The following is a 72089-nucleotide window of genomic DNA, read 5'->3' as shown; positions in this document are numbered from 1 at the left end:
CCCTGGTTGCCCCTTCAAGGAGGCGTACTTCTACCATACAAGGTTAGCTCCTCCCATCCAGTCTTAACAACAACCAGTTGTTTTCGCAGCCTCTTATCCCTTTTACCTATAGGGCTTATGGTTACGAGACTGCACCCTAAGTGGGGTTTTCTTCGGGCCGAGTGCAGTATAAGCCAAGACTTGTCAAGAATGGCAAGGACGCTTCAAACGCCCTCGGCACTCTTGACTCAACCGTGTACCTCGGCGCCTTGATCAGATCTGCACTCCTTGGGAGAGTCCTTATTACCTTAGTCGCCCAACCTAAGTCATATGCTTAAGTTGAGAATCCAAGGTGCCTCTCCCGGATGGGCTTTATTGACCCCAAATCTCCATGACTCAGGTTCCGGTGGCGGTGTAGCCTTTCCCTGAGCATGTAACAGGTACCCCCTAATATGACGTACTTTAGGTCTTACATTTGCCTCTTGCGAAATTTATTCGCGAACTAGGGTGTACGCCATAAAGGTTCGCCTCTTTCTCTTTTGTCATTCTTTCTGATTATTTTCTGTAAAATTCATTATCTCTGCGAGAGTCTCGCAATTCATAATATTGTATCTGAATTTCGCAATCTCAATTTTGTTGTTCAATCAAATGTATTTTTGAGAATTTTACTTATTGCGAGATTATCGCAACAACTTAATCATTCATACATTTCTTGTTTTATTACTTTTGCCCTCCTCTGCTTCTTTATGATTTTCTGCTACTGCTTCCTTGGTAATGGTATGTTCATCCTTTTTACTGAGCTAGCATTGATTTTGAACATCTCTTCTCCTTTCTTTTCGATTGTATCCACCATCAACTTCTCACTTCTTTGTACATCCTTGATTTTGTCGCCAGTTTTCCTTCTTGTTTGCTCTTCCTTCGCAAGATTCTATCTCAGTTTCGTAACATTTTTCCTTCAACCCAATCTCCCTTTATGATTCCTACACCATTGGGGTGAGGGAATTTGATGCATTGATGGAAAGTTGAAGCTACACCTAGAATCCCATGTAGCCAAGGTCGACCAATTAATGCATTGTAGGGTGATTCTACATCAACAACAGAATGAGATTTCAGAAGATATTCCCTTCAATGGAATTTGCATAGTAACCTCCCCTTTAGGCTTGTTAGCAGTACCATTAAAACCATATATCTTATATGTTGATGGTATAAGATCATCATCTCTTCCACCCATGGTTTTATAAGTATGATAAAATAAGATGTTCACAGAGCTTCCAGTATCGACTAGGATTCTATTGATTGCCCATGAATCTTCAGCTTCATCATCCTCATCTTCTTTTGGTTTTGGATTAATTTCTAATTTTATTACCAATGGATTGTCATGCATCCTTCTCCTTCGGGAATTCTTCTGCGGTAAAAGAAATGATCTGTTTCTGCCATTCCTCTAGTCGAATTTTCGCAATATTCATAATTTCTTTCCATTAATCTCTTGCGAACACTCTACTTAAAACATTATCATGAAAATCTTCAATTGTCTTATATGAATGTACGATAGAGTGACAGAATAGATTTTTTGCTTTTGCACCAACTTCTATGAAGAATGTTTCTTTCTTTTTCATCGTATTCACTTTGTGATGTTCTGGTGGTGGTGGTAATGGTTGAGATTGTGGATGCCCTACCAGAAAGTCGTTTAGTTTTCCTTGATCTATCATTCTCAAAATAATCCTCTTTATATTTCTGCAATCGTTTGTGGTATGCCCATGAAAATGATGATAAGAACAAAATTCATGACTTCTGTGATTTGGAGTTGGTTCCGTTCCCATGTTCCACGGTGTTGGTATATTTCCATCAAAATTATAGCTTTACATATCTTCTCTACACTTGCATTTAGAGGCGGCATCTTGATTTCTTCCCATACTACCTTATGACCTCCTTGTCCTCTATTAAAGTTTGGTCTTTGACCTCCATAAGTTTCTTGCGGTTGATCGAGTCTTTGAATCTTGTTATTTCCTCCACGACTGTAAAAATTTCTTTCTCTTTCATATTCTTCTTGATCTCGACTTCCCATAGCTACCAACTTCTGCTGATTGTTACGTGTCACCTTTTCTTGTTGTACTTGCGAAGTATTCGCCACTGTATTTATTAGCTTGGGTAATAAGCTTGCATTCGCTGCTTGTGAGTTGGTATTCGCAACTGGATATGATTCCATTTCATTTTGTCTTTCTTCCAAAGCAATGTATTCTTCTTGAAGTTCTCGCAATTCAGTCATTGTAATTGTATTCTTGACTCTGAAAATTTGGACATACAACAGATTTGTTGCAAACATAGCATTGATAAATGATAATATGAGATATCTCTCATCTACACGGCCAGCCATTTCGCTAGACATGGTTCTCCATCTTTTAGTCAAGTGTTTCAAACTTTCACAAATCTTTTGTTTTAATCCAAACACATCTTCTATACCGGGTCGTGAGGAATTATTACTTATATATGCTCCCAAAAATGTGGTCTGCAAATGATTGAAGGAGGTTATTGTGTTCTTTGGTATACCTTCAAACCATTTTAACGCCTCCCATGTTAAGCTGGATGATAAATATTTGCACAATACCGCATCATGATTTTTCCATTGTAACATGCACCTCACATAAGCTTTAATATGTTGAATTGCACAAGTTGTTCCATCGAAGATGCTGGTTAATGCGGGAAAATTGCATTTCGGTGGTATTCCTCCTAATTGTACTTCTATGGTAAATGGAGTTTTCGCAGCTTCTTCTATTGCTTCATCCAATTGTCTTCTACCTACTTCTCCTCTGTTATTTAGCATTCCTCTCATTTCTTCTAATTCTTTCAAGATTTGTTGACTTACTCCTGAATCTTGACCCATTGGTCTCTTTAATTTTGCTTCTCTTCTTCTGCGTTCACATTTATCTTCTCTTGCGAAATTTTGTATCTCTTCTTCATTATCCTCATATCGTCTTCTTCTGCGATTCTCTTCCTCATCCCTATTTTGAATTCGCAAGTGATGATGTCGTTCATTTTCCCTCCATAATTTTGTTCATTTCTTATCAACTCAATTCGCTGTCTTTCAGCCATTCTCTTCACTCTATCATACTCCTCATTGAGATTATCATTATTCTAGTTTTGTATACGCCTTCTTTATCGGTTGTCATGATTGTTCTGGCGAATTGTCTCCTGAAGCTCTTGCTCTTCCATTTCCGCTCTCAACTTTTCACGTTCGCAGATTAAACGTGCTTGTTCAGCATTATGTCTTTCAATTTCTTCTTCAATTGTCTGTTGATTTCTTTGATTTTCTCTCGCATGTAAAATTCTTCTTCCTTCCTCTTGATTTCCTTCGCCATCTTGGTTACTTTGTCTCTGAATTTGCCCGCTCTCTTGATTTCTTCTAATTTTCCTATCATCAAAAGTTTCATTTTGTGGAATGTAACGATCATCAATTCTTTCTCTATTTTCGCGATATTCTTCATTAGGATTTGACATTTCTTCCTGAATATTGTTTCCAACATTGATTGTAGGTGAATTTTTCCTCATTTCTCTTCTAGTTGATCTGGAATATGATTTTGTAATACTTCTCGATCTTCTATTCTGCAATCTTATATTCTTCATCCTTAATTCTTGATTCTGTCTTGTTAAATTTGCACGCTCTTCCGCCTCAGCTCTTCTTTCCTCATGTATTCTTCGTCTCCATGTTTCTAACGCTCCAATTTCTTCATCTCCATAAATTATTCCTTCATCTGCTTCTTGATTTCTCTCTTCCTGTCTGTAATTTCTATTTTGTTGTTCTTCTTCTATTTCTTCTGTTGAATTTTATCGCCAAGTGTGTACGCTCACTCTGTCATAATCTGTATTCCTCTCTTAAACTAGTGTTTGTTGAATTGGTGATTGAATTATATTATTTCTCCTTCTAGTAGATTCTGCCATTTCACTTCTTTCTCTTCCAGCAATTCTTTTGCTTCTTCTAATAGTAGTTGGTTGTTCGGATGTATTTCTTCTTCTAGCCATTTCTTCAATGCTAACACTGTTTCAAGAAATTATGAAAAATTCTTAATCAACTACTTTAAATTTCACAAATCTCAATGTTAATCTTCGATTTTTTCTAGAATAGTCTTCAATCTTCCATTTTCAATCGTCCCTGTTTCTAGCGCCATTATGTAGTTGCAGGAAATCCTACAATACACCCCTCATTTGATTTTATCGTTGATTAGCCTATTTTTAAGTTTACACTCTTAATTTTATTGATTAATTTCTGAATATTCTTACAAGGAAAATAAAGAAATCAAGAATGATCTCTGCTTTCAACTTTCTCTCTCCTATTTACTTATCTCTCACTCAAAAAAGATCTCCCCTTCCTTTACAACTCGAATGACTATCTATAAGGGAAATACATAGTGGATGACAGCTAATCTGTCCTTTATTTTTGGATATGGTTTACGACATTCTTGCAACCTTACAAATGTTGACTTCGCAAGCTTTCTAATTTTCGCGAGACTATCACATCTTTCTCATGATCCTTGATGATGTCGTTTCTGAAATTATTCTGCGACGCTTTTGTGCAATACCATTGTTAACTTTGCTGAGACATAACTGTTGCGAGATTCTGATCCTACAACTTTTGTAACTAGAGGCACTACTATATGTATTACAGTAGAAGCAGTCAACGTACATCTATGCAAAGGAATTTCTTCCTCAAGGATGATAAAGAAGGAGTCTACAATCAATAGAAAATTTTCTTCCTCTAACTGTCTCTTTTCTGGTTGTCGTGCTGATGATCATTTTAGAGGAATGATGAAAGACTTCATCAGCAAAAGAAACAATTTCCTCTGTGGAAGAAATAACTTACTATGAACAAAGGTTGTCTTTAACCAAGAATACCTTGCGTGATCTAAAAAGGGAACTTAGTGAGTTAATTGATACTTCTGAAGATTTAGAGGAATTGAACGATCCCATAATCAATGGGTTTTTCAATAACAAGAAGGAGTTTTCTGTAGATTCCCTAAGAAAGATCTACAATACCTAGTAAGTCTTCTTTTGGATTAGTTGTAAGAATAACTAGCTTTGAATAACAATGATTGTGATTACACATAGCTATTTTTGTTTCATCTTCTTATGTTTATTTTTTAGGTTTATTGGTTTTTAAATTCTAAAAATATTTGGGGGATGATGATTATTGCAGTATTTTCCTGGTTTGTTATATTGCAATATTTTTATGGGATGTGTATTGTTTGCGTCCGTGAACTTGAAGGTCCCATATTGCGGTCAAAAGTAAAGTCGTCCATGAATTGGTATTCGTGTTGATGGACTTTTGACATATAAAAAAGTTATGCCTATGCAATCATGTAATTGATGGAAAATATGATTAAATCTTTTGTGTGACAAGGATAAAGTATATTATGTTGTTTCCAAAATAGAATAGATCCTTGTATGTTAACCACGGTATTGATCTTCATTGATCCAACTTACTATGTTTTACCGTGAAGGCTCCATTGTGTGTCTTATGTTGAGCACCTTACAACTAAGTCGATTAACCTTGGCTTTGTTGGTTGTTCCGTAAGATGCTATATGTTGAGCATTATGAACTAAATTAATCATCCTTGGTTATTTAGTTTGTACTCCATAAGTTTATTTCTTATGTTGAGTACATGTGCGGTGAAGATGGTCATGTTCCATGATAATCTTAGTCGGGGTTCCATAATCTTTTATGCTGAGCCCAAAATAATTAAATTGATTACTTCGGTAATTAGTTTGGTTGTTTGCTTTTCGATTAGATTAATTATAGGCTCTCTTGTAATTAATCTATTTGAGTTTTCATATATTCCGCAATCTCTTATGTTGAGTATATGAACGGCTACACTATCATGTTCTATTGGTTAATGTAGTCACGTATTCCGTAAGGTTTTCCTTATGTTGAGTACTTGAACGGTTAAGTTAGTCACCTCCATATGATTAACTTAGTCATAGCCTGTTGCTCCGTGAGTTTAATTATGTTGAGCACTTTCAATTAAATTGATCACTTTTATGGTTTTGATTTAATTGCGTATTCCAATTAGAATATTCATGGGTTTACTTGTGAATATTTTGGTTGAGTTTTGGATATAAAAAATCATTCACATGGTTTTTGGTGTCCAAATAAAAATCCTTCTTTTCTTTCGAAATTAAGGTCGCTCTTGTTGTTCCTTTGGGAATGACATCAAATGGGGGAGAGTTCTTTTGAACTTGTGCTTAATGGTAATATCTTGCGGGGAGTGCGGCTGTAGAATTTTATAGGGGTTATCTTGCGTCTTAAAACTCGTTGATGAATGCTGGTATCTTCGGCTATAAGATTGCATCTAAATTAAGATGATATGTTGTCTTTCTTTTGGTCATGAAATGTCTCTTGTGGAAATTTCATTATGAACCCATTTTTGTACTTTTGCCAATTTTATTGACAAAAAGGGGGAGAAATATTGTAGGTCACACTACAAATACATATGGTTTTCGGATCATTGTGTAAGGGGGAGTGGTTTCCATGATCGAGATGGAGTATTGACTAACGGGGAGTGATACATATCACCATAGTATTATTGTTAAAGTCGTGATGCAATTGGACTTTGATGTTCATATAATACTATGACATTGTATAATAATGATCGAGAATCTCGATTTCTCTCATTGTTATACCTACGGATCTTCAACAACGGTGATACTAAACTTACAACCTTTGGGATCATTGGAGTACTTGGAAGGACGAAGATTTCAAGGAACGTTTAAGATTATACTATGGAATAGGAGCCACTAAAGTTTATCTTTTTTGTATTCCATATGTATTAATAGTTTTGTCACTAAAATTGACAAAGGGGGAGATTTTTAGAGTATAGCTCGGTCAACCTCGCATGCGTTGCTATATCAAGCATGTTTGTCAATGTTAGTGATCAAAACTATAAAGTCTTGATTTCTAGCCTATTAGCTAAATCTCGGACTAGGATAGCAAAAGTGTAGTTGAGCTCAAGGACTTCATAGTGATTCAACGACAACGACGAAGATCTACACCAAGGAACCTTGGAACTTCATCAACAAAAAGGTATGTGAAGACTTGAACTTATCTATCACTCGAAAGTCTATCTATTCTTCTCCTACTTCTTATGAGACAAAAGTCGTATGCTATGTAGACTAGATCATATACACTTGATATTTCGAGCTGAGTATTCATCGCTTATCTTTTACTCGAAACCATGTGTTGGTAAAGCGTTTCGCTTTGATCAGGTTATCTTCACCTAGTGACGAAAGTCATGAAAGTTTCAATCATGTTGGAAATTGCTCTGACGAGAAAGGTCTGTTGTTCTTCACGACTGACTATCGCCTCTGAGAATGTTTCAATGATTGAAATGAGAGTTTAGATTATATAACCATGTATTCCTTGAACCGAAGTTTTTGAACTTTGTTGATCAAGAGAAATCGGTAGGATTGTGGAATTGACTTTCCAATTCCGCGAACTGAAGGAAGTTCTCGACCGAGAATTTCTGCTGGGATTTCCAAAACTCGTTTGTGTGCTAAGTCCGCGAACTGGCGGAAGTTCTCGAGCCGAGAATTTCTGCTGAGTTTAGAAAACTCAACCGATTAACTTAAGTCCGCGAACTTGTTCGTGAACTTAAGAGGTTATGATCTAAAGATGTGATCTGAACATGAAACATTAATTATTAAGGAATGCTTTATGCAAACCGTGGCTATAATGTTCATGAGACGATTCTAATCGAATCGAATCGAATCATCTTTGTTTCAATTGTGTCTTGTGTAGTTACATAAGATCTCATAGAAATTGAACAACTCTTAACTAGTTCATTTGAGTCAATTGAACTAGTTATGGTGAAGAAGAACATGATTAATATGAGATGCTCATATGGTTGACCTTTTGGGTTATCATGTTGAACCAACATACGTGTACTCGTTTGGACATGGTTTTCTCAAACCCAGTAAACATGTACCCAAGTGTATGTGACAAGATATGTCTTTCGATCTAACGGTTGAGAGATATTGGCTTGAATCTAAATCATGTTTTCATCTAACGGTGGATAGAGTTTGCTTTGTACCTAAGGAAAAATCCTGATTTGAAAGGCTATATATAGGAGACATCTAGCTAGAGAAAAACTTAATCCCCACATGTCTGTGTGCTACTAGTACGCTCGCTAGAGTCGATCTCCATTAACTCTTGAGTTTCTTCTCTAAACTCGAGTTAAAGACTTAAAGACTTCATTGGGATTGTGAAGCCAGAACGATACTACTTTAATCGTAGTTGTGTGATCTGATCTTGCATCTTCTATCGTACGAGTACAATCGATTGATTGGCTTGAGGTCATGAGAGTTCTCCGATAGGCAAGATAAAGAAGTCACAAACATCTTCGTCTCATTGTTTGTGATTCCTAGACAATCCGCTTGTGTAGTCAGGAAGGATTTTAGAGAGGTGATTGATTAATCTAGGCTGTTTTTCAGGAATATAAGTCGAATTATCAATTGGTTCCTGTTACCTTGATTTTATATCTAAAGACGGAACAAAACCTAGGGTTTATCTGTGGGAGACAGATTTATCCTTTCGATAGACTTTTCTGTGTGAGACATATTCGTTTATTATCAAGTGTGTGATTTTGGGTTGCAGCAACTCTTAATTGTGGGTGAGATCAGCTAAAGAAATCAAGTACGCAATGTCCTGCTGGGATCAGAGGCGTAGGAGTACAACTGTACCTTGTATCAGTGGGATATTGGTAGGGGTTCAACTATAAATCAGTCTGAAGTTAGTTTGCAGTAGGCTAGTGTTTGTAGCGGCTTAATACAGCGTGTATTCAATCTAGACTAGGTCCCGGGGTTTTTCTGCATTTGCGGTTTCCTCGTTAACAAAACTTCTGGTGTCTGTGTTATTTCTTTTTCGTATTATATTTTATATAATAGAAATAATACAGGTTGTGCGTTCGTGATCATCAATTGGAAATCCAACCTTTGGTTGTTGACTGATATTGATTGATCCTTGGACATTGATCTTTGGTACCGTCCAAGTTATTCCTTGTATTTGATAAAGACTCACTATTGATTTTAGCTTGAGTAGAAATCAAATCAAGAGAGAGATAATAACTCCTTGAGATACTTTTATCTAGATTGAGTCTGACTATCTAGTTGATTCTCTAGCAAAGTATTTTGGAGTTAGTCCATACAGATTGCTAAGGGAAATATTGGGTGGTGGTGTTAGACTCCCGCTTTTTCAAAAAATAATAGATAATTAATTTACAAAATTTATTCAGATTCCAGACAAAAGAAAAAAGGTTAAGTTTTTGAGCTGGGTATCCAGAACCAACGGACATCCGAGACTTTTATCAGGATCATTCTAGGTACACTAATTTAGGAATTAATCCGAGGAACTTTTATAATCGGCTCAGATTTCCAGATGGAGTCTAGCTAACTCATTGAGTCCCATGAACCCTAATTGGAATAATTCACCATCATAAGAATGAATATATATGGATGGATGCCACATTACAGGTCGCGTCAACAAGCATAGCAAATTTACTTAAGAACAAGTCCAATGTGACTTGGCAAAATTGTCCATATGGATGGGAAAAGACATTTTTTATAATGAGAGAATGTTTTATCTGTGATATTGAACCGGTAGTCCCATACATAGACGACCGGTTCAATTTTCACCGATAAGATTACATTCCAACAATGAAAAAAGCGCCTATATTCTCGAACCTATAAATTTCAATCATTTTCCAACACCATACTTACATCAAAAGTCACAATTCTTTACAAATTTTCTTTATCAAAATTTCTTCGAATTTTTATTCTAGTTCCTTAAATGTCTCGGATTGCGTCTCAAGTCAACAATCAACAATGACATTGTGGTTTTTCTGAAACCAAACTTGAAGTTGTTGTTGAGAAGATTCGTGCTAGTTTTAAAATAAAAAGGATAAGAAAATGTGAGAATAGTAAAAAGGAAAGAAATGTGCAAGTTTAAGAAGTTAACCCATGAAAAGTTGTTTTATCTATGAACTTCCCCTTCATCACTGCAGGGATTTGGTCTGACTCTGGTGGATTATGCAGGTAGAATAATTGAAGAAAGGGGATATTATGCAGCTTGCATTGGGCAGCCGAATGGAGTGGTTATAAAATAATCTTACAAAGTGACTTAAGACCAACTCTTTAGCTTCTGATAGAAACATATGCAAAAACAAGACAAAATAGACATAATATTAGTGAAAATTTTGAAATTGAACCATGTACTTGTATAAATCTCAAAGTATCAGCTTTTTTGTTAATCTCCAGATACAATATTGTTAAGGCAACCAATATTGCTACTTTCTGTAATAGAAATGCCATGAAAATTTTTGAAAGTTAAAAGCTAAAGTGACAAAAATCAATAAAAAATTGTTCAAAAGCGTATCGAATGGAAGGTACATCAATTAAATATAACTAGGAGGCCAAAGATTGTCTGAAATTTTATTGAAGTTTTTATTGACTAAGATTATATCTTGAAAAATATGAGATAATACTATGCTTAATCAATGAAAATATCTTTATATTTGCGCCATCTTTACTGTACTATCATAACTAATTCGAACATTTCTTATTTTGAAGCAAACTACATTGGACTAAAGCAACCGCATTGGATAAAAAAAAACACGAATATATACTTTGTTAACATAAGAGTAATCTATCATGCGATTGAATCTAAATTTTAAAACTCGTTAATTAACATCCTCGTCCAATACTCTGGTGGTGGATCATTTATGAAGCATAAGATGTTAAGTCTATGAAGCTCTCTGAGGATGTTGAAACAAGTTTGTAACCAAAAACTTTGTCGTCAGATAACTATCAGATTGCTAGAATTTTTGTATCACTTCACTAATAGTTTCACCGTTAAATCTTTGGCGGTTAATGTGAAAATTCAAAAACCTTCCTTTTGGCCACTGTTTTGATACAAGTAAGACTGCTAAGAGCGTCCACAGTGGGAGAGTAAACCCAAATATTTGGTCTTTTGAACAGACGTAGTGGAACGTAATATCGATCAAATTTTGATCAACGACTAAAACCCAGAGTATATTTGGTATCGGACCAAGATTAAACCCAGATATAGTCGAGCGTTGATATACTTCACGCCCCACCACCAGGCGGACATATAGTGCACGTCCCACATCAGGCGTTGGTATAGTCTACGCCCCACACCAGGCGTTGGTATAGTTTACGCTTCACATGGGGCGTACGTAAAGTCTACGCCCCATTTTTTTTTTTTAATTATTTTGTATGGGGCGGGCATTGTACCCCCGCCCATTCTTTGTTGTCAAAATCATTTTAGTGGGGCGGGCATTATACCTCCGCCTCACTTCTTTCATTTTTTTTATTTTTTTTTAGTGCACGTCCCAATCAGGCGTTGGTATAGTCTACGCCCCACACCAGGCGAACGTATAATATACGTCTGACCAAATTTAGTCTTTCCACCGTAGCGTCACACACCATACTAAACCCAAAATTTGATCTTTTTTTCCTTCTTTGGTCTTTGGTTATACTCGCACCACTGCAGTTGCTCTAATAGATGATCATAGACACTGTCAGATATAACTTTCATGAAGGGCATTATTGGTTATATTATTATTGGATACAATTTTCCATTGAGGCATTGTCAAACCTATTATTAGATATACTGTTGTGCAATTGCTGTTTTGAATATTTAACAATCAATCAAAAACATGCAATGATTTTAATTGGTCGGCTACAATTTTATTTCTCAACTCAAAGTCAATATCAAACCAAGCTTTATTTATCAGCTGTGTTTGAGCATTTTTCATTTATCCTTGTTAGCAGCTAGTAATTATAATAATCAGCTTCATCAATGGTAAAGGAAAAGGAGAAAAATAGAGTTGTTAATTAATTCGTGTAAACACATTTATAACGCAATACCGCGTACTAAATTTGGAATACACCACGAAACATTGTACTACCTGATATATAGCATCAAATGATATGCTAATTTTACCTACTATGTTATGCTAAAGCTAATATGTAAAAGTTGAATAACAATTTCCTATTTTATGCAGCATAAAACTAAATACTCCTCAAGCCCATTTTATTCGCCGGCACTGAAAAATCGAAGAAAAAAAAATCGAGTATTTTTGCTAAATAATAATAATAATTTTTTAATTTTTATTGTTTTTCATATTTATTATTATTATTATTTATTAACAAAAGAATCAAATAAAGTTACAATGTCAATGGAGGGCAACCTAGCAACAAGTTGTGCACCAATTCCTTTTTAAATTGCCACACCTAACCTATGAAATAAAAAGCTGGCTGAGCCACAATTTACGTCGTTGTTGACAAAACAGTTTTTGAGTCTCTTCAAGAAAGGAACTCTGTCCTCATCTAGCTCTCCTAAAGCAGTGAAGGTCAAGATACCCAAATTGTATCCATGAGTCTCGCATGTAACTAAGTATTTGTTGCGCTTACGGAGAACAGCTTTGGAGATAGCTTGACCTGGTGCAAAATATTGAAGATCATATTTGGAAAACATATTTTTAAAAGTCGTGAAATTTTAAAATTCTTGCTCACGCTGTTATAAATTGGGACGCCAAAAAACAACGCTTCCCATATACAAAATGGGTAGCACACAAGAAACAAGAAGAAAGAACTACGTACATTATGGACACTGAGTATGCATTTCATTCTTTTATCATTTAGTTTTAGTAGTTTTAGTAAAGCGTTTCTTGCACTAATATAAAAGGGTCAAATTCTACGATCTAGAGTTTACTCACACTCCCTGAATCAACCAATTAGAATTTCTGATATTTTTTAGAATCTGAATTTTAGAAGAAAAAAAATGCTAATTGAATTCTCGAGTTGATAACGAAGCTGCCCCGACAGACCGACGTCTTAAATTATTGAAGCAATTATACTAATTTAATCTCCAAAGGCCAAGTTAGATTCATATAGGGTAGGTGACACCACAATCCTTATGGTTATGGATGTAGCAAATTTTAATTTATCTTTATTTCTGGAATTTTGGAACTCATTTTTTTATTCAATTATTTGAGGAATTCTGCACTGTTTGTGACACATCGGTGATCCAGTCCACGCCACACACTCTTACAGCTTACACCCCTATAAAATGGACAATCTCAGCACCTCATATTCAGAATTACACAAACTCACATATCATTCTCTGATTCTCTCTATCTCTCCATCTCTCGCTCGCCGTATATCCCTTCATATTCTTCCAAAACTTAATAGGAAACCGAATTACAGAAATGGTTTCCACTGATGAAACAAAGAGTACTACTACTCTTTCAGATGCCAGGGATTATAAAGGTAGACCTTCAGATAGGTCGAGATCTGGAGGATGGCTTAGTGCTGCCATGATCTTAGGTTCGTCTCTTGTTTCTTTCTTTTGTAATACTCATCAGTCATCACTGTGTAAGTGAACAATATACTGACTTTAATTTGTTTTTGTTTTTGCAGTGGTAGAATTGAACGAGAGACTAACAACGCTAGGGATCGCAGTGAATTTGGTTACGTATTTAACTGGAGTGATGCATCTTGGAAATGCAACTTCAGCTAATGCAGTTACTAACTTCTTAGGAACGTCGTTCATGCTATGTTTGCTCGGTGGATTCATTGCTGATACATTTCTTGGACGGTCAGTACAATCACCAGCACAGTTTCTGTTAACGGTCTTGGTTTCTGTTTTTCTGATTCTAATTACTCCAATTTTGTTGGTCTCGTTGCAGATATCTCACCATAGCCATCTTTACCACAGTTCAAGCCATGGTATGATAATTACCAAAAAATAAAATAATAATCATGCAATAATTTTTTTTAATGAAGTTTCGATAATAAGACTCGACTAAGTGCGCCTTGATTATCCGTTGAGATACAAAATATAAAAAATGAAAATAAAAATATCTCCTTGAATGTGATAACGTGGTCTTTTATGAGGACGAATCTCTGTAAAAATTGTTGAGGCTTATAATAGTCTGCACCAATCAATTATTCTCGGTTTATAGTTTATCCGTTTCTTAATTTGTTTTCATACAATATTTAGAGTATTTTCTAAACGTATGGTAATTTTCGATTATGAACAGGGTGTGACGATATTGACAATATCTACTGTAATTCCAAGCCTTCACCCACCAAAGTGTGCAGTAATAGGATCGTCAGAATGTGTTCCAGCAACTAGTACTCAGCTCACGGTTCTTTACATGGCACTTTACTTAACGGCTCTTGGAACCGGTGGTCTGAAATCAAGTGTATCTGGTTTTGGTTCTGATCAATTCGACGAGTCTGATGAGAAAGAAAAATCTCAAATGCTGAGTTTTTTCAGCTGGTTTTTCTTCTTCATAAGTCTAGGATCATTAATGGCGGTCTCAGTACTTGTTTACATACAAGATAACGTTGGAAGAGAATGGGGTTACGGTATATGTGCGGCGACTATAGTTTTAGGCCTGGTTATATTCTTATCTGGAACAAGGAAATACCGTTTCAAAAATCTCGTAGGTAGTCCGTTAACACAAATAGCAACGGTTTCTGTTGCTGCATGGAGGAAACGTCATTTGGAGTTACCGTCAGATTCGTCGCTTCTTTTCAACCTCGACGACAAAGTACAAGACGACGGAAAAAAGAAAGCCCAGAAGCAAAAACTACCTCATAGCAAACAATTCCGGTACGTAATTCATTTCGGAATCTGTCTATAAAGTTATTTAGTATATTTCCAAAAAGTACATAAAACAAAAATCAAATTTTACATTGGAAAGTTAACTTATAATAGTAAAAAGTTGATCATAGAGACATCTATAATCTAGATTCCAGAATCCAGAGAGTCCAATATAATTATTGAGAAAAAAATACGAATTAAAGTATCTCTATATTTAAGTATAAATTGGTTTGAGCTGGTGAGAAATTTATGTAATTTATCTAATAGACGAGTCCTGAAAGGCACGCTCCATTCTTAACTTCCTAGTCACTTTTGAAGTTGAAAATCCGTGGGCATGAATATTAGCGAATCGGAAAATCTACTTGTTTACCGGTTGAAAACAGGAGACTCCACAAATTAAGTCATTCATGATAGGGTTCACCCTTCTGTTTTTTGTTTTTTGTTTTTTTTAATTGGTAAAGAGTTTGATGCTGACTAGTTTTAGCCAATACCATTTTACTACACCTATTCACATTTGAGCTGAAAATATGTCCGACTAAATATATCTCCACTGGATTTTTCATCAACAAGGTATATGGATTCTCAGACTCATTGTATGTGTATTGTATGTGCAGTTTACTCGATAAGGCGGCAATCAAGGACACGGATGTAGAGAAAAATATGCAACATATAGATAACAAATGGTGTTTAACAACTCTGACAGACGTCGAAGAAGTAAAAATGGTGGTGCGGATGCTACCAATATGGGCAACGACAATACTGTTTTGGACGGTTCATGCTCAAATGGCGACATTCTCCGTCTCCCAAGCAGCTACCTTGGACCGTAGCATTGGAAAATCTTTCCAGATTCCTGCTGCTTCACTAACGGTTTTCTTCGTAGGTAGCACTCTGCTGACTGTCCCAATCTATACCCGCTTAGTTGCTCCGATTTGCAAGAAAGTACTCAAAAACAAACATGGTCTCTCCCCCTTACAGCGGATCGGTGTAGGCCTAGTGTTCTCTGTAATTGGTATGTCAGCGGCTGCTCTAACGGAAATAAAGCGGTTACACTCAGCACGAACGAGTGGTTTAACAAATGATCCAAATGCCACTATACCGTTAACTGTTTTCTGGTTAATCCCACAGTTTTTAATAGTTGGTGCTGGTGAGGCTTTTATCTACACAGGGCAACTTGATTTCTTCTTAAGAGAGTGTCCAAAAGGAATGAAAACTATGAGTACTGGTTTGTTTTTGAGCACACTTTCAATAGGTTTCTTTTTTAGTTCTCTCTTGGTTTCGATAGTACACATGATCACTGGTGACACGCATCCATGGATATCCGACAATCTAAACCAGGGGAAGCTTTATGACTTTTATTGGTTATTATCTGGCCTAAGCATGCTTAACTTTGGTGCTTTTTTGATTGCTGCAAACTGGTATGTTTACAAAGAGGCTAGGTTTGCAGCAGATGGAATCGAGCTTGAAGAAATTGATGATCATGCACCATGCGGTCATTAAAATAGCTAGAAGTTCCAGCATGTTGCATGTTGTCATCACAAACAAATAGATTAATTTTTGGGTTTTGGTTTGATCTTTTGTTATTGCTTCCCTTTGCAGTATTAAATGTTTATGGTATATGTGTACAAATTCACAAATGTAAACGCAAGTTTATGAAAAAAATAAATAAATAATATTTTGTGTGACAATTTCCTTGGAAAACTTTTGTTCTTGAACTTTGTAGTCACTCACTCTTGAAGTTTCATTTTAATGAGAAAGAAGAAAAAGACTTAACCTTTTCCACTAGTTCTGGAAAAGATCCTCACGGACGGCTCGCCACTTTACATAACAAAGGGTCGCATGGCCATGCATTGTAGTCGATTGATTAAGATGAAACAAGAAACAAATTTCAACCAAGGAAATTTTTCATTTTTTTCAACCAAGTTAGGCCACATTAAGAAGAAAGCTCCAAGAGTTTGTTTCTTTTTGTAAGTAACTACGAAAAAGCTTGGATGGAAACAAATTCAGTTTTTGTCTTCAATGAATCAACATGGGGTGTTGATATTACTTAATGTTTTAACTATTAGGTAGATGTACATTTTAGTCACAATATCTAGAGGACCTATTTAGACAACAACCCTACGTGTTTGGGTAATTCAACTGTACTATTGACCTTATTAGTCCAAGATGTACTATAAAGCTTCTTCTGGATTTATATATACTGTGAGCCAGAAATTCGTACTGCCCTCTTAGCCTCTTGTTCTCCAACTTGTTAGCCATTAATTGATTTGGCAAGTTTTAGTGACTTATCTAAATAAACCTGACAAATTTTGAGGCCTATCCTGTCCAGCCAAGTGCAGAGAGACCCGAAAATACATAACAGGTCTAGTATCTGGTTTTCCAATATAACCCAGCATGCCCAAACCCTGAATTCTGAACCTCGGACTTGGGAAAAAGACTACATCAGTTTGGATTTCCGACTTCGGATATCCGATAGATCCACCCCTTCAGAAGACACATCCTACCGGACTTACCAAAGTCCTGAACTAGCTTTTCACCTAAAAGTAAATGATGTTTTACCTAACTGTAGAGGTCTCGCTTTTAAGTAGTTTTCACAGATACAAACAGTAAAATTAATGTAGGCTTTTGACAAGTAGTATCAAGAATTCAAGCCTCCTGTCCAATCACTTGGAGGTCGTAATGTTGTCTATTATTTGTCTACGGATGGGAAAAAAATCTTACACTATCTAGCTGGCTCCTAGGTCCTAACTCTTTGGACAGAAGCTCCAAGTTGCATTTCTAAACTAGTCACCCATGACACTGTTACTTATTCTCCATGCCCACGGAATTATTTTCCGACCTTTCCTGACAAACAGAAATAGTTATTCATCTCCAAATAATATAGCCTTTTGGACCATTAAAACTTAACATTCCTGGTCCTAATTTTACAGTCCCCCACATTTTAAGCCCCTTCAAAATTATATTCGCACAGATCAGAACCAAATGCAAGGTTGCGGAGGCAGTCAAGTAAGAATAATTAAGGTCAGATTTCCCCAACTTACAAATTGGCTCAAAAATCCAGCTTAAACATGTTACACATTGTTCGTCTTTGGTCAAACTTATTACTGCTTACCTAATATCTTGGCTTGGCCATGGTAGGGCCATCCCCGCCGGCCCTCCGGGACGGTGTGTGGACATAAAGAAGCAGTGGAAAGTTATTGCTTGAAAGACAAGAAGGGAAGAAAGTCAGAAAAGTGAATCTCATTTTCAGATACTACTCTGATTCAGTGAATATGGAGGATGAATCTGAAAAGATTCTCTGCTGCTGTGTTTTTTTAACTGATGCCACTAGTACCATATTTCCTTGCCTGCCTCTAGTTTTGTCAATGATACCAAACATCAGCACTTTGGATTATTAGTTGTATGTTTTAATACTTGGGGACAATTTCTCTCCATCTCCAAAAATACAGATGTCATCCTTGATGCCAAAAACAATAATAATATCTCTGCTAAAAAGGACAATTATACCTGACCCCACTTAAGATATTAATTAGTATAATATGTTACCTTAATTTTAGGTTATCTCCCCAATCTCTGGTGCCCCCTCCCTCAAGGAATGAGAATTTGAGAGCTACAACTCAGTTATCTCCCCTAAACCCCATTGTGTTTGACATGCCATAGTTCAAACCCTAAATATTTATTCCACATGAGAGGTTATTGTGAGAATTCGATCTGCGGTTCCTTTTAATGGGAATTCGATTCTGGCCCGATTCTGGCTCTCTGACTTACAGCCAAAAAGAATGGGAAATAAATTTAGTCGTAATTGAATTTAATGATTGGCTTTATACGTAGGAAAAACGACAAATTTACTTTAATAAAAATAAACTGCACTATACTGAAACATAAATTTAGTCGTAATTGAATTTAATGATTGGCTTTATTATACGTAGGAAAAACGACAAATTCACTTTAATTCAATGTTTTGCCTTAATGATAATTGTTGTTTTTGTTCCGCACATACATGGTAGTATCTATCTCTTGAAACGCATATTGCACCACAAGAGAACAATTACAAGCAAAAGAAGTTGATGCAACTTTCTAACACGCAACAGACTGAAGTGATCGTAACATTATCTTTCAAAGTGATTTCCAAATTAGTTTGATGTTGCTAATTGACATATACGCAAAAGTTAGGAATATATAACTAGTACTGACTTTGATAACAATCCAATGTTGTTCTCGTTTTAATGAGAAGGTATGGAGTATTGAAAGCTGCTAATATCTCAAAATTTTGTAATGGAAATGCAATAGAGTACATATGGACGGGGTATAGTATATCAACCATCTCGAACGGTATCCACATCAAAAACTATATAAATTATGTAACATCATTTGATTCAGAAACTGTGAGCCAAAATTCGGTATCTAGTGAATGAGACTCTGCCGAAAAAAACAAAAAATATGTCTTGATTCTTTTTTGACTCAAAAAAGGCAATGAATTAGAAAAATCACCTCTTCACCAAAGGGGTAAAAAACCGAAGAGACAGTACAAGAATGGGCTCAATTAGAGTAGAACCACTTATAAAAAAGAAGAGAAAGAAAAATCCCAAAGCAAGATGCGGGAGAGACTGAAACCTAATGCATAATAGCCTCCCAATTGTATAATACAGAGTTCAACGAGACACGTTGAAAAAAATAGTTCGCTTTCTCCTCTCTAACTCCTCTCAAAACCCAAAAAGAAAATCTCACCACCATTAAAGCGTATTGTTCAGATCTAGTCCATTTTTGACTAGATCTGGGCAGATTTCTTTCATTTTTCTTATTTTCTTAGGTAGCTAATAGTTTAGGTTAGATTTGTTTAAGTTTTTGTTTCAATCTACATTGTTTTTAGGAGATTCTTATGGTGTTCTTGTGTTTTCCTTTTTTGTTGATGTCTTCTCTTTTATGGAGATTCTCTATGCTCTCTCATGGCGTTTCTTTGTGATCTTAATGGAGGTTTAGGGTGATAGTTCAAGTGTGGTGATCAAGATTCAAGACTTTAGGCATATTACTCTCCTAATTTTATGAGAATATCTCTTTTCCAAGAAGAAAAAACCCAATCAAAATGGTTGGATTATAATGTCATAACAATTCTTTCAATCTTCGGATTACTTGATACTCTTGTTGGTAGTTTGTTACTTTTCTCCACGGATTACTCTTTGTTAGTACCTTTTAATTGTATTTCGATCTTTGATCTTGACATTCTTGAAGTCCATGTAATCTCTATTTAATCATGAATGAAACTTTATGAGATTTATCGGGAATTTTTTTTTTGTTTGCATACACCAGTTGTAGATGAAGATTTTTACAAGGGATCATGATGTCCCAATTATTGTTCTTGACACTATGTCTTTTACATTTTTTTCCTCCTGCCACTCCCAAAAGTCTCTTGATTCATCGCTTTACTATATATCTTTGTACATCAATAAAGACTACCAGAAAGGCTAACTTTGTGGTTGATAAGTTAGTTAAGAGAGATTCAAGTATGCAGTTAGTGGGAGCGTCAAGTCCCACCTCAAGTTGTTGTTAATCTTCAAGCTGACATTCAGTGTATACCTCTTACTCTCGGATGGTCAGTTTAAGTAGCTTTTAGTTTTGAGTTGCCATCATGCACCTTACCTGAGTTTCTTTTTTGAACTGTTATATCATAAAATAAAATTACAAACTACCTTCAGCTTTATTTTTGCTTGATTAGTTATTAACACTAATATTTCTCTATTGTAATTATGAATGAATAATATTTTGTGTCAATCAAACAGGCCGGTAGACTAATCTCTGAACCAGATCAATTATGGGTCAAACTTCTAAAAGAAAAATATTTTCCAAATTCTAATCCTCTAAAATTTTATAGATCATCTAACCTTTCTTAGATTTAGACTGGCATCCAAAAAGACCTGAATCTTATAAAAGGTAACTTTGTGTGGCAAATTTAAAGTGTGATTCGCCAAAATATGGGAAGATATAGATGTATTCCCAATAAAGAGATAATTCAAAAACCATCAGATATAGTGGACCAAATTCCAAAACTGTATTTGGAAAAATTACACCAGAAAATACTCGGTATCTTGAAAAATTAGACGATTATTTCATTCAGGCCATTAAAGAAAAAAAATCCTTGGAATCTCGACTCAAAGCGGAGATAAAGAAAAGATCAAGTGAAAAATATTTACAATTTTCTTATTAATCAGAACAAGAAAATGATATTTATGGATAATTTTTCATGGAAGAAATTATGGAAAATTAAAGCAATCCCAAGAATTAAATTATTCATTTGGAAATTAATTCAGAAAGCTTTACCAACTTCAAGTAGACTAGAAACACATATGAGCAACATCTTTGTTGACTGTCAGATGTGTAACTCTCAAGTACTAGAAAACGAACAACATCTTTTCAGATTTTTCTCCTTTGCGAGAGCCATTTGGTTTAGATTATCTTTAATCCATATTATCAACCCACCTGTCATAGACTCAATAAGCAACTAGGTCAAAAACTGGATAGAGGATTCGAATACTGCTCAAATATCAGATAAAATTGCCACTAGTACAAATCTTCACATTGGCCACATTTAATCACCGTGTCCATAGGCTTTTGGTCATGGATTTTTTTCACTCCAAAAATGTGGCATCAGGTGCCGAGACAAAAAGGTATCCCTATGGCTACATAAACTTTGAGTGGCTATAAAATATGATTAACCATGGCCATAACTCTAAAACCGTGTCTATATGGTACTCGATATTTTTTTGGTAGTTAAGCATTTTCACTATCACCGTGGCCATAGGATCCTTATAGACACACAATTTAATTATATGTGGCTAAAGTTTACCTTAAAGTCACGTAAATTTTATCATAGCCGTGGCCTTTGTCATCAATTGGACACGCAAAATTCATTTTATCATGGCCAATTCATGAGTTGCGGTCACACTAATTTTTCTCAACCATGGCCATCTCTATCATTTGGACACACGGAAAATAATTTAACATGGCTAATACATGATTTGTAGTCACGTTTAATCTATGGTACCATAGCCATCCATATTTTTGGACACATGATAAACATTTTACATGGCCAATTAATAAGTTATGGCTATTAAAAATTTGTAGCACCGTGGCTAAATTTTTTCGAAAGACACATCAAGTGTTTTGAATGTAGCTATTGTTCACCTTTTGGACACATCAAGTGTTTTGAATGTAGCTATTGTTCACCTTTTGGACACATCAAGTTTTTTGAATGTAGCTATTGTTCACCTTTTGGACACATCAAGTGTTTTAAATGTAGCTATTGTTCACCTTTTGGAAACGTCAAGTTTTTTGAATGTAGTTATTGTTCACCTTTTGGACACATCAAGTGTTTTGAATGTAGCTATTGTTCACCTTTTGGACACATCAAGTGTTTTCAATGTAGCTATTAAAAAATCACCTAAATAACCATCCATAAAAAATTAATGAAGACTACAATTAGAATTGTACCAAAATAATTTCATTTCACAATATAAAAACATCTCAATCTGATAATTGTGCAGTAACCTTGAGAAAACAAACTTTCAAAGAGAGACTTAAAAGTTTAAACATCCAAATCCTATAGTCCACGACTATTTCTATTAATAATTAGGCTGCAGTCTTGAGTCTCTTGCTGGATCTCCGAGACTTTAGTTCCCCGCTCTTCATATATGAAGGTTTCTTCTTCTTTGTCTTCTTAGTGTTTGGGTCAGAATCATATTCATCGTTTGGGTCAGAATCATGTTCACCGGGGTCTGAAAGTGGATGGCCCTGCAGCAAGCCAGTGGATGTATAATTAAGGGAAAAAACCATGTTAACAGTTATATGGTCAGGATGCAGAAGGTAATAAACATGTATAATAAAGCAACTTACACTAGAGCAAGAGATCACAAACTCTTTAGGCCAAGCTACTATAGATTTTTCAGCATCCTCTACTGTTTTGAGATGAGTAGATGGGACTGGCAAACAATGATTCTTTAATATCGACTTTTCAACCGTCACTCTGACACAATCATCCCGGAGTGGATCTCCATGAACCTTCTGACCTGGCACTGATGGAAGAACCGAACCCCATGCAATGATATTTCTCAGTGAAGCATGAGCCAGTTTGCATTTACCAATCTGCAAAACATAAATGTTATATTGACATCAACAGATTCAAATCTCAAAATGCTTAAATGCCTGTGAAAAGGACATACCGTTGAAAGTTCAGTTTTGTCTTTCGATTGAGAATTGTCTGGTGAACTAAGGGGTAGATGCTCAGATGCAGGAGACTTTTGTTTGTATTTTCCAGACTACAAAAATATACGCTATATTAACATCAACAAAAAATGGAACTCTCAAAGCACTATATATTTTAAATACCTGCAAAAGAAACATACCATTTGGAGTTCAGAACTATCTTTCGATCCCGTAGACTGAGATACATTTCAGATTCAGGGTCATTTCTATTTGTATTAGATTCATTCCTTTCAGTCGGAGAAATGCTTGTAACAGGGATTCAAGCATAAGAGACTTCTCTCTAATAGGAGATTTCTATATAGTGCAGTTGACATATTAGATACTGCAGAATTATTAGGAAATACATACTTAATCAAAATTACTTGGATGATGTTAAACATACCCGTGCCTTTTTGCTTTTGATTTTCTTTTTCAATATGCCTTGAGATTTTAGCTGAGACATTAAGCTGCTCATCATTTCTTCTTGTGCCTTCATTGCTGCCTTCATTTCCTTCATTTCTGCATCCTTCCTATCTCTCTCCATTTGGTTCGCGCGTCTTTCATCTTCCAGTTGTTTCTTCAGTTCAATGTGCTCCTTGGATGCTCCTTTCCGTGGCAGGTGCCAGTACGTTGTTGGAGTCACTCCCTTGCCTATACATCTTACACGCCCAGCATGTTCTTCCCCAAACACAAGGGTGATAGAATCATTGCCTGGTTGTTTTCTCAAAGTTCCATCTTCCAGCTGCTTATCAAAATCCTCCTGCACAAAAAAGAATTAAGGGATTAGAAGTGATAATCAATTAAATCAAAATTATTTTCACATTTACTCAAGCACAAAACAAATAGCTAGATAGTTTCAGTCGTCTTACAAGCTGAGCTGCTTTTTCCCTAACATCATCGTCATCGTATTCTCCATTTTTGTTTTGATGTGCCTTCCTCCATAGTAAAGACCGTGAAGGATTTTCATCTTCAAGGATCTCTTTCTCATTAATCTAGTAATTATAAAATACACAAGAAAAATTAGATAGATAATACTATAATTTAAACTGGAAATAATAATAATTTTGTATAACAAACTGGACTTACTAATTTTTCCAACAGCCCTGCATACCCTGCTCTTCCCGTCCTGTGGTTATATTTGTGGTTCTTACGCGCCTTAGCTCCCCTAATGGACAACTCCTGAGCATACAGATTTAAAGAATTTCATTCATAAAAAAGTTAGACTAATTAATGAAATTAATATCAATATTTCCAAACTAAAACGTAATATACAACCTTGCATTTATCAGACAACCTCCACTTTACGAACTTGTCCCATTGTTCTTGGTTCACAATGACACGATATTGTTTAGGAACAGTATTTAGTTTAGCAGGTTTACCCAAATTGGGCACTATGAACTTTACATACAACTTTCTTCTGAAGTTGCGCAAATGTTCCCCAAAATATTTCATAATTGTCTTCTCATAGTCTCCTCAATTTCATAAAACCGCTGCCAAAATATGGAGATGTTAACGGCAGGTAACAAATTAATAACAAATATAGTATTAAAAATCAATATAGATCAGCATATACATACCAATAGTTCGTGCCATAACTTATCCCTCATCACTGAATTCACTTCCTTCCACTTCAAGTGCCTTAGACCAACGTCTCGACGTACCAATACACCCATGTAACTAGCAATTTCAGCTTTATATTTCCCCTTAAATCGACCAAAATTATCAAATTCTATCACATGCTTCTCGCCGTCAAAATTTTTCTTTAGCTTCTTCAATCTTGTTAAACCTCGAACATTATTCTCCTTAGACTCTACTGTATTGTTTGGAGCTCCTGTGTCTTTTTATAGTTCAAAAACCCAAAATAAGTGTAAACATGGTGTAAGAGTGTACTCATATTTTTTAAGTCCAAAGCAAACAAAAACAGACAAGCTAGTATAGCATTACCAGGCTGTTCAGGACTTTCAGTCGATTCATCATCAGAACTGGAGCTATCACCATCGGAACCGGTGCGACTTCCATCGGATTACTGCGAAAGAAATATGGGAGTTAGATTACTGCGAAAGAAAAATTCATCTATTCAAGTGCAATTGGGTTGATAATAACCGTGGGGTCAAAAGAGATATTCTAGGCTACAACATTGTTGAGCTTACTATGTTGGGACACAAAAATGATCCTTTTATTTTTTTCCTCGCAAGCTAGGCAAGTATTTTATGTCAAAGACCAGAAAGATAAGAAAAAGTCTTTTGTTTTTGTGGTACCTCCCAAAAATTACAAAGATGCATATGATGATGGCAACGATGAGGAATTCAGTACAGTAATTTTTTCTCGGAATGATAATATCTTGTCGGCTGTAGATCGGCAAGACTTGGGTAAAGAATCCCGAAATGATTACTTCCGAACTGACTGCCGGGGTTTACTTATACGCAATCCAAAGTGACACCCTCTGGCAGGTACTGCAGTTGTATAAATCTGCATCTGGAATAATGAAATGTTGTATTAAGAGATTTTTTATAAATTTAATTGTATATGTGCCAGAGTGGTTCATTGTGTTGTAATAAGCTTGTCTTCTTCTTCTTCATTTTTTCATAAAATTTAAGCTTGTTAATTACGTATTTTAGTGAATGCAGAGGTCATGCAAACATTTTATTGAGGTTCTCCCCAACCAGGTGGTAAACATTTTATTGTGGCTGTCAAGTTTCCAAATGAACCGAAGGCTATGGTCACATAGACAAAATCATTGTGGCCATATAATAATCCTCCCAGAAAAAAAACTGGTGTAGCAATATGTTAATCTTTTGTCATGTTTTTTTAAAATGTGTCCGTTTCTAAAATGTAAATATTTAAAAAAACCATGTACTATGGACACATAAACAAAAAGTGGCTAAATAAATATCTTTTCGTCACGGGTTGATAATTGTGTCTATTGCCATCCTACACATTTGACACATACATAATTTCTAAATGTGGCCATATTCGCATCTATGGCTATATGTGATGGGATAGACTGAAAAGTATGGCTAAACAATTCCCTATGGCTACAGTTGATGGGTTTATGATTAAACCCATGACCAAATGGTGCACTATGGCTACAAGGTAACACAAATCGTGGCTATAGTTATGTTGATGACCAGTAGCCACGCAAATAACCCAAAACGTGGCTAGGCTGTAAACCAAAAAATGTGGCCTATGTGAAGGTTTGTACTAGTGTGCTACCATACTCTAGTTTATTTGGGAGCACAGATGCTCAGTGATTTCCGAAAGAAAGTATCCAAACCCGACAATGCTGACAGACTTGATAAATAAATTTTTATATTCAGAATCTTCAATTACACTCCCGAGAAATCCTCAATCTAAAAGTAGAGTTTTATCAACTCCAAATTGGGCGTCCTTAACCACGGTTGAATAATATTCACAGATGCTTCTTTCAAGAAAGAAGACCTATCAATGGGATTCACGTTTATCTCATTTTCTTTAGATCAAGATGAATTCATGCATATCGAAGCGGGCACAAATAAAGCAACGACAGTAGTTCATGCGGAAGCAAAAGCAATATGTTAAAAGCTACTTTTGGTTAAGAGATAATATTTTAATTGTCACAAATTGCAAAGGTATTGCTGACTTCATTAACAAGAAGTGTAAGGAATATCTTGGGAAGCTGGGAACACGATTAAAGAAGTCGAGGCGGTTTTGGGTACACTTCCACAAACCAGTATAAGATACACTAGCAGGAAATACAATTCGGCAGCGGATATTATAGCTAAGGAAGCAATAATCAAAAGTCTTCAACATTTATCTTTGCACATTAGGAAAAAAAATTAGTAAATCAAATATATTGTTTAATGCTTTTGATAAAGATGACGTTCTAAATCATTTGTACTATATTTCTTGATTTATAATTTAACCTTTTCATCAGAAAAAAAATCAACTTTTTAGTAACAAACAAGATTACAGAAGAAAAAAAGAACAAATTCGTTTTAATCGCTACAAGAAGCTAAAATCTGCATAGATGACTACCAAATCCATATAAACAAAACAATGTTCACTGTTGGGTACATTGGATTTGTATTTGCCAGTAACAGTCTTGAAATTTATACTAACAAGCTGGCTTATCCGCTTGTCCATTTAATATGACAAACCCAATCCTCCTAAGACATAATTCGTTGAGAGCCAATCAACATGACATTATTGTTCATCATTTTCTAGACATACCCAAACAGGAGACAAAAAAAAAATCAAATTATTCCATGACTGCACATAAAATATCCCAGTTTTTATTCGAAAATCCAGAGACACCTGTTTATAATTTCGATTTTCATACAAAATATATACAAACAAAATACATACTGGTATATACTCTGTGAACATACCAAAACTTCCCTTTTGGACACCATTTCGATACACATTTGAGTGTTCATAAACCGTTGATTCTCATTCAACTTTCTTAAAGTGCATTATTGATTCTATTATTAGATATAATTTTCCATTGAGAAGAAATTGTCAAACCTATTACTAAATGTTTAACAATCAATTAAAAAAAACATGCAATGATTTTAATTGGTCGGCTTAAATTTTATCTTTCAACTCAAAGTCAATATCAAAGCAAGTTTTATTTATCGGCTGTGCTTGAATGTTTTTCCTTTTTTCCTTTTTAGCACCCAGTGTAATGATAATAAGCTTAATCAACGGTAACCATCAAAAACCACAAACATTCCCCCGGCATCACAAAAAAACAAAGTGGAAATATAGGGAAATGTGTTTGTTCGTGCTTTTACTTAAACAACATCAAAACCGACCATTGAAAAATATAATATTTTATTTAATCAATTTTGGACAAATTTCTTTAATTGTTAAGTATTTTATTAATATTAATACAAATTATTAAGTATTTTATTAGTATTAATGTAAATCATAATTGATTGCAATCCTGGTAGATCAAAAATTCGAGCAGCACTACCTGTATCTAGAAATAAGACCGTTATTGTTTCGTGTCAACACATTTATAACACTTCCCAATATTCTAAAAATTAAGTAAGAATTTTAGTGGTTACCGTGTTGCATAAAATTAAACGTCATAAGCAGGAAATAAGAACTACATTTGTATATACACCGCGTATGCTATTCATTTTTTATCACTTCAGTTTTAGTAACATTAAAAACGCAAGGCTGTTAATGGGGTACCATTATCGGGACGATCGAAGAGAGTCCCTTCTATACTTTTACTATGGGGCCTAAAAATGCATTGTTTGCAACGTTTTTTCAGTCGGTTCAATTGAATGGAGTATAGGTTGTTTTTTTTCGAAATTGAGTCAACAATCAGAGAGTCATCGTCCCCGACAACGGTTAGGAGCGATAAAAACGAATGGAAATCGACCCTATTGATGGCTAATACGGCATGAAAATGGTCAAAAAACCGTTACCTAAACTTTTAATTTTGATCTTGATCATTGATTTACAAACAAAATTTAACCATCCCATCTATAACTGTTAAAGAAATGTTATCAAATATGTTACCAACGACTGGAACTATTGAGGTAATTATTCTAATTTAATCTCCAAATGCCAAGTTAGTTCATCTGGGGAAGGTGACACCACAATATTAATTATGGATGTAGCTAGCCAAACATGATAATATCAAAACAAATTCTAATTTATTTTAATTTTAATTTCTGGAAATTCGGAACTCATTTGTTTATTCAATTATTTGAGGAGCTTTGCCACTGTTCATGACATCCGTGATCCAGTCCACGCAACACTCTTCCAGCTTACACCTATAAAATGGCCAATCTCAACACTTCATATTTCCGGACACAAACCCCTTCTCTCTATCTCTTCATATTTGCACGTTAAGTACTCATAACTGCAAACTAAAATGGCTTCCACTGATGAACCAAAGAGTAGTAATACTACTCTTTCAGATGCTTGGGATTACAAAGGTCGACCTTCTGATCGGTCGAGATCTGGAGGATGGCTTAGTGCTGCCATGATCTTAGGTTCGTCTATCGTGTAATGTCCATCACTATATATATATATATACTCATCATTTATATAACGGCAAGTTATGATTAATGATTATTTTTATTTTGTTGCAGGAGTGGAATTCAACGAGAGACTGACAACTCTAGGGATCGCCGTGAATTTGGTTACGTATTTAACTGGTGTGATGCATCTGGGAAATGCAACTTCAGCTAATACAGTGACGAACTTTTTAGGGACGTCGTTCATGCTTTGTTTGCTCGGTGGATTCATCGCCGATACATTTCTGGGACGGTCAGTATACAATGGCTAGCCGCAGTTTCTATTAACAATCTTGATGATTTTTTTGTTTTACTGATTCTGATTATCTCATTTTTGTTGATCTTGTGCAGATATCTCACCATAGCCATCTTTGCCACTGTTCAAGCCATGGTAAGATATTTACCGGAAACAAAATAATATAATATAATATAATAATGAAAGCAACAATTTAATTTAATGAAGTTTCGACAAAAACTCGACTAAGTGCAACTAGATTTTCCGTTGAAACAAAAATTATAAAAAATAATTCCAAGAATAAAATGTCCCTGCTGGATCCAGTTACATGATCTTGTTGAACGTGATCGGTATCATCGTCTTTAATACAACAATTATTGAAGCTATAGTAATCTACGCCAATCAATTATTCTCTCGGTTTATACTTGTCCATTTTCCTAGTTTTAACCGTATGTAATTTTTCCGGTTACAGGGTGTGACGATATTGACAATATCTACCGTAATCCCAAGCCTTCGACCACCGAAGTGCGCCGTAGTTGGCTCGTCAGAATGTATTCCAGCAACTAGTACTCAGCTCACGGTTCTTTACATGGCACTTTACTTAACTGCACTCGGAACCGGCGGTTTAAAATCAAGTGTATCCGGTTTTGGCTCCGATCAGTTCGACGAATCCGATACAAAGGAAAAATCACAAATGTCGACTTTTTTCAACTGGTTTTTCTTCTTCATTAGTCTTGGAGCATTATTGGCAGTCACAGTACTTGTTTACATCCAAGACAACGTCGGAAGACAATGGGGTTACGGTATTTGTGCGACGACTATCCTTTTAGGCCTCGTTATTTTCTTATCCGGGACAAGGAAATACCGTTTCAAAAACCTTGTAGGTAGTCCGTTGACACAAATAGCGACGGTTTTTGTTGCTGCATGGAGGAAACGTCATTTGGAGTTACCGTCAGATTCGTCACTTCTTTTCGACCTCGACGACAAAGTACAAGACGACGGCAAAAAGAAAGCCCAGAAGCAAAAACTACCTCATAGCAAACAATTCCGGTACGTAATTCATTTCGGAATCTGTCTATAAAGTTATTTAGTATTATTTCCAAAAAGTACATAAAACAAAAATCAAATTTTACATCGGAAAGTTAAACTTATAATAAGTCCAGAGTTGATGATCATCGAGACATTTAGATTCCACCTCCTAGAAAATCCAATATAAATTATTGATAAAGGGACGAATTATGATTTAAAGTATTTATATTTATTAAGTATAGATTGGTTTTTGCTGGTGAGAAATTTATGTCTTTTATCTCATTATATCTAATAATTGAGTCCCAGTAGTGTGCACAATCCAGCATAAACGCGCTAGCCGAGTTTGAGCTGAAAAGTCTGTCTAGCTGAATTTGACCGTAAAATATATCCGTCTAATGGTTTAAAACACAGCCAGCCAATAATGAGTCCTGATATGCTGCATGTTCCTGCATGAACACCCTACTCTAGTTACCCGATCTAGCTGAATATGATCGAAAAAATCTTTTTATTAAGCGGTCGAGAAAAACGCCACGCCATCCACCGGGGAGCAAGTGGCCCGTGTTTTTTCCCTATCATTTTCTTTTTGTTAATAATCTTGAAGCATGATTGATGATGATATCACATAACTAGCTAGTATATACATTGATATTGGTAGGTAGGAAGGTGTTTAAAGAGAGTGAGACGGTGAAGAAATCCAAAGATGATTCACGAGTAAATTCAGTATGGGCATGACCAGCTTAGCTCCTTAGAGCGACTGCAATGGTACGACTAAACTCAAAGATCAAATACCAAAAAAAAAGACTAAATATGAGTTTAATCTGTACTGTGACGTTATGGGGAGAAGACCAAATTTGGTCGCGCGTAAAATTAATCACCGCACGAAAACGGGCGTAAATTTGGTGTACGCTTGAATGGGGCGTAAAATTGGTTTACGCCCGAAATTTGAATGGGGCGGATGGTTTGGTGTCCGCCTGATGAGTAAGTGAACGGGCGGATGGTTGGGTGTCCGCCTGATGAATTTCATTTTGAATGGGGCGGATGGTTTGGTGTCCGCCTGACGAAATGTGAACGGACGGATGATTGGGTGTCCGCCTGATGAATTTCATTTTGAATGGGGCGGATGGTTTGGTGCCCGCCTGATGAGTAAGTGAACGGGCGGATGGTTGGGTGTCCGCCCAGCAACAAGCGTAATTTAAATTTACGCCCGACTATATTAGGATTTGGTATTTGGTCGCGACCAAATATGATCTGGGATTTGATCTTTGGTCCAAATTTGATCTTTACTCCGTCGCACTGCGTTACGATCTCATCCCAAATTTTTGGTTATACTCGCCCACTGTGGATGCTCTTAGCTACTTAGTCTCTGTGTTTGTTCTTCTGTCACATTCATCAGCAAAAGTATATACATATGTGTTGAGATTCTCAGATTGATCATATGATTCACTTTCTCTATGAGGTCACACTATGCTTATGATTCTCTTGGACCAGAGAAAAAGCTTTACTATAAGTGATCGATCTAATCTAGCTAGGCGACATAGACATTAATTTAGTCATATCTACTTCTTTCATGGACCACAAACGTCTAGGAGGAAAAAAAAAATATGGATCACGTCCAAACCGACCCAATTGGCATTTATATTTGTCCAACTTTGTTAGAAAAATAATTCGCACATGAATTTAGATCTCGGTGCCGTGAATCAATTGTATTAATTGTTTTTGTGTAGTTGTATGTGCAGTTTTCTCGATAAGGCGGCAATCAAGGACAGTGATGTAGAGCAAACCAAGCAGTACATTGAAAATAAGTGGTGTTTATCGACTCTGACGGATGTCGAGGAGGTGAAAATGGTGGTGCGGATGTTACCGATATGGGCAACGACAATAATGTTTTGGACGGTGTACGCTCAAATGACGACGTTCTCTGTGTCCCAGGCAACTACCATGGACAGGAAACTTGGAAATTTCTTGATTCCTAGTGGCTCATTGACGGTTTTCTTTGTAGCTAGCATTCTGCTGACGGTCCCAATTTACGACCGGTTGATTGCTCCGATTTGCCGGAAAGTACTCAAAAACAAGCATGGGCTATCCCCGTTACAGCGTATCGGTGTAGGCCTAGTGCTCTCCGTAATTGCTATGGCAGTGGCTGCTCTAACGGAAATAAAACGATTAAATGCGGCACGAACAAATGGGTTAGCGAATGATCCAAATGCCACTATACCGTTAACTGTTTTCTGGTTGATCCCACAGTTCTTGATAGTGGGTGCTGGTGAGGCTTTTACCTATACAGGGCAACTCGACTTCTTCCTAAGAGAGTGTCCAAAAGGGATGAAAACTATGAGTACCGGTCTGTTTTTGAGCACACTTGCACTGGGTTTCTTTCTTAGTTCTCTCTTGGTTTCGATAGTGCACATGATTACGGGCGACACGCATCCGTGGTTAGCAGACAATATAAACCAGGGGAAGCTTTATGATTTTTACTGGTTATTATCTGGGCTGAGCATTCTTAACTTCGGGGTTTATATGATTGCTGCAAACTGGTATGTTTATAAAGAGGCTAGATTTGCAGCAGAAGGGATCGAGCTCGAAGAAGTTGAATCATCCGGTCATTAGAAGAGCTAGAAGCAGAAGAAGCTCCTGCATGTTGTCATGCAATGCAATTAGATTAATTTTTGGGTTATGGTTTGATCTGTTGTTGTTTCTTCGTTTTTCTATGATGCAAGTCAGTAAAATGTTTATGGTATATGTGTACAAATTCACAAAATAAACGCTAGTAAAAAAAACAAAGAAAAGAACATATTTTGTTGTGTATCAATTTCGCAAAACTTTTATCTGATTGTTTTTGATTGTTTTTGCCAAATCCAAAATCAAAATCCATTGAGAAGCCCAAATCCAAAAACAAGATCAACTGCCATGAACGTACTTACATTAAACTTCGAATGTGGAGAATAAGATTTGAAGCCACAGATAAAAAGCTGATAGTCACAAACTAGTCGAAGTAAGAAAATAAAGAAAAAATCAAAGATCCTTAAGAACTTGACAAACCCAGTTGATTGGTCAAAGTGATCATCTATACTCTCCAACTTCCATAGAAGACCTTGAATTTCTTATCAGAAAATCAAGATACATATAATGATTGATGGAACTATCCTGCACCCAGAATGTAGTTATCACAGTTACATCTTCACGAAAATGAAGTCATAGATACCAATTCTAAAACAGGGTCCAGTGAAGGAGCTCAGTCATGTTAATTGACAGTCGGTTTGATCACAGAAAGAAAAATGAAAAGAAAGAAATTTTATCCTTTCATATGGTGTATTAAAATCCTAAAGGCAGTAATACATGACGAAAGATTTACCAAATTTTTATACAAAAACGCAGAGAAGGTTGTCTCACCTATTTAAAATTGTTTTAATAAAATCCAATAACACAAAAAGATGCGTCTGACACAATGGTTTCTAGAGATGAGAGGCCGACATCAGGCTTCTTACAATATATGGTACCAGCATTCTTACGACTTCTTCACAAGGAATCCAACTAATAGTCCCAGGAGACCAACCACCACCACAAACAGGAAAGAAACGCCACCAGGACGGTTTTTGCTAATCTCTTTTCTCATTAATTCCTGTTTTGAAAACAATAGCGTCATTAGGATACACCTTGCATACTAGTATTGCAATTAACTAAACAAAAAAAGCGTCATTAGGATACACCTTGCATACAAGTATTCAATTAACTAAACAAAAAAAAAAGTAATAAATAAATAAACTAGAAAAAGGTTGTAAACTTGTAATCAAAGCAAAGTCCACATCAGCTAAACCACCAAGTAGGTATAACAAAGTAATGTAATGAGAAATGATACTAGATACAATAGTCAAAAAGGCCACAAACAGAGAATGATATCTCATTTTCGAAGAAAATAATATCCTAAAAGGGATAAGACAGTCTACCAAGCCAGACCAATCCAAAATAATGAAAATCACTTAGTTCATGAATTATGTGTTATAAGTAATAATTCGGCTATTATTTAATTCTACGTCCACCCAACACCACAGGCAAACCATCTTATACTGTCTGCAGTCGTTTTCATATAGCATCCTTAGAGAAATTAATGTGTCTATCCAGCAGAACGCATATGGTTTACACCACTACGTAACCAGTTCCTTACCAAAGTCAAATTTTTAGAACTGGGAAAAGGTTGGGACAACGGAACTAACGCTCGGGTTTTAGTGTTGTTGTAAGCAGGTAATGCTAATATCTGAAACTTTGTGGTAGTTCCAAGTAAAAATTATAGCTGTTTGGAATTGCAGATACTCTTAAGGTTAAAAAATTCTCCTACAAAGAAAGGTGCATCACCGATTTATGCTACCTTACAGTTAGGTTAGTATGTCCTTAAATTCATATGGGAGATATATATACTAGAAGGCAAACATAAATTAATAGAAACATCACTCAAAGCAGATTACTGAAAAACAGTAGGAGACAGTAAGAAGAAAAATCAAGGACTGAGATTTACGAATACTGAATGAAAAAACACTAGGAGTAGGATGCTTGAGCCATACCAGTTCTTGGCGAAGCTTTTGATTTTGTTGAACAGCAGAATTCTTCTCCTCAGTCAACTTTGAAACCATAGACCATGCCTATTGAATATAAACAGTCCATCACTTAGTCATGCAGCTACTTGAGAAAATGTAATAAAAATGAACAGCATAACTAGAAATAAGTATCTGGCAACTTTTTCAGAACTAGGTGAAGGCTGGGTCGAGCTCAACTGCCCAAATGAAGCTTAAACTATGAATTGACAGTATAAACATGGAAGCATTTTATCATATCAAAGGAGATACTTTTTTTTTTTGAAGCAATCGAAGGAGATACTGAAATCCTACAACAAATTCGGGTTGGAATACATAATTAATCAAGTTTAAAGACCTAAAGATGAGAATACAGAAATTTGCTAGTAACAAAAAAAATTGCAATCACTAATGCAGTGGCTCTCAGCCTGGGTGTAGAAACATCCAAATGAGTAATAGGATCAGAAATTAACAGCTGTAGTTGCATTTCCAAATGTGTCACTTGAAACATGCCATGAATTAGTCAAATTGCCAGATTTTTCAACAAGTGTAGCTGGTATTGACCAGATGCTTATAGCTGGTATAATGCTCCTCAACTCTACATGTTTCTTCTACTTCCAGCAAAGTTTCTTTTTACTCATATTGAATGTATCATCAATAATTACGTGGATGAAGTCACAACACTCGTTTTAAAATCTTTGTTTATAACTTAAAACTATCCCCATCACCTTCTTTCTTCTTTTTCCTTTTAAAACCATCGAGAAGTAGTAACAAAATTTTGTCCCAGCAAAGGTGGCTTGGCTTTTTTACCAAAAAAAAAGCCTCTTGATACAACTTCAGGAGATGTTTGGACAAACATCTACGATTGCAGTGATGTCTGTCCCTCAATTGATTGAGCTACTAGAGGAAGCAAGCTTCGGGTAATCTGAGCAAAAGAGGGACAGGCAAGCACATTGACGTACATCATCTTGAGGGGTCTATAATTTAATTATTCTGCCTCCAAATTTGCAAAGGGTTTATATTTCAAGATCTCATCCAGTCCTTAACTAGGATGATCCAATTTGCAATACAGGTACTTTTTTCTGGCCAAGGCCATCAAATCTTTCCCTAAAATACTCCTCAGACCTCCCCCTCCTATCCATGAGACGAACAGAAGTGAAAGGCCTATATTTCCAGCACAGCACCATTAGCATTTTATATTGCTTAAATTTGTGCACCCCCTAAAAACCGGGGTGCAAGTTCCCACTTTCTCACTGATTGTTTTACCTAACCATTTTTTTTACTAAGATTCTGCCAAGACCTTTACCTCCCTAAAAACCACGATGTTGCTATTGAGGTCTAATGTTTTCGATGCATATAGAAATTAAAAGTACAGAAAGAAAAACACTACTCAAAGGAATAACCAATACGAATGTGGGGAATGTGCACCCCAGCCTTTAGGGGGTTCACAAATTCGCACTCGGTTTAGGATATTCTAAACAAAATGATTCAGTGAAAATTTTCAACCCAGGACATTAACAAACTAATCACCTGAATTCTGACAGAAGGCAAAAGCAGATACTTATCTATCTATACTTGATATAGAGCTTGTTTAAGCAGCACACTGGTGCGAAAAAGAAGATTAGCCAACTTCATACCTAGAAAGCATTTTTCTCCTAATTCTATAGACAATCATAAACAGCAACATTATGCTTTAAAAGAGAAATATTTACCTCTGATTTCTCCTTTGGCTCCTCTAGAGATCTTGATACCTGAGAAATTCAAACACAGACGAGTTCCATGAAAATAGACTTAAATATTTGCAACAATTTTTTTCAGTTTTATAATGAAAATTGTACTTGCAATTAGAGAGAGCAACATGTAAGCAGAATCGACATAAATTACTGGGATCCTAAGTGTTTAGGCCAGTGAATCAACAATGCCAATGGCACCTAAACAAGTAAACAACTTGAATTGCAAACTAAGTATCAGGGGGAACTTTTCAAGGGCATAATATAAAATCAAATTCCCATTGAGAATGGAAGAGAAACATGCAACTAGCAGTTGACACATTTTTTTGATAAATGTGAGCAGATGACATAGATTCGTTCAGTAAGTTATAAGTTATAACTAATAACATAAGAAGTGAATTACTTACAGCAAACAAAGAAGGCCCCTGATTTTCATTCTGTTTCGTCAAGGGACTTCTTTGTAGCAGTCCTAAGTGTTTTATCCAATGAATTAACAATGCCAATGGTAACTAAGAAAGTATAAAAACCTAAACTGCGAACGAAGTTTCAAAGGGAACTTTTTCAAAAGCGTACTATCCTGTGCAATCATTATAAAATCAATTTCCCATTGAAGATGGGAAGAGAAACATGCAGCTAGCAAATGACATAGATTGGCTCAATAAGTTACAAGTTATAACTAGTGCAATTATAACATAACATAATTACTGAATTACTTACAGCATCAAACAAAGAAGTTCCTGGATTCCCATTCTCCACACCAGAAGCCCTAGGAGAAGATCCTTCCTCAGATCCTTCAGGTACAGGCGAAGGTGGATTTGCTGGAATATAAATCACCCTCAACTTGAATTCCTCAACAACCTTTCCACTTTCTTTGTTAAACTACAAAAACAAAAAACACATCAAAACCAGAATCAAACCAATCAAACTCCTTCAAGAAAATCAATCAAAACACAAAATACTTACCATTTCAGGTGTAATGTCTTTCCCTGTTGCACCATTTGGTGCTGTAACACTCTGTAGAAGGAACTTGTCTTTGCATTGCATATCCTGTGGAGCTTCCTTCTGTGCTTGCATAGTTACTAAACCCAAAAAAAACAAAAATCAAAACTCAACCTCTAAAAACAACAATAGATCTGTTAAAAAATCAATGAATCAATCAAATCAATCAAGAATCATCACCTGTAACGTCGCATGTTGCTCCAGGTAATACAATTCCTGTGTTTGGACGAACACAGTATTTCTTCGGATTCGTCGTTTTAACCTTCAAATCATACCAACAACAACAAGAACAAATTAGGAGAGAAAAAACAAAGAAAAACGATGAAAACAGAAGGAGAAATCAGAGATTAAATCACCTTGAATGCAACATATTCATTGGTTTTGTTCGTTAATTGCAGAGAACATGAACTCTGCTTTTTCAATTCAACTAATCACAAAAAAAAAACAGAAACGCATTAAATCAAACCGAAAACAGTAATCTAGGGCAAACAATTGACAAAATCCCTAAAAAAAAAATCAAATTAAAAGACGAAGAAGAAGAAGCTTACATGGAAATTTGAGCTCTGTTGGCTGAATGTTTAAGAGATCTCCGCTACTCATACTTATAATTATTATGACTCGGAAGAATCAATTGAATGGAATGATCTGATCAATCAAATCGACCAAACACCAAAAGAGAAAAACTATTTACCCCTTTTTCTTTCCTCTCTCTCTCTTTAGAGTTTTTGATCTGTGAATTCGATAGATGACCAACGTAGCCTTGAATCAGTTTGGTTTCAGCTTTATTAAGGACACGTTCTGTCCGATTAGTTCTGAGGTTAAATTGGTAATTTCAGACAAAAAAGTATAGGTGCGCGACTGGGCGTCTTGAATGTGCCTCTCTCTGTCTGTACTGGTCTGGTGATGGGCATTAGCCGGCCACATGTGGCTTTGTTTCCCAATTTAGCCGGTGCCGGCCCGGTCCGAGTAACGCCGGTGTTTTCGTCTTTGAAAGTTTAGTAAATGTGTAGCTCAATCATGGTCATCTAGAAGAGAGCTGGGATCACCTACAATTATTCCAGTAAGTACTGGAAATGATATGTGTATGGTGGGGTGATGTCATATTTTGAACAACAATGCAAATAAGTTGTAAGAATCTCAAGGAATTATGAGTCGTTTTATGTGTCAAAATTGCACAACAATGCAATCAAGTGGGTAAACTGTACCAACTGATAACATGTTGCTTCACAGAGCAACATTTTTCAAAGTGGATGGACAAAAGGGGAATCTTGAATCAATTGAGTGTTTTAGTAGAATTCAACAACTTACATCCTTTTTATCTGCATATCAGAAGTAATTTTTCGATTTCTAGAAGTCAGAAACCAGTTTGGTTGTCAAATTTCAATACAACTTTTAGAAATCGAAAAAGTAAACTTTTTGTGAATTTGTTGCTACTTCTGACTTCAATTTCTGGAGAAGCGCGCAGAAGTGAGAAGCAGATTTGTATCCAAATGCGCTATCAGGGAGGTGACAAAAAAAATGGAATAAAGAGGCATTGCTTCCATTGTTGCACCCCCGGTCTAATGTTTGAAGAACGGCATGTAGGCTTTCAACATCAATTGATTTGGAGACAAGGTGACCCATTGCAGGGTTCCTAGAGAAATGGTAAGGTTTCATACTTAACAGTTGCCTGCTAATTCACACTTATGTTTATAATGAAAACAAGCAGCAATGCCATGAAGATGCAGTACAACCCAAATAGCGACCACAGTGAGACATCATTACGAGCCTCCAAGCACCATAAAGTCAACAATCTTAAAAGGGTCTCTTGACTGGCTAGCCAAACTTATTTTAGTGGAAGCACGCAGAAATGTAGTACAAAACAGTTCAACAGGCATAAGTTCTCAACAAAAAAAGAAAACCACGTTCATGCAAAGCTCTTGAATATACAAAGAATAACCACAATACTACAGTATTTATTTAGCTATTCATATGATTCTCAACATGTAGTACTATAACAGGATCTGCAGCATCCAACGAGACAAGACTATGAGTATGAGATGTCAATACGGATCTATCACCTTCGAATCCCTTGCTTTCGAACAACTTCCAAGTACCTAACCGTAGATTGTAAATAAGCGGCTGTTTCTTTTTCTCCCAGCGATCATATGCTATGAATTCTCCTTTCTTCTTGATGTATTCAAAGTCTCTGAAGTACGATTTAAAACTCCAATGGCGCTCGTGATCCGGAGACGTTATTGAGTGCTTTTTAACCCAACATTTCTCATTGAAGTTGAACACCCATATGCCCACTTCAGGAGTAGATGAAGTACCAAACAGGCTCAATTCGCCTTCCATCTCAAAAAGATGAAGCTCCTCTTCAGGGTATTTTCTATGTTGTGGAGAATCATCGAATAACTCAACAACTTCCATAGTGCCAAACTCCCCGGTTTCTATATTGAGTGACAGCATTGGTTCCGGTTCGGGCAGTTCTTCCAGTAGTTCATCCGATAGGATATCGAAAATATCTATCCAGTACAATGCCAAATCAACCATCCAATAAAAAGTACCGTTGATAAAAGCAGGCGGTCTTTTTCTGCTTGGAGGATAAGAGTAGCTGCCAACACTTGTTCTATGCTTAGTTCTTAGATTAAGAATCTGAAAATCCCAAATCTGTTTTCCAAGGTGACATACACAAACCAGTTCGTACTCCTTTTTACGTGGATGGAAGTAAATTCCACAAACAAAAGAAATGACATATGGGGAAACCACAATTACTTGTTCTTTTGTAACCGGATTCAAAAGACAGAATGGACCGGAACGGCTGTTGAATAAAAGAAACCCATCATATGAACCCCAGAGAGTAAATGGCCCTTTGCAATGTGCATTATTATTACATGAACTAATAAGATCAAAGATTGTAGCCTCATCTTGACCATCAAAAAGAAAAAGATCGACTTCATTGTCGTAACTGTATTCTGTAAAAGATTGCACAACAATGGTTGGAGTTGCTAGGTCCAGGTGTGTACGCATAAAGTGCGGAGTTGCCGTTAAGTCATCATCTGAGTTGGATTGCCACAGTTGGAAGATGCACTTTGCTGGAAGTCTAGTAAGTATGTTGATCAAGATATCATAAGGAAGATCAGGGAAAGCACCCTCAATTACACAAACACAATCTTTTGCTTTGTATTTCGTAAATAAATCACGACACTTACCCCAAAAGATTGAAACCCAAGAGGCGCTGCATGGAGGTTCAACCATTCTGACAACTATCTGCGATATGATCCCCAACAAGGGTTACTTTCAATATTTATACACCTCTAGAGCCGACTAATACAAAACCTACAAGAAATAGAAACCACTTGGCCAAGACTATACTTGGGAGTCAAAGTTTTCGGTGTTTATCTATTTCTAAACAGAAACAGAATTCATCTGAGCTGGTCAGAGACTCAAGTCCTCAATAAAGAGGTCCGACAATAGATTGTAGATTCTCTATCGGACAGCAATCAGAAAACGAGCCATATTAGAACCCAGTAAGCAAAAATCTAGGAAATCACTTGTTTTAAAGTAGGTTGTTGATTTGTATTGGTGCAGTGAGCCTCTGCAACAATAGTTGTGTTGTGATTAGATATCATAGTCTCTGCATGCAGTTGTTGTTGCACCTCCGGCCTAATGTTTGAAGAACTGTAGGTAGGCTTTCAATATCAATTGATTTGGAGACAAGGTGACCCATTGCATCATTCTTAGAGAACTGTTGACAGTGATAATAAACTCAACAGGTCAAAAAGGCAGTGGATATAAGGTTGCAGCGACAAATTAGAGCTAAACAAACGAAAGTGAACAGGTATTGCAACAGAAAAGTGTAATTTCACCAGTGGGATAATAAAACCAACGTCAACCCTTAGAGCTAGCATAGATGTGTTTAACACTTTCCGAAAGATGAAACTTAAGTTTCGAACAAACACTGTAGTGATATAACGGGATCTGCAGCATCTAAAGAGGCAAGACTATGAGTATGAGATGTTATTACGAAATATCCATCACGTTGAAATTCCTTCCTTTCGAACAACTTCCAAGTACCTAAACTTAGATTGTAAATAAGCGGCTGTTTCTTTTTCTTCCTGCCATCATATGCTATGAACTCTCCTTTCATTTTGATATATTCAAAATCTCTGAAGTATGATTCGAAATTCCAATGGCGCTCTTGATCCGGAGACATTATTAAGTGCTTTTTAACCCAACATTTGCCAATGTCGTAATGCTAATTGACATATGACCACACCCATATGACCACTTCATGAGCATATGAAGTACCAAATAGGCTCAGTTCGCCTTCCATCTCAAAAAGATGAAACTCCTCTTCAGAGTATTTTATATGTTGTGTGTAGGGGTTAAATATCGCACATGTTAATAATCACGCTAAGTGAAGAATACAACATACCCGAGGAATATCGCACACAGTAAATTGAAACGTCACATCAAATGATGTCAGCAAAGTCATGAGTAAAGTGTGAGGAGTTATGCGAAGATGTAAGATATGCGAAGATGAGCGATTGTATATGAGCGAACATGTCGCACAGAGATCCCGAAAATAGAGGAATTCTTAGTTGTCATCCACTATGTAAATCCCTACATAAAGGAGAGAGTAGTTGTCTTGTAAGAGGTTCAAACATAAGTCTTGTAAGAGAGATTGTAAGAGAGAGAAAGTGAGTCTAGTTACGAAAGTGTTATTGTTAGTCTCTATAAATCTTGTAAGTAATCCAAATATATTCGATCAATGGAATAATCTCGCATAATGATCACATAGAGGAATCATTAGATAATTGAAGTGTAGTTGTAAGAAATCTTACAACTACATTTTTGGCGCCAAAAACAGTTTTGGATTGATAAATCCTGGTAATAGATCTGTAATTCAAAGAGAAATTAAGGAAGAATCATAAAAGACTAATGAAGACAGCAAGAATCACACCAGTTCAAGAAAGAGGCAGAGATATACGGTGTCACAATATAACTAAAGTATCAATTTCTGAAGCAGATTTCCAAGCGACAATAACCGGGAAAATTCATAAAAGAAATCATGAAGGAAAGAAAATTGAAACGATGAAGGTAGAATTACCATTACAAGATTAGGAAAAGGTGAAGATATCCTTTGCGGCAGACGAAATTTCAGAAGAAGACTTACAGCGAACAGATCCATTGGTAATCACGGTCACAGTCGAGCAAGAAAACGTTATTGCACAACAGAAAACATTTGAAAGATGGCGATTGATAAGACATTTAGGGCTGTTCATGGTCGGTTTTGGTTCGGTTTCTAGCCAAACCAAAACTGAAACCAATACGATCGGTTTCTAAAAATCTAAACCAAACCAATCCATTAACCATTGATTCGGTTTCCAAATGGTTCCATCCGGTTTCGGTTTGTCTCAGTGGTTTTTGGTTAACCAATAGTTATGTCAAACGACTCAAACAAAAAAAAATACACAAATTTACAGATAAAAAAATCGTAGTTGCCGATAGTATTGGTTTACACAAATTTACAGACAAAAAAAAATATATCAAGAATAGTTAAAGCTTATTCTAAATCTAGAGATCAAAATAAGATATATAATATATCTTAATTTAGTTATTGACAAATAAAAAAAAATGAAGAAAGTCGAGTAGCAGCAGTGGTTGTTGTAGTTAGGGATGGAGAAGGGAGGCGACTGAGAGAAGGAGAAAGAGAAAGAGGGAGAGTATCATAATGAAATATTAGATTTAGGGTTTCTATTTATCCTCTAAATCAATAGGTAAAATCTAATACTTGTAAATCAAGGTAGAAACTAAGTTTAAAAATTAATTGGTTTTCCAATGGTTTTTGGTTCGGTTTTAAAGGTCAAACCAAACCAAAACCAACACTGTCGGTTTTCCACTTTTTACACCATAACCAATCCATTAGTAAATGGTTCGGCTTGGTTTCTTCCTAATTGGTCTGGTTCGGTCCGGTTCCAGCGGAAACCGAAACCATGTTCAGCCTTAGACATTGATAGATACAGGAAGTGGAGTTGATATATTATTTTATAGCACGTTTAAAAGCAATGGGATACAAAGATGAAGAAATGACACCCGCATCATATAATATTCATGGATTCAATAAAGCAATTGCAAAGCCAAAGGGAGAAATCGCCATGTGAATATTACTAGGGGAGATCGAAACTAAGATAACACTATGTGTGCTTGACATTGAGTCACCATACAACTTGTTGTTGGGACGACCATGGTTACATGGACTAAAGTCAATCGCGTCAACATTACATCAATGTATCAGATTTCCGATGACATCAGAGGAGATGTTAAGGATGCGAATACCTGCAATCAAATAGATGTGCGAAATTATGAAGGACGAGCGAAGAAACGAAAGGATAGATGGACAAAAGAGAAAGAACAAAGAAAATAAGAGAAGTTCTGAATATACATGATAAGAGCAAAAGAAGGAAAAGGAATACCGGGTGAAGAACTAACTGAGGAAGGTAAACGAATTAAAGAAATTAAGGAACCAACACCTATGGGCGAACCGAAGGCGAACTTTACCGCAGCAGAACCAACAAAAGAAATAAATATAGGAATGCAGAAGAACCAAAAATATTAAGAATCGGAACCAAAATGGGTAGAGAAGAAGAAGAAAAAACAATAAACATTCTGCGATCATATAGTGATATTTTCGCATGGAGTATGGATGAAATGCCAGGAATAGATCCATCTGTCGCATGTCATAAATTAGACATTAAAAAGAATGCAAAACCATTTAAGCAAAGGATAAGAAAAATTGCAACTGATTATCATCCTAAAATTGAAGAAGAGTTACAAAAGATGTTGGATGCAGGAATTATAAGAGAAGCAAAATATCCAGAATGGATAGCAAATATGGTGGTGGTACCTAAAAAGAACAACGGAATTAGGATCTGTATAGATTTTACAGATCTAAATAAGGCGTGCCCGAAAGATAGTTTCCCTCTACCTGACATACCCCAAATGGTGGAGTCTGCGTCAGGAAATGATAGAGTCACAATGTTAGATGGGTACAAGGGCTATAATCAGATTCCATTAGCAGAAGAAGATCAAGAACACACTGCTTTCTTCGCACCTAGAGGTTTATATTGTTACACGAAAATGCCATTTGGATTGAAGAATGCCGGTGCGACGTATCAGATAATGGTACAGAAAGTATTTGAAAAATGGACCCATAGAACACTGGAAGTATATGTGGATGATATGTTGATTAAAAGAAAAGAGGCAAAAGATCATGTTGATGATTTGCGAGAAATATTTGAGAAAATGCGAACATTCAACATTAAGGTAAATCCAGAAAAATGTATAATTGGTGTATCATCAGGAAAATTCTTAGGCTATATTATATCCAAGGAGGGAATACAAGTGGATCCAGAAAAAGTCCAAGCAATCAGAGATATGCCACCACCCGCAACAGTCAAGGATGTTCAAAAATTGAACGGATTGATAGCATCGTTGGGAAGATTTATTGCGAGATCTTCGGACAAGTGCAAACACTTTTTCAATATATTAAAAAAGGGAACCAAATTTGAATGGACAATGGAATGTGATAAAGCATTACAAAGCATAAAAGATTATCTGGTGAACTTATCTATTATGCAAAAGGCGAAACAAGGAGAAGAATTATTATTGTACTTAGCGTCAACATCCCATGCATTAAGTGCAGTATTATTACGATCGGAGGAAGGTGTGGAGAAAACAATATATTACATAAGCAAAACCTATAACTGCATAGAGAAAAATTATTCGAAAATCAAAAAAAATGACTCTCGCATTGGTATATGCATCATTCAAGCTTCGAATTTATTTTCAAGCCCACAAAATCAAAGTATTAACAAGAATACCAATTGAAAATGCAATGAAGAATTCGAAGAGATCGGGGAGAATAGAAAGGTGGAATGCACAGTTAGGAAATTATGAGATCGACTATGAAATTTTATCTTCACCAAAGTCTCAAGTTATTGCAGAATTTCTCGCAGAATTTCCAATAGAAGAAGATGAATATGTAGAAGAAATGATGGAGGTGGATGATGACCATGGAAATCCTAATGATTTATTAACTGAGCGAAACTCAAACAGATGGGAAATTTTGGTGGATGGATCCTCCAATGGAGAAGGTAATGGGATTGGTATTGTATTCGTTTCTCCAACAGGCGCGAAAATGGCCTATTCTTTCAGATTAGACATCGCATCCACAAATAATGAAGCTGAATATGAAGCGGTTGTTCATGCACTAAGATTAGAAATTGAAATAAAAATTGAGAATGCGCAAATAACTGGTGACTCTCAGTTGGTAATTCGCCAGATAGAAGGCACATATAGTAATAATGAACCATTTTTACAAAAATATAGGAAATTGGTTATGGATTTAGTAATACAAATTCCAAAAATAAGTTGGAGACACATAGGGAGAAAAGATAACAGGCTCGCGGATGCATTGGCGTTCATACCATCGATGTTAGTAGATCCAGTTGCAAGAAATATAAAAATACAAACACTTTTGTTACCATCTATAGAGAAGAATGAAGAAGTGCAAACAGATGTGATGATCATAGAAGATACACAAGAAGAAAATGTGAGCGAAGAAAAGGATTGGAGAACTGACATACACTCCTATCTAGAGAAGGGGGAATTACCGAGGAAAATATTAGAAGCACATAAGTTAAAGAGTCGTGCGACAAATTATGAATTAAGGGATTGAGTTCTTTATATGAGATCATTTCTTGGACCTTCACTTAGATGTCTTACGCGAACGGAGGGAATCGAAATTTTAACGGCATTACACTATGGTGATGCTGGCAACCATAGTGGAGGAAGATCACTTGGATATAGAGCCAAGATACAGGGCTATTACTGGCCATATATGCATGAAGATGCAAAACAAGTTTCGAGGAGGTGCGAAGAATTTCAACGTCATGGCAAGAAGATACATGCACCTGGGGCTATGCTTAATACATCGACAAATGTGTGACCTTCGGGAAATGGGGAATAGATATTGTTGGACCATTTATATCGGAGACAGGACAAAAGAGATTTTTAATAGTTGCAACTGATTATTTCACTAAATGGGCAGAAGTAAAGGAAGTTCAACACATTCGAGATAAAGACATATTTAAATTCATTTTTGAAAATATCATATGCAGATTCGGTATTCCTGCACAATTGGTGTCTGATAATGGGAAGCAGTTTGAAGGCGAGAATATAACGATGCTGCTCAATGCCTTCAAAATTCAGAGTGGAAAATCTACTCCTTTGTATCCTCAAAGTAACGGACAGGTAGAAGCTACGAACAAAACAATCGCAGACAACCTGAAGAAAAATTAGAAGGGAACAATAAAGGATGGTGCGAACAAGTACACAATGTTGCATGGGCTTACAGAACTACGAGGAGAGAAGCAACAGGAATGTCGCCCTTTTTTCTAACATATGGAGTAGAGGCAGTGCTACCAACAGAAGTGATCATCCCAACCACAAAGAGAGAAGCTTGGGAAAAGAATTTAAGTGCGGACTTGATTTTAACAAAGTTGGATGATTTGGAGGAAGTACGAGAAGTCGCTTTGCAGCATATGGAAAATTATCAAAAAAGACTAGCTCGAGAATACAACAAACGGGTTAAAATAAGAGAATTTCAGCCAGGCGAATTAGTGCTACGAGAAATTCCAATTTATCAAAGAGGAAAAGATGGAAAGTTGGAGAAAAGCTGGGATGGACCTTATATAATAAAACGAGTAGTTGGAGAGGGAGCTTATGAATTAATGGATCCTGAGGGACGAGATACAGGTCGTAAATTGGATCGTCCTTGGAATAGACAGTTCTTGAAGAAATATTATCCATAGTTACTTGCGAATCCATTCGCCAGTACAAACAGTTAAAGTTTTAAAAGTTCATATTTTTGAATAAAAATGTAACCCGAATGATTCGCTAAAGAGTTCATGAAAATATAAATAAGACCTTTATAAAAGGCTACAGAAAATGATATTATTTATCAGATTGTCTAGGAATCCAAATATGGCGTGCACCCTAGTTCGTTCATATGCAAGAGGCAAAATAGTAAGACCTAACGCACGTCATAATTGGAAAGACCTAGAAGACATAACTCAAGGGAAGGCTACACCGACCCCGGAACGTGAGTTGTGGAAATTTGGGGTGAGAACTAAACGATAATGCTCATCCGGGAGAGATACCTTAAATTTTCAGTCTAAGATGCTAATCTTAGATTGAGAGCCTAAGGTGAGAAAGGCTCTCCTAAAGAGTGCAGAAACTCGATCAGGGCGCCGAGGTACACGGTTGAGTCAAGAATGTCCGGGACGTCTGGAGCATACCTTGCCACTCTTGACAAGTCCTGACTATGATGCACTCGGTCCAAAGATACCCAACTTAGGGTGTAATCTCGCTGCCATAAACCCTATAGGTAGTGTATGCGAGATTGCGAAATCAACTGGTTGTTGAAAAGCCGGATGGGAAGATCCATAATCCTAACCAGATAGAGGTAAGATTCCTTGAAGGGGCACCAGAAGGGAAGATAAGGACGGCACCCTCCATTAGGGAGCTGAATTGTGTCAAAAGACATAAATTTCGCAAGGCTTTTACTCATGGGAGTATTAAGACTTGTGAAATTTATGCAAAAACCTGAAGAGGAAATAATACAAGCAAACAAGATAAGATAAGACGGGATCAATGGGTCCATGTACTAAAATACAAAGACTTCCTGCGATCTCGTCGCACGAAAAATGGGGCAAAATAAGACCTTTACATAGGAAGGCTGCATAAGACCTCCCAAGAAAATTAAATACATTATTGATAAATTCCAAAATTTGTTTTTTACAAGCAATATAATACAAGGCAAGTATGGGAAATAAAATAACAATGTATTATATTCCTTACAACAAACAAGTCTAAAGAGGGTGCGAGAGACCAAAAAATAACATCAAAATAAAAAGAAAAAAATGGTAACATCAGACTTTAGCGCTGGGTTCAGGATTTTCAATCTCAATACCAACAACATTTGTAGATTTCTCTCCTTCTTGCTGAATTTCCTCATCACCTTGATCCTTCTCATCATCGCTTAAAAAGTCAAAATCGCTATCTGGTTCAGGATATTCTTCATCTCCACCCACATTGCATGTGGGGAGCCTTACTGCCGGAAGAGAATTGCTAGAAAGAATTCCATCAATAACAGTTTGAGCACTGGAATGGCCTTTGCGAATAGCAGCCCTTTCAAGATTTCTAGCATTTATCTCTAGAAAATTCTTCTGGAACGCAAATCTTCTTTGTGCCCTATTTCGAGACGCAGAAAGAGAAAGCTCAAGATTACCACGAGATAATTCCAGATTAGCATATTATTTGCGAACTTTGGATAACTCAGAATTCAGTTGAGCGACAGCAGATTGATGCGATGCTTCAGAATCTACAAGTAAAAAATAAAAAGTTAACACTGTGTAAAAAATTAGTGATGTTGAGAAATTATCATGAGGCAGTCAACCCTATCTGACTACCTTGGAAGAATTTGGAAAAAGCAAGGATATTGTCCTTCATACTTTCCATAGCCTTATCAAATCCATCACCAACTGAACCACTGAGACGAGAGTGAATTTTATTTTCTTCGGAAGAAAGAGATTTGTTCTTTTTCTTAAGAACTTCATAAGAATTCTTCAGCTGGCTATATTGTTCTTGAAATTGATTCTTCTTTACAGAAAGATTTACGTTATTCTGAATTAATTTCTCATTTTGGGAGCTCAGATCTTTAAGCGAAGTTTTATACTGTTCCTTCTGTACACGAAGAGTTCGCGCTTGGTTTTCATTTATTTCATGAAGAAGTGAATAATGTTGTGAAAATATTACTTCTTACTTTGAAAAAGACAGTTTTTCCCTATAAAGGGTGTGGTTCTCTTCTGATAAGGTTTGATGAAGTAAGTCAGTATCGTGTGATAACTTAGAAAAATAAGAAATTTGATCATTAAGAATATCGATTTTTTGAGTAAGACGGTTATTTTCATGAGAAAGATGGTCAATCTGATTATGGCATATGAATATTGATGATTTAATTGATTTAGTTGAGACTGTAACTTCACGTTATTCGCTTGGGCATCTTCGGAAAGGAATTGAAATTCATATCTCTCATTCGTTCGCTTTTGGTTTAAATCTTAACAAATGCATGAAGAAATTTATAAAAATGAACGTATGCGAAGAAGTAAGGAATATGATAAGGGACCCAATAATAAAGATAAATACCTCTAAGTTTCTGATTATCGCTGCGAAGATTTTCAGTCTCATAATTTGAAATCTGAAGTTCCCCTCTTAATCTCTGTATTTCCTTTTCCAAAGAAATATTTTTCTGCGAGAGTTCCAATTGAGAACAGCTAGACTCAAAATGCTTTTTCAGGTAACATCATACGACGATAAGATTCCTAAAGAGAAAAAGACAAAGATTAGTACTTGGAAATGTCATTAAGGAAGATAAAAGTTAAAGTGTGAAGGATAATTACCAAAACATCTAGAGCAATGTGGAAACTCGGGTCAATTTGAGAAAGGATCTCATCTCGCGAAGCCTTGTCAAAAGGAAATCCCCGAAGAAGTTGATTTAAGGCAGAACAGGAGCGAAGTTTGGAAGGATCATCAGTTAAAGATTGGGCAGAGTTGATAACATCAGAAAGAGTTTGTGTAGCTAATTTTACGCTATCTAAACCCTTTTTATTCAAAGGAAGAGAATTTAATAAAGAAAAAGAAGGGGGAATAGTAGAAGTTGTTGGAATGGTGGATTTATCTTGAGGAAGGTTCGGATGAGAACTAGAACTAATGGGTGAAGGAAAAGTTATATGCGATGGATTCGCCGAGGCAACAGGAGGTGAAGGAAAAATTATATGCGACGGATTCGCAGAGGAAACAGGGGGGTATTTTTAAGGAGCTCGTCATACGAAATATAAGCATTCTCATCCATAAGACGATTTGTTGGTGAAGGAGTAGCAGGAACATTCTTTTCAAAACCTTGGAAAAATGTATGAGTAACAGAAACATCTTTCTCAGGAGTTTGACTTGTTGTTGGAATAGTAGGAGGATCAGTGTGTGAAGGTTGAACTGTAGATACAGGAACAACATCTACAGCAGTAAAATTGAAAATAGAAAGATTTGAAGAGAGAGGTACGGGTTTGCGAGACTTTTTAACTTTCTGTTTTTTGCCATCAACTATTTCAGCATCAGAAGCCTGCGAAAATAAAGAAGATAAGAAATAGAGGCAACAATATTGTTTAAAGACAGTAGAGTATTTCTTACTTCTTTACTATGCGAAGACTTCCTCTTGTGAGATTCCTTATTTTGAGGTTCATTATCGATACTGAGTTTCTTCTTTTGCGTCTCTTTGTTTTCACTTGAAGAAGAATCAGATCTTTTAGTAATTCGAAGAGCACTAATTTTTCTGCGAAAGTACGGGAATCAGATCATATAATAACAAGCAATGATTAAAATTGATAATTATAAAAGAAACGAACCTTGATTCGGGATTCATGGTAGAAGAACAATAGCAGAAGAAATCAACACAACAGTGACGAAACTGGGAAGTAGGAGATGAAGATTAAGAGAGAGAGGATGAATGATGAGTGAAGAAAATCTTATGAGTCAAACCCTTAAATAGGTAAAAAGGAGTTACCGGTTGGAGACGGTTCAAGCCGGTAAAAAAAGAAGATAATTAACACGTGTAAAGAGGAGCTTGAAATCCGGATAATTGTCGATAAAATAAAATGTAAAAGGATAAACCTGTGCGATTTGAAAATGGAGAATTTCTCATATCGCTTACTTTGAAGAATCAAGCGACATGAGAAGAGGCAAATGTAGGGGATAAATATCGCACATGTTAATAATCACGCGAAGTGAAGAATACAACATACCCGAGGAATATCGCACACAGTAAATTGAAACGTCACATCAGATGATGTCAGCAAAGTCATGAGTAAAGTGTGAGGAGTTATGCGAAGATGTAAGATATGCGAAGATGAGCGATTGTATATGAGCGAACATGTCGCACAGAGATCCCGAAAATAGAGGAATTCTTAGTTGTCATCCACTATGTAAATCCCTATATAAAGGAGAGAGTAGTTGTCTTATAAGAGGTTGGAACATAAGTCTTGTAAGAGAGATTGTAAGAGAGAGAAAGTGAGTCTAGTTATGAAAATGTTATTGTTAGTCTCTATAAATCTTGTAAGTAATCCAAATATAATAATCTCGCATAATGATCACATAGAGAAATCATTAGATAATTGAAGTGTAGTTGGAAGAAATCTTACACCTACATTGCGGAGAAACATCAAATAGCTCAGGAACTTGCATAGTGCCAAACTCCTCGGTTTCTAGATTGAATGACACTATCGATTTCGATAGGCTAGGGAAAACACGGTTCGGCATGTAGTACAAGGACCAATCAACCATCCAATAAAAGGTACCGTTAATGAAAACAGGCGGTCTTTTTCTGCTTGGAGGATAAGAGTACCTACCAACACTTCTTCTGTGATTAGTTCATAGATTAAGAATCTGAAAATCCCAAATCTGTTCACATGCAAGGTAACTTACACAAATCACTTCGTACTCTTTTTTGTGTGGATGGAAGAATAATCCACACGCATAAAAATATTCATCTGGGGAAATCAGAATCACTTGTTCTTTTGTAATCGGATTCAAAATATAGAAATGCCGCGTCGAACCATATGTGCTTCTGAATAAAAGAAATCCATCATATGAACCCCAGAGAGTAACTGGCTCCTTGCGATATGCATTACTATTACATGAACTAAGATCATCAAAGCTTGTAGGCTTACCATCAAAAAGAAAAAGCTTGATTTCGTCATTGTCACCTGATTCCTTAAGAGATTGCACAACAATGGTTGGAGTAGTTCGGTCGAGGTGTGTAGGCATAAAGCCTAGGTGTGCACGCATGAAGTGCCGAGTTGTGGTTAAGTCATATAATAGGTCATATGACTTGGGTTCCCACAATTGGGAGATGCACTTTGCTGGAAGTCTAGCAAGTATGTTGATTATGATATCATAAGGAAGATCAGGGATAGAATCCTTTGGTTCGTTTTTTTGTAAATAAATCTCGACACTTACCCCAAAGGATTGGCACCCAAGCACTGCATGGAGATTTTCCCATTCTGATAACTCTTTATGTCATATGATCCCCATGGCCATGGATTGCACTATATTTATACCTCTAGAGCCGACTGATACCAAACCAAGGAATAGAAACCACTTGGCCAAGACAATATTTGGAAGTCAAAAATTTTAGTCGGTGTTTTATTTCCTAAACAACCAATTCTTAGCAACTGCCCAGACCCAAATTGGGTCACCCAGCATCACTAGCCCAGCTGTCCGGTGAAACTGGGGGAAAATGTTAACCTGCATAGTCTGGCGGAATAGCGTCTCCTGTCGTTCTAAAAAATGAGAGAAAATGATGGCTGCGAGCTAACTTGCGAGAAAATTAGATCATTTATTTGCTTCCCTGGCAACGAGAACCATTGAGAAGTGTTCTGAAAGAGCTCCGGCTCCGGATTTGCAAAAAGATGCATCTTATAACAGGTTGTTGATTCTCTAGGGACTGCAATCGACTTATTTTGGACTAGTTGTTATGCCTATGCAGTGTCGGATGTTCATTAAGAAACTCTTAAATATAAGCATTGGACTTGAAACAACATTGAAAAGTGCCAGTGCATTACTGCTAATCTATACTTCGGAAATTAAGCAAACACTAATGAACCTGGTAGCAGGTTAAACTCAAAATACAGAACATATAGCACCAGTTTAACCTTACAACATCTAATTAGGTCACTGGTAAGAGTCCACATTACTAAAATATTCACTGCTGGCCCTACTGGTAACAAAGATAATCAAAAGTGACTTAGCTGAAGATATCCTGTCCGCCAGCTGACCAACATTTGAGTATTTGTGAAACTTGCTAATGCAGCAATAGAATCAATAAACACCTATGTGAAGAATGCAAGACGTGACTTCATTGTCATGTTTTACAACTACAGATCAGCAACAAGCGAACTTTCATCTTCAAAATGACAATTGTCATCAACAAGATTTTCTACTGATTTTCATCATGAATTTCCAAGTCATTTCCACAGCTTCCACCAAGCTATTCGAGATCCAATTGTACTATTTTCCAGTGTTTGAACACCTCCTGACTTGGTATTCTAAAAAGTCGAAAGCACCATAACTACTAGATTACATTCAGTTTCTTCAGCCTGCTACGTGCTAAACACAACAATCCGTGAGACCACTCAGTATCCTATACATATCTCCTAAGATTGTTTTCGTTACTCTCTTCAAATGACACTAGACATGAAAAAACAGAAAGCACCATAACTACTAGACATCCTACATTCTATTTCTTGAGTCAGATTAACGCACCAATCTACGAAACCACTCAGTTTCCTATACATATTATTCTAAGTTAGTTTTCGTCAATCTCTGCAAATGCCACTAGACATGAAAAAGTCGAGAGTACCATAACTACTAGACAATCCACATTCAATATCTTGAGCCAGCTTAACACACCAATCCATGAAACCATACATTGTTCTGAATTTGTTTACATTACTCTCTGCACATGACACTAGACGTGAAAAAAACCAAAGCTCAATCATAATTGTCACAACCGTTCTGCTCTATATAAATACTGTTTCCAATTAACCATACCTACTAGACAATCTACATTCAATTTCTTGATCCTCGGTGAAACAGCTCAGTATCCTATACATATGTCCTAAGTTTGTTCTCATTACCCTCTGCAAATGACACTCAGACATGAAAAAACCAAGTAAATGTTATAACTGCTCCGTAGAAATATTGGTTTCATTTAACCATCTGTAGCCTTAACACATACATATTTCATTCACAGAAGCAATGTGATGCAATCCAAAATCGTATTTGCAAATTAATCAGATGTTACAAAACTTGAAGACTAAAAGAGCATTAACAATACCTAAAGCAGTACCAGCAATTACATCAAACACAAAATGTCTCCCTAACAAAACCCTAGAAATTGATGTAGCTGCAGACCACAAACAGAAAATCAAAACAAACAAATTCACAAACTTACCACCATCAGATCCTATTGAAGCAGCAGCAGAAGATAGATACAAATAAAATGAGATGAACCAAACCCTAGATGAATGGCCACTTGGAAAAGACCAATGATCTACTGAAACAGCCAATTTCATTCCTTTGTTATACACAGGACGAGGTCTTCTGATTGTATACTTGAAGAAACCAACGAAGATGAGATCTGTTATGAATCCAACTAATAAACCTATGAAAATTGATTGAAGATTGTAGTTGGAATTTTTGGAAAGAGGATAAAGGAGGAAAGCAATTGGGATTGGAATCCAGACACGACCATCACCAGAGAATTCTAATGCTTTTAAGATTGAACGAGGGATTGGTGTACATAGTGTGTGGATTTGGAGTGATAATTTTGTATCTAGATTGATCAGGGAGGTGAGGTATGAATTGTTGGCGGTGGTGGTGGCGGAGGTGGTGGTGGATTTTGAGGATTCATCGCTACTATTGGACATGACTGGTTGGTTTCTGTGCTCGTCTTTTTTTTTTCTTCCTTGGTTTTGGGAAGCTCAGAGTCAGAGAGAGGGGTTGCAGTTTCAGATCTCATTTAGACGGGTGAGATGACAAGACTTCTCTGGGAGATAAGCGTGGAGAAATCCTAAAGGGTAGAACTTCAAAAGACATGGAGGAACCGATGCATCATATCATGAAGGTGAGTTCTAACCAAGTCCTTTCAAGCTTAGCCCTCCTTGCCAAAATACAAGCTCAACCCTGACTCGGTCCTCGGCTCGAAAAGATGAACTCTCACGAGAGGAACTCAATTGTCGATGTAGAAATTTACGTTTAATCATTTTTTAGTGGGCTTTGAACGCTCTAGTCCATCCCTCTCAAGCCTAGTACTAGGAGGTCCAGATTTACACAATTTCAAACGAGTTAGTCAATTCTTAAACGATTCAGTCCAAACACTTTTTTGCCAAGACAAAAACACCCATCGATGAGATGTAATATTCCTACCTCATAATTTGGTTTCTTCTTCTTCTTCATTTTTTGTACGCCGAAACTAGTAGAGCACTCCCAAAAAACAACTTCTAAAACCTAACCGCTCCACAATGAAAATTCAATCCCCAAACATATAAAATGATAAAAGAACAACCAATTATTCTGTTCGATTCAGTTTAGAAAATCTAAATCGTTATCATAAATATATATTTTTGGAGATTAATTCGAAACGGAGGGGATAGTCAACAAGATTCAGTTTAATTTGAAGATTTCATCGTTGAAAACCATTCAAAGATAAGTTAATCTGTTTTTATAGTTTAATTTGATTGCAACTTTAATTTACTGATTTTGAAATCGATTTTAGAAATAATATTACGGTTACATAAACCTAATTACTTCAATTTTCAGTTCTATTTTCTTATTCGATTCGGGATCGGAGTTTAGATCTATAAGCATCTCATCTTGGTAATTAGTTTGAGATAAAAGTTTCGCCAAAAATTTTACTCGATTTGTTAGAGATCATCCCTGTAAACTTAACATGACTTTCAAAATTATTCTGCTTCAATACTGTGAATCATTTGCTTTAACGGTAGTAAGTGTTTTTGTTGTTTTCATTTTTTATATGTTGGTAACTATTCACAAATGTATGTGTATTTCTATTTGTTTCCCCTGTGCTAGAAACTATGGACGCAATCTTTAGTTTAACAATTGTTACTGTAGAAAATAAAATACGGGAGAAATGATGGTTGATTTGTTCCATCATTTTGTCCTCCACTATAGGTTTGGTAATTTCTTGTGTAGTTTATTAATCCTCTCTACAGTGTACATAGTTTTTCTGTTGAGTAGGCAATATACTTTTCGTTTGGAGTATGTCTTTTGTGCATTCGTTGATACATCATTTCTCTTGCAGCTTCCATGGGTTGACACTAATGATGACTCATTAAAAGATTTGATTGCATCTTTACCGGGTCATGCAGAAGTAAGTTGGAAAAATCTGGTTCAACTTCCTAATTTTTAAACATTAACAATATTCACTATTTTATCTTTATATGATTGTAAAGTATTTGTGAATGTCATCATGAAGATTTCTATCATGGCTTGACCTGTCAAATTATGTTGGACTAGAATTAGGTTGACGAATCAATTGATCAGGTCGAAAATTTTATGAAGTTTTGTCCCACAAAAAGTAGATGGAACATCTTGAGATGGAGCTCTCTTATACATTGCAAGCATCTTTACATTTTTGTCATACTGTTCTTTGCATTTATCATGCATATACCTACAGGCGTGTTATTTTATTAACTGTAGTTTCCATCTTTGTTTTTAGCATGGGCTATATAATTTCAATTGAGGTGACTTATTCGCTTGTTTTACTGACACTTATCCGCATTTACACACTGCATTAGTTGTTTGGTTATATGCCTAAATGAAATGTAATCATTACAATGCTTATTTGTGTATCCACTAGAGATACAGCTTGTGAGTTAACGAGTTTATCACCTTTAAAAATGAGTCTCACATAATTGTATTATTCAATTCCTGGGGTCAACTTTGGGCTTAATCATATCACGAACTAAACACCATCAATGGCATTGCAGATATACTCTTAAATGTTTGAGTTAAATCACGCTAACTCTAGATTATATATGTTTACATATTTAGACTAAACATAATCCTGGTATCTTGCTAGTACCATAGATGAAGTGTCAATCTATGCAATAGTAGGGACCTTTGCAAAGTCAGGCAAAGTACACAAAATCTAGTAGTAAAATTTATACTTGAGATGGCTTGTCGTGTACTTGGTGTTGGATTCTCGTCCATCAATTTCCCGATAATAAGCTTTTCATGACTGATGGAGCTACATTTGGACTCCACATTTTAATGTAGTTTTTACTTTATTCTTCTTTGTTGTTTATGATTTATGTATAATTCAATAATTATCAAAGCTTTTAGGCATGCGTAAATGAAGTACTTTCTTGCCACTTGAGTTGCACTTAACGCTTAGTGTCTACAGGTCAAATGAAAATAAATTACCTGTAAGGATGATAGCCCGTTTATTAATTTACTTTTTTTTGTTAGTTTAGTTGTATATTGGGTTTTGTGGAGATAACGTCAAAATGGGTTTTGTGGAGATAATGTATGAAAATGTCAAAATCTATTTAAGTTGTGCAAACAAAAGAAAGTGGAAGACTTATATCAAATTATAAAAAATAGAGGCTTAGAAATGTGGATTTAACTAGCTCTCAATGAAGTTCCCATGGTTGTCGTGTCTGTGAATTTTCCATTTTACAATACCTCCATGTAGTCGAAAATATCTGTTAAATCATATTATCGTTCAGGTAGCACCTCGGGCGGTAGACGAGATTTTATATAGGTCACTATCTGTGGACTTGTTAAATTTGTCCTTCTAGCTATGCATATTGTCTTTGTTGGTTGTTACTGAGTATAGGCACCCATGAAATCAGGGTGTACAAAGCAGTGCACATGTAAATAATGAAGGTGTACATAATTGTACACATGTTAATCCTTAATGTGTACATAATTGTACACCTACTATATGTGTTTCTCTCTGTCTATATGTGCTTGTTTTGTTTTACATGTACTTATTTTTTGTTCGATTGTAGCTGTATTGTTGATAATTTTTGATTGTATTCTCTTTTTACCAAGGTCCCTTCGCCAATGGAGAGAGTCTCAGCCGTTAATTTGAGTTTGGCGCCAAAGCTTTACCTCCTCGAGGTTGCTTTTGAACACTTTAAGAGCTTGAGTGTTCTAGAGATCTTGGCTCATGTGAGAAAATATGTAAAGGTATGCAAAAAGCTTGTTATTCTTAATTACACAAGATTACTACTATGTAAATGACCCTATACGAAGCTATATGGTCAGAAATTATATAACTGAAACATGTGCACTCTAGTGTACACCGTCCATGTAGTTTGCAATCCTCAATTTATACATGTGTACTTTTTTGTACACCATGTACGTATTTTCCAATCTTCAGTTTATATAGCATGTGTACTTTTTCGTACACTATACATGTAATTTAGATCTTTGGTTTTTCATCTATGTAGTGTTTGATTTCGTGACTTTGTGATTAAGATGGTTGATCTTTATATAGCAGGTGTATATTACTGTGCGCTCTATACTTGTGAAGAGAAAGCTGCAGAAGTTACTCAAATTGTGCAACGAACGACATGGAAAATCATTGATCTAGGTGAGTATTTCTTCTTTTTTTAACCCGCAACTAGGGTGTATGAAGTTATGCACATGTGAGAAAATGGCACGTAGTTGGTTATGGAGGTTCTTAATAGTGTTTTCGCTTATATTATTTTGTGGATATTCAAATGGTTGTCGCATTGTTGGTGAGAGTAACCAGGGTCACAGAGTTATACACATGTTGATTTTTAATGTATATATACTTATACACATATTAAAGTGTACATAGTTGTACACCTGTTGATTGTTAATATGTACACAATTATACAATGTAGATTGTTGATGTGTACGTAGATGTACACGTGCTGATTATATCATACACTGGTGCACCTTTGGCATCAATTCTTTTTTATTTTTATGCATTTCATTTAGGGACTCACAAGCTCAAAATGGTAGAGCGCCCAAGCCTATCACAAGGTTTGTGGAGGTTGATGGTTCAAATCCATCTGAGTTTCCATATATTATGTTTATACAATACGGGTAGCTGTGTACATACTAGTGCACCTGTGTAAATCCAATGAAATAGATTAGTTAGCGAATATTGTTGTTTGTTCTATGTTTTGTATGGGCGTACATATATGTGCACAAGTATATTTTCCATGAAATATAAGTCGATGTGTGGGTATGTGATGAGTGCTAAAAAGTGCATATTTCTATATATTTTTCTTGGCATTTAACTCATCTTTTGTGCATTAATTCTACATTTTATCCCATATTCTGTATTTTCATTGTTTTCAAGAATAAATATTTTTATTAATTAATTTTGCATTTTTAGGTACTAAATAAAGACTAGATGAATAGCGGAGCGAAAAGAGCAAAAAAGTGGTGAAAAGCCGGGAGGAAATTCACAAGGAAGCCGCGAAGAATGTTGTGCACAAGACCAAAAGGCTAGAAGTGGGCTTGAAGAGGAAGCGTGGGTCAAGCTAATTGAGTGGATATCAGAAGTAGTTGGTAAGAATTTTTGATTTAATTTGTAAACCCTAATTTTAGAAATTAGGTATTTTGGGGGAATTGAAATTGGGTATAAATAGAAGGCTTGTGTGTTGTGTTGGGGCATGCCTGGGCTAGCCAGAGCTTCACCCAAGAGGACTGGACTAGCCAGTTCCTCAACTGTGTTATTTTCAATTGTTTTGCACTGTCAATTATGTTCATGATGTTTTAATTCCATCTGCTAGGGTTTAGATGGAGCTCTAGTTTGTTACTTATTATTCATGCTAATGGCATTAATCTTGTTGTGCTTAAATGTTTAAATTGAAACTCAGTCTTAGGGCTTCAACACTAGACTTTCACAGTGAATGTCATGCATCCATTGTAGTTAGAACACTCCAGTGTTGTAGAACTGCAGCTCATGATTCATTACACATCTTTACCCTTTGATCAGTTGTGCCTTAAACAGACAGCTGATGCTTTGGAGAAGATACCTTAGCTGTTGTGATTGATTTATTCATATAGGAGGTACCTTAGATACACAGAAGACTTGCATCTCCCCTGTTATCAACTATAAGGACAAGGTTAGGATCACTAGTAGAATAACTAGTATAAGTTAGTGGTGGATTCACTGCCCTAGTACCTTCATTCTTAATGTTTACACTCTGTGTTCTTTGGCTCACTGCCTTTGTTTCTTTATCAATGCCTCTGAAGTTCACATTCTTGTTTACTGACACTGCTTAGTTTAGAATAGTTTAGGAAACTTCAACTTACACACACAAGTCTCTGTGGATCGACTCGCACTTGCACACACTACATCACGACACCGTGCACTTGCGGTTATAACATGTAGGCTTCTTATTCTCTTATTTTACACACATTCCCAAGCCTACCAAGTTTTTGGCGCCGTTGCCGGGGACTTGGCGTTGTGTGGTTGTTGTTCTTTTTATCTTACTTTGCTGTTTTGTTTTTTTGTGTAACTTAGCTGCTGTGTAGTGTAACTTAGTGTAACTTAGCTGCATTGCATACTGTCATGTCATACTTGCATATCATTGCATAATTTGCATAACTTAGGAGCATATTCATCTTGCATTTGCATATTCATCATGCATCATCTGTTTTCTTGCATCTTAGTAGCTCTGTAACCTGTTGTGTAGTGCAAGCATCTCTGGCCATGTTTATCTTGTAGCAGTTGCATATCTTTCTCTCAATTTATTGAAACTTCTGGAACTAAGAACTTGGTTGAGTGACAGGTACTGTTGAACCTGTGCTGCTGCTACTAATTGGTGCTGAGCCTCTGGTGCTCTTGTTGTTGTTGTTGCAGCTGTTCTGCTACTTTCTTCTTCTCCCTGCTGCTGCTGCTACTTCTTCCTGCTGCTGCTGGTGCTTGGGCCATTGCTACATCCAGCCTCTGGTGCTGCTGCTGTTTTCCTTCTGTTATTGTTGAGTTGCTGGTCTGAGCTTGTTGCTGAGAACCAAGCCCAACTGGGTTGTGCAACCAAAATCAGAGCAGCTGGGCTGTGCTTAAAGAGTAAGCCTAAACCCATTAAGAGAACCCAAATTGTGGGCTTCCATTTTCTATTGGGTTTGTAATTTGAACGGAACTGTGGGCTTGACCCAACAAAAATTTGAAAAACGTTTTTAAGCCCAAGTGGGCCTCGTATTTTGGCTAACTGAGAGCCCAAAAATCAAATACCCAGCTGGGCCTCGTGCATTCCTGGGCTTGGTTCGCTGAACTCGTTAGTTGGGCCGTGTACTCAAATCTCTAGGTCGTTCACTGGGCTTGTCCCACAGAAAATTTGAACCAGTTAGCTGGGCCTCATCCCATTAAAACCAAAAGGAGTTTTCAAAACTCATAAAAACCAAATGTTTTTCATTTCCATCAAAACAAAAATTTTCCCATAAAAAACCAAATTTTTGAAAACCCATTAAAACCAAATAGTGGGCTTTGTGTCTTTTCAATATGGGCCAACCTCGTGCTCTCCATGAATACATGTATCCCACAAGAAAAATTCCATTATCATGTATTGTCTTACCTCAAACCAATAACCCTTTTAAAATAAATGCAAGCATGATACAAATACTTCCTATATTTCGAGGGTTTGATTCTGAGAACCCCTATACTCATGTAAGAGAGTTTGAACAAATTTGTCGGACTATGCAACCTGATCATATGTCCGAAGACTGTCTGAAATTGCGTTTGTTTACATTTTCTCTAAAGGAAAGGGCCAAAACATGGTTTTACGGTTTGAGACCACAATCAATCAACACTTGGGACCAACTCACAGATCTATTTTTCAAAAAATTCTTTCCACATCATAGGACAATCGTTATTCGTCAAAGTATCAATTGTTTTGTCCAATTGGATGAGGAAACTGTTTTTCACTATTTTGAACGTTTTAATGATTTGTTGAGCGAATGTCCGCACCATGGATTTGAGAAGTGGAGACTTGTCGTCATCCTCTATGAGGGACTAGACTTTAAATCTCGAACCATGGTTGAGTCTATGTGTAATGGTAAATTTCTTGATAAATCTGTGGATGATGCATGGAAATTTTAGCTGAGATTGCAGAGAAAACTCATCAATGGGAATCTGTTAGGGAAACAGGGAAAACACCTCATGGTATGAGTCACCCCCATGAGTTAGAGTCTTATTCTTGTGATAGCTCCGACCTTAGGATTGAAAATTATCCTAGATTGCAAAATCCCTATCATGATGATGATGATGATTACGATGTTATGTCGGAAGAACATGTCTATACTGAAAATTTTATGGAACCTTTGGGTTCAAATACATTAGGCTTCTCTGCCTCGACCTTCATGAATGATGTTTCTTCTAGTATTCCATACACATGTGATGTTGATACTGAGTTTGAGCATGTGCATCTGTCCTATGAAAATGACTTAGGTAATATAGAATCTTCTGTTGACACTAATATGCATGAAAATATAATTGTTGTGTCTGATTCTCTACCTGGGTCACGTTGTGATGTTTCCACTGATTTGCCGATGCATGAGAATAATTCTTCTGATGATGTTGATGATTCTGATTTGTGTGAGCATGGTGAGCATGTTGTGACACTTGTAGAAGACTTAGGAGATGTTGATGTGATTAATAATGATGTGCCTATTGTCCTACATAAGTCACAATTTTATGGCCTTCCACCCAACCTAGATTTGGTTTGTACCGATATTGTCAAACCAATTTTTCTGAGAATGCCCAACCTAGGTTTGGAACTGTGTGCTTCCCAAGTCCTTTTGGACTATTTTGCATCTAAGTATAATATCTTTGAGGAGCCACGGTTGGAATTAGCATGTTTGCCCGTCCCTAGCAAAGTTCATTTCGAGCTAGACCTTGTGCATGATGAACCCCCAAAACTGCGAGATTTTGTACCCAAAATTATATCTGTTGAAAAATCCAGGTTTGGGGGTAGCTCATTTTGTTTCACAGCCTCACTTGCATTTCTTTCCTATTATTATTGTGTGAAGCTGTTGAAATGTCTACACTCCGTCTTTTGGGTTGATCCTCAACTCTTTAGATTGTTAGTGTATGGTGAATTTTTTTGTATATAATCCAGTAGATAAAAATTTTAAAAATCCTTTTGTTCCTTTTTTATATATTTTGCTAATCCAATATGATCTCGGCTGACATATGTTGGATTCTTGCCTTGAATAACGGAGTTCTAATCTTGCTTTCGCCGAAATCGGGTATTCTCTTTCCTTTTTCTCTACTCAACATGATCCTCTTCATATGTTGTATTATAATTTTGTTCATATTTTGAAACATTGGGGACAATGTTTAGTTTAGGTTTGGGGGTAAAAAGTAGATACTTTGATAATATGCCATAATTGAAAACAAGAACTCCTTCTTTTTGAAAAAATTTAAAAATTCCAAAAAAAATTAAAAAATGATAAAAAAACATAAAAATGGAGCTCATTTACCTTGAAATGTTGACTCTTGTGCAAATATGTAATTTTTAGGAGTCTTAGTCTAGATATTTAGGCACCCTGATTCTAGCACAATTCACATAGTGATAAGAAATTTGCACGCGCACGATCTACCAATACATGTGTAGCCTCATCCTTGAGGTGTTCTATCGGAAGTTTTAGTTGCCAATTACTTTAGAATACTGAACGAAACTTGACTAGCTTGTTCTTTGATTGGTTTGGATAGAAGGTGGAGGTTACATTAAGAAAACAACCATCGAATTTAACTGGGTGCATCAAAAAGGGCTACCTCTTGCAAAATGTCATGTAATTTTTTGTTTCTTTTTGCTTATGTATCAAAAGTGTTGCTTGTTAAAAAAAAAATATATCAAAAAATAAATAAAATCAATCAAGTATTTATCAATTCCATCCTCTCTTGTTCCAAAAATAAAAGAGAGTAGTCAATGTAAATAAGAGTCATGTAAAGAGTCATCTTTTGTGTTTTATTGTAATAAGAAAGGAAGGGTGTATGCCATTGATGTACAACGCGAGTAATTGTGAAATACCTCCAACTCATTCACTATTCTCGTAAAGTCCGGACAGCTAGCTAGATTTCGACCTTGGTTCTTAGTCTGAGAAACTATCTCTTGGTGATTAGTAGTCATAACATCCGATCTTTCTTTACACATGTGTAGATACACTTTACACTCTTATCACATGTCTTTATTTGTTATCAGTGCTAGGATTGTGCCTTTGATAGCTAGATTGACATCTCCATTTTGCTGTGAGCTTAAACTGTCTTGCACATGTCACATTTGATGGAATATGAGCTTATATTTTGTCCTAGAACTTTGTAGGTACGTTCTAAGCAAACCTTCACGAGACTTCACTCGTCCACTAGGGACACTTAGTGGTTTAAAAGGCTTAGTGCATATGCTAAATGCATTTGAGAGACCAGCGACAGTGGTATAGGTAGGATTTCCTTAGTTTTGTTTTACTTGAGGACAAGTAAAATTGAGGTTTGGGGGTATTTGATGAGTGCTAAAAAGTGCATATTTCTATATATTTTTCTTGGCATTTAACTCATCTTTTGTGCATTAATTCTACATTTTATCCCATATTCTGTATTTTCATTGTTTTCAAGAATAAATATTTTTATTAATTAATTTTGCATTTTTAGGTACTAAATAAAGACTAGATGAATAGCGGAGCGAAAAGAGCAGAAAAGTGGTGAAAAGCCGGGAGGAACTTCACAAGGAAGCCGCGAAGAATGTTGTGCACAAGACCAAAAGGCTAGAAGTGGGCTTGAAGAGGAAGCGTGGGTCAAGATAATTGAGTGGATATCAGAAGTAGTTGGTAAGGATTTTTTATTTAATTTGTAAACCCTAATTTTAGAAATTAGGTATTTTGGGGGAATTGAAATTGGGTATAAATAGAAGGCTTGTGTGTTGTGTTGGGGCATGCCTGGGCTAGCCAGAGCTTCACCCAAGAGGACTGGACTAGCCAGTTCCTCAACTGTGTTATTTTCAATTGTTTTGCACTGTCAATTATGTTCATGATGTTTTAATTCCATCTGCTGGGGTTTAGATGAAGCTCTAGTTTGTTACTTATTATTCATGCTAATGGCATTAATCTTGTTGTGCTTAAATGTTTAAATTGAAACTCAGTCTTAGGGCTTCAACACTAGCCTTTCACAGTGAATGTCATGCATCCATTGTAGTTAGAACACTCCAGTGTTGTAGAACTGCAGCTCATGATTCATTACACATCTTGACCCTTTGATCAGCTGTGCCTTAAACAGACAGCTGATGCTTTGGAGAAGATACCTTAGCTGTTGTGATTGATTTATTCATATAGGAGGTACCTTAGATACACAGAAGACTTTCATCTCCCCTGTTATCAACTATAAGGACAAGGTTAGGATCACTAGTAGAATAACTAGTATAAGTTAGTGGTGGATTCACTGCCCTAGTACCTTCATTCTTAGTGTTTACACTCTGTGTTCTTTGGCTCACTGCCTTTGTTTCTTTATCACTGCAACTGAAGTTCACATTCTTGTTTACTGTCACTGCTTAGTTTAGAATAGTTTAGGAAACTTCAACTTACACACACAAGTCTCTGTGGATCGACTCGCACTTGCACACACTACATCACGACACCGTGCACTTGCGGTTATAACATGTAGGCTTCTTATTCTCTTATTTTACACACATTCCCAAGCCTACCAGTATGAATGGTCGATTTATATGTGAATGTTCTGTGGGGTGCATCTATGTAATTCCACTAAAAATGTAAGTTTATGTGTGGTTATGAATGATCAATTCTACTCATGCATGGAAAGGTGTACAAATATGTACGCGCATGTAATTTCAATAAAAAAGAAGGTTAGGTGTGGTCATGAATGATCATTTTTATGCATGTTCTGCAGGGGTGTACATATCGATGCACAAGTGCATTTTTCCATGAAAAAGTAAATTTGTACGTGGTTACAAATAAACAGTTTCATGGATGCTTTGCAGGGGTGTGCATATTGATGCACCAGTATAATTTCCTTGAAAAATTTTGTTTAAGAGTGGATATGAATGACCAATTTCATCCATATTTTTTTGGTGTATACAAAGTGGTGGACACGTGGAAAACCGATTGCATAAACTTCTAAAAGTTTCTTGCAGGTGCACTTTATTGTACACATCAAATAATGGATTGAAAATTATTTTTTTTTAAAAGTGAATATTATATAGTCATATGGGTACTCTTTTTGTAGCTATGGAAAAGAGCTTTCCGAATATATAAAGTTTGTGAATTTTGGATGAGGGGTTCGAAAGATAAATCGTTTTGAAATTATTTTTATATTATTTAAAACCGGTGACGTCATCATAAGTCACTATGGACTAAACTGAAAATATTTGAACTAAATTGTAATATTAAGGGTTATTAGTGTACTTTCCATATATTTGGACTAATTTGTACCTAGTTGAATGGGTGTGGACTAACTAGTATATTTGGATGGGATTTTGGATTAAACCGTATTTTTCCCATTGTCGATCTGCAAGGCATTTATGACCATGTTTTCTAGTATATGTCCTTGCGAGACATGCTAGTCGTGAATGCTTAATTTCTAACATACGTCTCCGTAGAACACGCTGGTCCTGAAGGTTTTACATCCTCATAAAATGCCCACGGTTGACTTATGTGCATGAGAAAAGACATCTCGTCTCCTGTAAGTACCACTCACCGTTTGAGCTCAGAGAGTGATTTCAAGTACATCCCCACGAGATAAAAAGTGGTCATGACTCTAGGTCATTACTCGACTTACTGATGCCCCTGAATAATTTCTAGAATATCCTCGAGAGTGGTTATTCTGACTCAAGTCTTGTAACAGACTCTTAGAACATCCTTTCGAGATACACTGGTCATGTTAGCTACATAAGATAGACACAGTTGAAAGTTAACTCATAGCACATCCCTGCGTGATATGTTGGGTGAAAGACAAGCGATCTTTGGTATCATATAAACATTATTATGCATGCAAGACCCACTCTCTGTCTCGAACACGTCCTAGCTTCCTATGAAGAGACTTAATATCGTGAGCTTAGCCTCATCCGACCTCGTGATAATATGAACTTAACTAAGTCATCAGAAAGGAGTCGTATAAACACAATTCAACATCCACAAGCCTCAACTAAGGCACAAGCCTCTTTTTCAGGTTCTCAATACGCTCATGGCTAGTAAATTGAGTCCTTATACACAATATTGCCCAAAAATGTGGATTAATATCTCTAATATTTGTATGCTTATTGGAGATACCTACCAGCAAGAATTCGACATGCACGTGATATTTGACCGGCCACACAATAGAGGAGGCTCATCCTCAGCTTCTATCTACTCTACACACAATTTCCAAGGTATTTCTTGTCTTTCACGAGACTTATCTTTATCATGCTAACAAATCAAGAAATATTCATCTATCTCGGCCAATGTCAGTTATAAAGAATATCCTACCATGCCAAACACATAACCACAAAGGATGACTCAATCGCACACATATTGGGGGATACCATTGGGGATTTGGTATGCCAGTCTACGATACGTTTGAGGAACATCCCCCAACCTATTTCTTATTGGAAAAGATAGTAAAAGTGGTAGAAAGAAATAAGAGGATAAAATCAATCTAATTTATCCCTAGCTATTCCCAAAAACAAGGGAAGAGTGTTGCACACGACATGTGATCCCTATTTTCACCGGTATGAGATTAGAGAATTTAGCTATAAATAAGTCATATATTTACTAAGATATACAAAGCTTTCCTAACAACTCTTAGAGCAATTCTTATGCAAACTTAGATGAGAGATCATCTCTCCTTTTTTTGCTTAATACCATCTGTAATCTCCCATATGCCTAAAGCATCCATTGTACGACAATTTTTTCTGGTTCAGACGAGGATCGCTCGTGCCTAACCTCCCGAAATTTAGAATTCCATCGATTTTAGTTAATTACACCGTTGAAAACTCAGATGTGAATCTGATGAGGCAACGACTCCTCCTTTTACCCTCTTTCGGTGATAACAGCAAGAGCAATAAGAATATTATTTGCCAACAACCTACCATTGTCCATTGGTGAATATAGTTTTTGTTTCCAACAAAGTGGTATCATTTTCATAAAATACTAATGGCTAGTGAGATTTTTGTGTTTCATGTTCCTAAACTTACTAAAGAAAATTATAAAAATTGGTCAATCTGACTGAAGGCGTTGCTCGGCTCGCAAGATACATAAGAAATTATGGAAAAAGAAAACGTCGAACCAGAGGATGGCGCGGCACTTCCGTAAAATTCAAAGATATGTGGTTCGTGGTTTGACAATGAGAGACAAAAAAAACCTTTCTACCTTATCTATCAAGCTATAGATGAGTCGTCGTTTGAGAAAATATCGAGGGTTGTTAATGCTAAAAGCAATCATAGGAGATTTTGCAAAATTCACTCAAACGCGTAGACAAAGTGAAGAAGGTTCAATTACAATTTTTAAGAGGTGAGTTTGAATTTCTTTCCATGAAAGACTCTGAGTTAATATCAGGTTATTTTTCAAGAGTTTTAGTTGTCGTCAACCAATTAAGAAGAAAAGTTGAAGTATTGGACGATAGTCCTATGATCGAGAAAATACTAAAATCACTTGTTCCACAATTCGATTATCGTTGTTGCATTTGAATAGTCAAAAGACGTTAAGTCATGTGACGATGGATGAACTCATGGGATCCTTACAAGACGATGAAGAAATAATGAGAGAGAAAAATCAAGAGGAAGTAATAGAGCAAGTTCTTCAAGCTAATCCCACTTCGAAAGATAAAGGAGGGAGTTCTTGTAGTAAATGGTAGAGGAAGTAGTTGTGGCTATTGTTAGAGAACTGCTCGATTGAACTCGCAAGCTTTGTTATCTCAAGCTTGTTTTCAAGTTTAGTTTCCAAAAATATATGTCTTGATTTTTAGTCTACTTATAGTTAAATCTCGGATTAGGATAGAAAGTGTAGTTGAGCATTAGACTTCACGGCGTTCATCGATTGAAGACGAAGAACAACTAAGGGGACCTTGTGGAACTTCATCAAAAAAAGGCATGTAGAGACTTGAAATCATCTATCACTCAAAAGTCTATCTAATATATCTCTTATTTGAGACAAAAGTCGTATAGCTATATAGACTTCAATTATACACATTTGATAGTTCGAGCCGAGTTTAACTCGCTTACATATTTATCGAAATATGTGTTTGTAAGCGTTCTCTTTAACCAAGTCTATCTTCTATTCTTGACGAAAGTCAAAAGATGATCATGTGAAAATCGCCTGTATGAGACAGTCATTTGATGTAGACTCAGAATGTTTCGTATTGATCATTCGATTACTTGAAAATTACTTTGAAACTAATAGTTTGTGTGAGACAGATATTTCTGTCTTCCGAGAATGTTTCAATGGTTGAAATAAGAGTTTAGAACAATTGGATATGAACATAGTATGCGTACTTGCATATGTGTAATCCAAGTCCGGGAACCATGGTATGCATACCCACCTGTATGCATACTGTTTGGTTTAGTCAAGGTCCGGCAACTCAGTAAGCATAACGGTATAGCATACTGGCGCGAGGTTTAAGTTCCGGGACTTTACTGAGTTTATGGTATACGTACCAGTTCGCGTACTAGAAAATCCAAACTCGGTCCGGCTACTTAGGTATGCGTACCCATTTGCATACTTGAGTAGATTATGTTCTAAAATCGGTTTTTTCATGAACTAATACATTTATATAATAAGGAATGCAATATTTTTCCAACCGTGGCTATAATGTTCATGAGTTGATTCGAGTGAATCAAAATCGATTTTGCATCTATTGTGTCTTGTATACTTCTGTGAGAATATAAACAATTGAACAACTCTATAACTAGTTTCATTTGAGTCATTTGAACTAGTTATGATTAAGATGAATATGGTTGATATGAAAGTGTTTATATGGCTAACTTCGGTTAACGATTGTTGAGCCAACGAAAGTGCACACGTTTATGTACGGTTACTCATACCTAAATGAAGTCACTTTTCATTTGTATGTAACAATCTAAGTTCGATATAACGGTTAAAAGATATTATCTTGAGTCTAATCAGGTTTTTCATATAACAGTGAATATTGAATGATTTGTTACTAACATTGATTGCAAACCCTGGTTTGAAGACTATATAAAGGAGAACTCTAGAAACTGGGAGCCCTAATCCCCACACCTCCTGTGTGATACTAGTTGCGACTAGAGTTGATTCTCCTTTAACCTTAGGTTTTGCTAAATCTTCGTAGGTTAACGACTTGAAGACTTCATTGGGATTATGAAGCCAGGCCCATCTATTTTATCTGTAGTTGTGTGATCGTATCTTTCTGTTTTTTATCGTGATTGAGTACTATCTTCTCTAAGATTGGCTCGAGATTTAACCTCTGATAGGCAAGATAAAAAGTAGTCACGAACATCTTCGTCTCATCGTTTGTGATTAATATCTTGTTTCGCTATCATGTGATTAAGATTATTATGAGGTGATTGATATTTCTAGGTTGTTCTTCGGGAATATAATTCCGGTATATCAATTGGTTCATGTTCACCTTGATCTATCAAAATACAGAACAAAACTCATAGGTTTATCAATGGGAGACAGATTTATCTATACAATAGACTTTTTTATGTGAGCCAGATTGGTTTATCAAGTCTTCAATTTTGGGTCGTAGAAACTCTTAGTTGTGGGTGAGATTAGCTAAGGGAATCAAGTGCATAGAGTCTTGATGAGATTCAGAGACGTAAGGAGCTTAACTGTACCTTGATCAGTGTGGTTAGGCTCAATTACATTACAGTCTGAAGTTAACTTGGAGTAGGCTAGTGTCTGTAGCGGCTTAATATAATGTGGTGTTCAAATACGTACTAGGTCCCGTGGTGTTTTTGCATTAACGGTTTCCTCGTTAACAAAATTTCTGGTGTCTGTGTTATTTCTTCTCCGCATATTTGTTTATATAATTGAAATATCACAGGTTGTGCGTAAGTCCAATCAATTAAAAATCCAACCTTTGGTTGTTGATTAAATTGATTGACACTTGGGTATTGGTTTTTGATACCGTCCAAGTTATTTCTTATATTCAATCGAGCTCGCAAATTCCTATTTGTTTGATTGCATGTTGAATTGAGAAATTGATATATAACTCTTTGATATACTTTTCATAAGATTGAGTCTGATTGTCTAGTTGATTCTCTTGAAAGTATATTGGAGTTAGTCCATACATATTACTAAGCAAAATATTGGGTGTGGTTGTTAGACCCCCGCTTTTTCAATTGGTATTAGAGCAGGCAAACACTATAAACTTGATAAGTTTATGTTTGACCGATCCCTAAAGTCTGTCCCTATGGGAAACTTGCTCTTGGCATCTGTAACACACGCCAGAAATCCTTAAAGACTGTTCAGATCATATTATCCATTAGACCTCTGGTCTCTCATGATAATCTTGTTTCATCTAAGATCTTGGGAAACTTAGATGAAGAGAAACAGTCTAAAGGAAAAATTAAAAGTTCTTCTAAGAAAAATCGTTGGAAAAAACGTGGTCAATGCTCAAAGATGTGTAACCTCACTAGATTAACTCTTAATCTTTTTGAGAAATACTATCCAGATGGATCAATAGACAAAGATCTATTTAGAGCCTTTGAAAGCGTTTTTAAATTCTTAAAAAAGGTTAATCTGTTTGAGGAAAAGAATCCTTCTGATAAAAGTTTTGTACCTATCAAATCATGTATTCATGATGTACGAACTATGCTTACTACCAACTCTTGTAAAATTGATAAGAAAAAAAATATGGAAAGTTCGGTGTAAGCTCTAATCGTCAGAAAACGTCATTCCTTGGTCATAAGAAAAAACATTTAAAAAATTCTATTATCCCTGAGTATCATCATTATTATGATTATACTTCTGGTACATTTCACAAATATCAACCGG

At 36.2% G+C, this 72089-nt stretch overlaps 5 protein-coding genes across 6 annotated transcripts; 3 read left to right on the top strand and 2 right to left on the bottom strand.

The window, feature by feature from the left end:
* Positions 1-13132: 13132 nt before the first annotated feature.
* LOC113284307 (protein NRT1/ PTR FAMILY 6.3-like) lies at positions 13133-16354 on the top strand. Its single transcript, XM_026533745.1, has 5 exons — positions 13133-13371; positions 13465-13642; positions 13734-13773; positions 14088-14665; positions 15271-16354. Exons 1-5 carry the CDS (start codon positions 13254-13256, stop codon positions 16151-16153), a joined length of 1797 nt encoding a protein of 598 aa, XP_026389530.1. The 5' UTR covers positions 13133-13253; the 3' UTR covers positions 16154-16354.
* Positions 16355-22231: 5877 nt separating this feature from the next.
* Positions 22232-24907, bottom strand: LOC113280577. Its single transcript, XM_026529188.1, has 4 exons — positions 24833-24907; positions 22867-22962; positions 22541-22789; positions 22232-22438 (listed from the first exon to the last, which is right to left on the bottom strand). Exons 1-4 carry the CDS (start codon positions 24905-24907, stop codon positions 22277-22279), a joined length of 582 nt encoding a protein of 193 aa, XP_026384973.1. The 3' UTR covers positions 22232-22276.
* A 3720-nt stretch (positions 24908-28627) lies between these two features.
* On the top strand, positions 28628-32975 carry LOC113284305 (protein NRT1/ PTR FAMILY 6.3-like). 2 transcript variants are annotated; one of them, XM_026533742.1, is made up of 5 exons: positions 28628-28878; positions 28978-29155; positions 29254-29293; positions 29610-30187; positions 31891-32975. In XM_026533742.1, the coding sequence occupies exons 1-5, from the start codon at positions 28758-28760 to the stop codon at positions 32771-32773; spliced, it is 1800 nt and encodes a 599-aa protein (XP_026389527.1). In that variant the 5' UTR covers positions 28628-28757; the 3' UTR covers positions 32774-32975. The 2 variants fall into 2 exon arrangements, with proteins under 2 accessions (XP_026389527.1, XP_026389528.1); XM_026533743.1 differs by having other exon boundaries at positions 28632-28878; positions 31903-32975.
* A 461-nt stretch (positions 32976-33436) lies between these two features.
* LOC113284306 (vesicle-associated protein 1-3-like) lies at positions 33437-38222 on the bottom strand. The gene is made up of 8 exons (XM_026533744.1): positions 38009-38222; positions 37817-37887; positions 37641-37722; positions 37425-37540; positions 37179-37340; positions 36444-36482; positions 34723-34800; positions 33437-33785 (listed from the first exon to the last, which is right to left on the bottom strand). Exons 1-8 carry the CDS (start codon positions 38058-38060, stop codon positions 33672-33674), a joined length of 714 nt encoding a protein of 237 aa, XP_026389529.1. The 5' UTR covers positions 38061-38222; the 3' UTR covers positions 33437-33671.
* Positions 38223-46270: 8048 nt separating this feature from the next.
* LOC113280576 lies at positions 46271-46808 on the top strand. The gene is made up of 2 exons (XM_026529186.1): positions 46271-46449; positions 46628-46808. The coding sequence occupies exons 1-2, from the start codon at positions 46271-46273 to the stop codon at positions 46806-46808; spliced, it is 360 nt and encodes a 119-aa protein (XP_026384971.1).
* Positions 46809-72089: the final 25281 nt, after the last annotated feature.

This window comes from Papaver somniferum, chromosome 5 (genome assembly GCF_003573695.1).
Source record: "Papaver somniferum cultivar HN1 chromosome 5, ASM357369v1, whole genome shotgun sequence".
Lineage (NCBI taxonomy): Eukaryota > Viridiplantae > Streptophyta > Magnoliopsida > Ranunculales > Papaveraceae > Papaver > Papaver somniferum.
Note: the sequence above shows the minus strand (reverse complement) of the source record. Positions and strands in the feature narration are given on the sequence as shown.

Excerpts from the sequence above, each read along its gene's own strand:
- LOC113284307 (XM_026533745.1), top strand. The coding sequence starts at position 13,254 with ATGGTTTCCACTGATGAAACAAAGAGTACTACTACTCTTTCAGATGCC. Across the intron at positions 13,774-14,087 it reads TTACCACAGTTCAAGCCATG|GGTGTGACGATATTGACAAT; the intron begins GTATGATAATTA and ends GATTATGAACAG. Across the intron at positions 14,666-15,270 it reads CCTCATAGCAAACAATTCCG|TTTACTCGATAAGGCGGCAA; the intron begins GTACGTAATTCA and ends TTGTATGTGCAG.
- LOC113280577 (XM_026529188.1), bottom strand. The coding sequence starts at position 24,907 with ATGGAAGTCGCACCGGTTCCGATGGTGATAGCTCCAGTTCTGATGATG. Across the intron at positions 22,963-24,832 it reads TGAAAGTCCTGAACAGCCTG|TCTGGAAAATACAAACAAAA; the intron begins GTAATGCTATAC and ends ATATTTTTGTAG. Across the intron at positions 22,790-22,866 it reads ACAAAACTGAACTTTCAACG|ATTGGTAAATGCAAACTGGC; the intron begins GTATGTCCTTTT and ends TATGTTTTGCAG.
- LOC113284305 (XM_026533742.1), top strand. The coding sequence starts at position 28,758 with ATGGCTTCCACTGATGAACCAAAGAGTAGTAATACTACTCTTTCAGAT. Across the intron at positions 29,294-29,609 it reads TTGCCACTGTTCAAGCCATG|GGTGTGACGATATTGACAAT; the intron begins GTAAGATATTTA and ends TTCCGGTTACAG. Across the intron at positions 30,188-31,890 it reads CCTCATAGCAAACAATTCCG|TTGTATGTGCAGTTTTCTCG; the intron begins GTACGTAATTCA and ends GTTTTTGTGTAG.
- LOC113284306 (XM_026533744.1), bottom strand. The coding sequence starts at position 38,060 with ATGAGTAGCGGAGATCTCTTAAACATTCAGCCAACAGAGCTCAAATTT. Across the intron at positions 37,541-37,640 it reads AGCAACATGCGACGTTACAG|TAACTATGCAAGCACAGAAG; the intron begins GTGATGATTCTT and ends TTTTGGGTTTAG. Across the intron at positions 36,483-37,178 it reads GAACTTCTTTGTTTGATGCT|GTATCAAGATCTCTAGAGGA; the intron begins GTAAGTAATTCA and ends TGAATTTCTCAG.
- LOC113280576 (XM_026529186.1), top strand. The coding sequence starts at position 46,271 with ATGGTGATGCTGGCAACCATAGTGGAGGAAGATCACTTGGATATAGAG. Across the intron at positions 46,450-46,627 it reads TGCTTAATACATCGACAAAT|ATTCGGTATTCCTGCACAAT; the intron begins GTGTGACCTTCG and ends TATCATATGCAG.